This window comes from Macaca mulatta, chromosome 19 (genome assembly GCF_049350105.2).
Source record: "Macaca mulatta isolate MMU2019108-1 chromosome 19, T2T-MMU8v2.0, whole genome shotgun sequence".
Taxonomy (NCBI): Eukaryota; Metazoa; Chordata; class Mammalia; order Primates; family Cercopithecidae; genus Macaca; species Macaca mulatta.
In genome coordinates, this window is record NC_133424.1 from 7,920,489 (window position 1) to 7,981,436 (window position 60,948).

General features: G+C 46.3%; 3 protein-coding genes across 28 annotated transcripts; 2 read left to right on the top strand and 1 right to left on the bottom strand.

Moving 5' to 3' along the window:
• Positions 1–6,358: 6,358 nt before the first annotated feature.
• On the bottom strand, positions 6,359–10,441 carry LOC705142 (methyl-CpG-binding domain protein 3-like 5). Its single transcript, XM_028839447.2, has 3 exons — positions 10,375–10,441; positions 8,399–8,534; positions 6,359–7,075 (listed from the first exon to the last, which is right to left on the bottom strand). The coding sequence occupies exons 2-3, from the start codon at positions 8,441–8,443 to the stop codon at positions 6,494–6,496; spliced, it is 627 nt and encodes a 208-aa protein (XP_028695280.2). The 5' UTR covers positions 8,444–8,534; positions 10,375–10,441; the 3' UTR covers positions 6,359–6,493.
• Positions 10,442–19,289: 8,848 nt separating this feature from the next.
• Positions 19,290–21,689, top strand: LOC705273 (methyl-CpG-binding domain protein 3-like 5). Its single transcript, XM_001093645.5, has 2 exons — positions 19,290–19,405; positions 21,001–21,689. The coding sequence occupies exons 1-2, from the start codon at positions 19,361–19,363 to the stop codon at positions 21,580–21,582; spliced, it is 627 nt and encodes a 208-aa protein (XP_001093645.3). The 5' UTR covers positions 19,290–19,360; the 3' UTR covers positions 21,583–21,689.
• Positions 21,690–27,374: 5,685 nt separating this feature from the next.
• On the top strand, positions 27,375–51,226 carry ZNF557 (zinc finger protein 557). Of its 26 annotated transcripts, none has more exons than XR_013409657.1 (9): positions 27,681–27,759; positions 33,610–33,720; positions 34,280–34,347; positions 34,962–35,088; positions 39,857–39,940; positions 40,782–40,864; positions 41,707–42,288; positions 44,056–44,696; positions 45,175–46,186. XR_013409657.1 is itself a non-coding variant. In XM_077979701.1 (9 exons), the coding sequence occupies exons 4-9, from the start codon at positions 33,690–33,692 to the stop codon at positions 42,487–42,489; spliced, it is 1,188 nt and encodes a 395-aa protein (XP_077835827.1). In that variant the 5' UTR covers positions 27,681–27,985; positions 28,850–28,936; positions 31,615–31,706; positions 33,610–33,689; the 3' UTR covers positions 42,490–43,099. The 26 variants fall into 26 exon arrangements, 24 of the variants coding, with proteins under 24 accessions (XP_077835835.1, XP_014978146.3, XP_077835829.1 ...); XM_077979701.1 differs by lacking the exons at positions 44,056–44,696; positions 45,175–46,186 and adding exons at positions 28,850–28,936; positions 31,615–31,706 and having other exon boundaries at positions 27,681–27,985; positions 39,857–39,952; positions 41,707–43,099; XM_077979702.1 differs by lacking the exons at positions 44,056–44,696; positions 45,175–46,186 and adding exons at positions 28,850–28,936; positions 32,743–32,865 and having other exon boundaries at positions 39,857–39,952; positions 41,707–43,099.
• Positions 51,227–60,948: the final 9,722 nt, after the last annotated feature.

The window sequence follows — 60,948 nt, forward strand, 5'->3', positions numbered from 1 at the left end:
GTTGACTCTTTATTTTGTACATTCTGAGTTTTGAAATATATGTAATAACCTGTATCCATCATCACTGTGTCATACAGAATGGTTTCACTGTCCTGAAAATCCCCTGTATTCCACGGCCTTAGAGGTCTGGTGGTGTGAGCCTCGTCATTGATGTTTTGGGTGGTGGGGAATGTAGGTGTGATTTTCAGTTATTATCCTCTGCTTTAGGTCAGAAAAGAGAGGAATTCCCCACCTAGACCCATGTTTTCATAAAACCATAAATGATGGAGGAACGCAATACTGCAGGTGAAGAAATGAATCGTCAGGATATATTGATCCATGGGATTACCAAGGTAAAAAAACAAAACAAAAAACAAACAAAACAAAAACAAAAAACTAAGAAATAAGGAAGGAGATCACATTTTAGAACCCAACAATGCAGCTTGAATTCTGCATTGATCTTGAGCTACTCATTTGGACTTGTGTGAATGTTTCTTCCCAAGCAATGGGGGACGCATGCACTTGCCGGTGCTCGTGCACACGGGATTGGCGTACAGATGTGTGCGGCCGCACAGGGAATGTTCTGCAGCTGCCCTGGGCCCTGGGTGTGTGAGGCGGCCCCCTGCCATGTTGAACTTTAAAGGGTGTGATGCCGGAATGTTGTTGGCTGAGTCCTGATTAGCATGAGCCCTTCTGATCCTCTTACCTCACACCTTGCCTGACATCAGCCCAAATGGCGTTTGTGCAAATGGCTTATTGACACGGGCTTGGGACCAAATCCACCCAAGAGGAGGGGTCCCTGGGGCCTTGCTATCCGTGGCATAGTGCCTGGGGGTGGAGAGGATGACCCTCAAACATGTTTTCCACCTCGTGTTTTTCTCCTAGATGCAGGACCCTAGATGCAGAGCCCCAGGGCACAGAGGATTCCAGATTCTTACAGGGGACTGGAGGAGGCTTGACTGAAAGGAATCAGGGCTACGAGGGTGGGGGAGAGATTCTAGTAGTTTCTCCATTTCACAGCAATAATTCCTCCCCGCCCCAACCCAACACACACACATACACATGATATATGCATACACCTGTCTGGTGTGCAAGTTTCCCCTTTTGCTCAGACTTCTGGTTTTGCAGACACTTCTAAGGAAACATTGATGTTCCCTTTAATTTTTGTCTTCTTGCTCCTGAAGCTTCCCCTCCGTGTGTGCAATATGACTGATCCCAACTTACTTACTTTTTTCTTTCTTTCTTTCTTTCTTTCTTTCTTTCTTTCTTTCTTTCTTTCTTTCTTTCTTTCTGTCTCTCTCTCTCTTTTTTTGGGGGGGGGGAATGGGGTTTCACTCTTGTTGCCCAGGCTGGAGTGCAGTGGCATGATCTTGGCTCAGCAACCTCCGCCTCCTGGGGTCAAGCAATTCCCCTGCCTCAGCCTCCAGAGTAGCTGGGATTGCAGGTGCCCGCCACCACGCCTGGCTAATTATTACATTTTCAGTAGAGGTAGGGTTTCACCATGTTGGCCAAGCTGGTCTGGAACTCCTGACCTCAGGTGACCCACCCGCCTCAGCCTCCCAAAGTGCTGGGATTACAGGCGTGAGCCGCTGTGTCCAGTCTCCCACATTTCTTAAATGATCTGCATCATAAAATGTGGTGCTTTAATTATGCGCTATCTGGTTGTTCCTCATTTCCTGGACACCTATGAGTATTATCTCCCAAACTAGATTGCTTAGCTGTGTGGAGGTGCGCACCTCAAGGCATGTTCTTGCAAAAACCCACTTCCCCCATTCCCTTCCTGTGGTTAGAATGCTGGGTGCAAACAAGTAATTACTCTGTGTTTGGCTATGAATTATAATATAGGGCATTAGGTTCCCAGTACAAAAGGACTCCTTTTTTTTTTTTTTTTTTTTTTTTTGATACATGGTCTTGCTCTGTCTCCCAGGTTGGAGTGCAGTGGCCCATCTTGGCTCACGGGGCAACCTCTGCCTCCTGGGTTAAAGCAATTCTCCTGCCTCAGCCTCCTGAGTAGCTGAGATTATAGGCGCCCGCCACCACACCGGGCTAATTTTGTATTTTTAGTAGAGACAGGATTTCACCATGTTGGCCAGACTGATCTCGAACTCCTGACTTCAGGTGATCCACCCGCCTCGGGCCCAGTTGGATTCATCTTTAAGGAACAAGTTAACCAAAAAGGAGGATCAAACATAATAAGCATACGTATTTTGTATATATGTAAAAATGTAAATGCACTAAACGATGCTAGGTAATGTTAACGGATATATGTGCTTTGTATATTAATACATGTTTAAATGTTATTAATATGTATTTGGATGTATATACTGTATGTGTATGAAATTCAGAATGGAAGTATATACACCGAATACATAATGACATTTGCCTGCTCTGGGAAACAGGGAGGAGAGAAATTGGATTGTCTGGGGAGCCAACGGGAGACTACTTGTTTGTAAAATGTTATTTTTAAAAGACTCAAAGTAAATATAATGTCAGTAATTGTCCATTCTGGGTGATTGGAATGTAGATGTTTGATGTATTATAATTGCCTGATATAAAATGTAAAAAATAGGCTGGACGCAGTGACTCCTGCCTATGTTCCCAGCACTTTGAGAGGCCGAGGCAGGTCGATCACCTAGGCCAGGAATTCCAGACCAGCTTAGCCAACATGGTAAAACCCCGTCTCCACTAAAAATACAAAAATTAGCCAGGTGTGATGGCGGGCACCTGTAATCCTAGCTACTCTGGAGGCTGAGGCAGGAGAATCGCTTGAACCCGGGAGGCGGAGGTGGCAGTGAGCTGAGACCACACCACTGCACTCCAGCCTGGGCAGCAAGAGTGAAATTCTGTCTCAGAAAAGGGAAGGGGAGGGGAGGGGAGGGGAGGGGAGGGGAGGGGAGGAGAAGTGGAGGTGGAGGGGGAGGGGGGGAGAGAGAAAGAGAGAGAGAAAGAGAGAGAAAGAAAGAAGGAAAGAAAGAAAGAAAGAAAGAAAGAAGAAAGAAAGAAAGAAAGAAAGAAAGAAAGAAAGAAAGAAAGAAAGAAAGAAAGAAAGAAAGAAAGAAAGAAAGAAAGAAAGAAAGAAAGAAAAGAAAGAGAAAAAGAAAGAAGAAAGAAAGAGAAGTTGGCATCAGTCATATTGCACACATGGAGGGGAAGCTTCAGGAGCAAGAAGACAAAAATAAAAGGGAACATCTTTGTTTCCTTTGAAGTGTCTGCAAAACCATAAGTCTGAGCAAAAGGGGAACTTGTGGCACCAGACAGGTGTGTGCATATATGTGTGTGTGTGTGCATATATCATGTGTGTATGCATATATCGTGTGTGTATATATTATGTGTGTATGCATATATCATGTGTGCATATATCATGTGTGTATGCATATATCATGTGTGTGCATATATCATTACACATTTGTTAAAACAGAGTGTAAAAAATAGTGAGCTGAAATGTATCTGCTTTGTTTTTTTCTTGTACTTTTGGTGTCATCTCTAAAATCACTGTGGGTTTTTATGACATTAGATATGGCTCATAAAATGTTACCCTTTGTTTGCTTCTAAAAGCTTTCTAGTTTCAAAGTTTATCTTGACAACACTGGTCGATTTTGAGTTGATGTTTGTGTATCATACACGGCAGTAGACTAGCACTTTCTGGCCCCTTGTTAGCTGTTGTTTCATTCATTTTTCTATATCCTGTGAGGTAGGAGTCCAAAGTCATTCTTTTGCAGTTGGATATCCAGTTGTAGTGACCTTTCGAGCCTGAACCACTTCTCTCAGGCATCACACCGTCTCCCAACTGAAAACAACTAAGCAGTTCTCAAGTTTCCATGGAGACAGGGGCCACATGACCTCAATCTGGCCAATCAGTAGATCCTGTCCTCTTTGGCCACAGTGATTGGCTAAGGCCTGCTCATGTGACACACTCTGTGTCAAAGGTCAGGCCGTTGTCTTGGAAACATCCGGGAGGAGAAGATCTATTTCCGTTAGGCTGCTGGGGCTGTGGGTGCCATCTTGTCACCTTGGAGGAAGAGCCCACCTGGGAATGACATCAACTCAGAGGGAAGTCAGCAGAGCCAAGAGGCCGGGAGAGGTGATTCCTGGTGACATCATCCTGCTCCTGGGTGCAGCCACAGTGGAGTTGGCCTCGAATGTTGTCCCTGGCATGGAAATGACCAGAGGTCGCCCTCACATGTCAGCAGACACCTCCAGCCATGTCCTTCATGTTCCTCATTAGCAAAGTTTGTAGGGGTAGTATTCTCAGTTGGCATTTCTAGCTGAGATGTGTAGCTGGGAGGTCTCCACGCTGCGGGCCTTGGGACGACTTCTGCCTCCAAGGAGACCCTTACTGATGATCACAGGCTCCTCAAGGTCATCAGCCAAGGCAGCTTTGCAGAAGTCAAGGCGGCTGGCCCAGCACATTCTCACTGGGACCGAGATGGCTGTGGAGGTCACCCCAACAGGGCAGCAGGGCTCCTGCAGCCTCCAGCGTCTGTACCACAGGGTCCATATGATGAAGGCCCTTCATCGCCCGAAGATCATCAGACTCCCGTGGCTGGCGCCCAGAAGAGACTCTTACTAGTAGTGGATTAAGCCAGCTCGAGAGAGCTATCCGACTTCACCCTCGAATTCTCCTCCTTGAAGGGGGAAGAGGTCCGGGGCAAGTTCCAGCAAATAGAGTATTCCGTGCAGTGAGGCTTCCAGCAGGAAAATTATCTACAGGGTTCTGAAGCCAGAGAACTTCCCTGAGGAGGCTTAGCACGACATGGAAACAACAGACTCTGGCTTTGATACCAGATTCACCATAGGCTGAAAGCTGAGGCCCTTCGGTGGGAGCTCCTCTTACGCAGCCTCGGAACTGTTCCCCAGGGCAAAAGTATGATGGACCCCGGTGCGCATGTGGAGTTTGGGAGTCACTGTCTACACTATGGTGGCCGGGGCCTGCCATCTGTCGGACAGACTTTTGTGGGGCTGAGGACAACACTAATACTGTGTGAATGATGACAGGAGATCCCGTTTCTCATTTCCATAGAACTAGAACGCCTCATAAACACATTTCTGGTCCTTGACTCCAGGGAGAGGCCCTCACTAGCCCACATCATGGGGCGTTCATGGATTAACATGGGTCAGGAGGAGACCCCAACTAAGACCATACTGGCAGCTATTCCCCGATCACCCGGAGTCTGGAAAGCACTCCTGATGTGCCCGGGAGATGAGGCAGACCACATCCCATCCTTGTAGGAACAAAGATGCGATGATACCATGGTCTGCTACCAGATCCTGGGCTGCAGGAAACCGAGGTGCAGGGCTCCACCATCACAGTGAAGCTCGTGCCTTCAGCAGATCCCACCACCTGTAGCCATTCTTCCCCATCATCTGAAAGAAACTCCTTTAATAAGTATTAAACTTGTACTGGAAAAAATTCAATAAGTAAATAAGATATCATCGTCTTAACAAACTCTGTATTTCTAAGGTGAATGAATAAAGCTGTGACCTCCACAAGGATTTTTTTTTTTTTGAGACGGAGTTTCACTTTTGTCGCCCAGGCTGGAGTGAAATGGCCTGATCTCGGCTCACTGCAACCTCCGCCTCTCGGGTTCCAGCGCTAAATTTTATTTGTATTTTTAGTAGAGACGGGGTTTCTCCATGTTGGTCAGGCTGGTCTTGAACTCCTGACCTCAGGTGATCCACCCGCCTCAGCCTCCCAAAGTGCTAGGATTACAGGCATGAGCCACCATACCCAGTCATGCATTCTTCTTTAAACCATTGGCTGCTTAAGAGTCTGCTATTTAATTTCCACATCTGAATTTTCCAGCATTCTTTTTATTGTGAATTTCCAGCTTCTTTCTAGAGCAATCATAGAAGATACTTTGTATCTTCAGTCAACAACATTCAGACATGTGGAAATTAAATAGCAGACTCATAAACAGCCAATGGTTTAAAGAAGAATGCACGGCTGGGCGTGGTGGCTCATGCCTGTAATCCCAGCACTTTGGGAGGCCGAGGCGGGTGGATTACCTGAGGTTGGGAGTTTGAGACCAGCCTGACCAACATGGTGAAACGCCTGTCTCTACTAAAAATACAAAATTAGCTGGGCGTGGTGGTGCATGCCTGTAATCCGAGCTACTCGGGAGGCTGAGGCAGGAGAATTGCTTAAACCCGGGAGGCAGGGGTTGTGGTGAGCCGAGATCGCGCCATTGTACTCCAGCCTGGGCAACAAGAGGGAAACTGTCTGAAACCAAAGAATAAATAAAGAGAGAAAGAAAGAGAAAGAAAAGAAAACCTAATTAAAATCACGGTAAACAGACATTGAGGTGTACATGTAAAGGTCTCCCTCTTTGCCTCACGAAACCCAGTTTCTCACCACAAAACCATCCACTCCTTACACTTGTTGCCTTTCAAATGCTTTTAATAAAGAACAGGTGGGGAAGTACAAAGTGTAACAATTGAGAGTAGGAAAGAGGACTAGCATCCAACTCTGGGGCCACACCCCCAACAGCTTCTCAGCACCCCCTCCTCCTGCAGTTCATCCACCTGTCAGCATTTCTGCCTGCCTGGCCAGCCTGTCTGCCTGCAAGGCCCTGGCCAATCTCTCCCTGGCTTTCTTCACCCTCCTGGCCTGTCTCCGGATATCTGCACGAGTCACCAATTGGCCCAAGAGGGGCAGTGGGAGCTGACAACCCACTCCTGGGGTTGGTCCCCCTGCCACAGCTGGAAACTGCCCAGCGGTGGGCTCGGGCAGCCTGTGCACATGCTCAGCTCCAGCCCTGTCCAGAGATTCACCGGCCATCCCCGGTGCGAGGATACTTAAGACGTTCTCCAATTGCAGTGGACTTGAACCTTCGCCTTGGCTGCTGCAGGGCTGCAGGGCCTGCATTCTCCGGTAGGCGCAGAGTTGCTGTGGCTTCTCCAGGTGCTCCTCCCCTTTTCTGCGTCTGACCTGGTTGTCAGGATGAGACCTGATCCTTGTCACCGGCCTCGGGAAGATGCAGCTGGTGAGTCTCATGGGGAGAGCAGACCTCGCAGCTCGTCTCCGATGGACCTTGGCCATGTGGATTTCTCGTTTCTTCTGTAAAGCCCAGGGCATCGTGTTTCTTTTGAGCTTCCCCTTTCAAAAGAAACGAAAAGGTGAAATTTCAACCAAATGGAGGCTGGAGAAGGTCAGCTCTGGGGGGCTTCTCTCAGCTCAGTGGAATCTTCCCACCAGCCTCTCTTTCTGGGGAAATGTGTCTCAAATGGCACCGTACATCCTCAGCACCTGCAGGGTTTGTTAAACTCAGATCTCTGGACCTGAACCCAAGTGAGTCTGGGGTGGACCCTACAGTCTGCATTTCTCCGTGTAATGCTGATGCTGCTGGCAGGAGTTCCAGGCATTGACACTGGGTCCTGGGACCTCATCGGGCCGATGCCAGTCAAGGACTAAATGCTCAAGGTCATGACCCAGGGCCAGTTCCAGACCTTGTCCCTCCTCATCCTCCTCGGAGGACACCCCTCTCTTCTCTTCCCTGCCACTGTCAGCTACACATATGCTGGTGCCTCCTAACCTATCCCCAACAGGACACCGGGATCCCAGACTTCCCTGTGAACCAAGACCTCACATTTCTCTGAATCTCTTGCTGCTGTGCTTCAGGACACACCATCATTTTCACAGCTCCTTGACTCCCTGGTCTCCAAAGAAATGGTGCCCTCGCCAACCCTTAAATACTCACTGCCACACCCAGATCTCATCTTCACCTGAGCACCTCCTGCTCCTGAAGAAAAACCTCAGAAACACCATGTTCACTTTCTGTTTCTGATAAGCTCAATTAACTAGAGTTGTACCATGAGGGAATCTTTTGATGACATCCTGGGAAAGATGATTAAGTTCTTCCTAAGATTTGAAATCCTTACTTGCTCTAACTCAATTAGAAGACTCTAGTCTCATAAAGCTGTTTCAGATACAGTCTTTATCAGGGCACTTTCTACTTTAAAGCCTTCGTTTCTGTCCTTCCCATTTCACTTCTGTTGTCCTGGCATTAAGATTAACACTACCCCTTTACACGACCTAAGATGTTCCCCTTTGGAGGGAAAATTATTTAGTCCCCTTAGTTGCAGGGCACCTGTGATGTGCCAAGCTGTACAGTAGAACCCCTGATCCAGAATTAAACTTCATAAATCACCGTTCTGTTGATTTTCATCTTGGTGAGAAGGAAGACGTAATAAACACACTAAAAACAAATTTCTGATGGAATCGAAGCTATTATCCCCATATAGTTTCATGGGCAAAAATGAGAAGACTTTGAATATTATTCAACAGATATTAACATCTAAGGTATAACTTTCCACAACATCTAGTTTTAAGAACAACTCACTGCTAACTGTAAAGATGTTTTACAGAAAGAAAAAGGACACAAATGGACATTCTTGTGGTCGATAAAAATCCTGTACTCACCAGAACAGGTGGTCTTGGAAAAGAGGTGAACGCAGGCTTTCCCATAGCTGTAGAGTTTCTCTTGCTGACCCCACTCCTGAGATGCAGACAGCCCTTGGCTTGCTGGAAAATGCAGCGACTTCTGCATCTGGCTCCTCTTTTATAGAGAAAGGGAGTGATAACCCAATCAGTGGATAATCCACAAGGAACGCCCTGTCTCCACCCACTGGATTTGAGGCATTTCTAAATCTTTATACAGAAACCAATGTGGTGTTACCGACACAGAGTGTTAGTAGAAAAAGAATTTAATATGTGTGTGTGGCGGGGTGGTATTTGCAATTAATATCAGCATTTTAGATATGTTTCCTTTTCCTCCCCTTCTTTCAAATATCTCTGAAAGCATTCTATGGAAGTAAGAATGGAACTGTTGGCTGGGTGTGGTGGCTCACGCCTGTAATCCCAACACTTTGGGAGGCTGAGGCGGGCGGATCACCTGAGGTCAGGAGTTCGAGACCAGCCTCAACATGGAGAAACCCCTTCTCTACTAAAAATACAAAATTAGCCAGGTGTGCTGGTGCATGCCTGTCATCCCAGCTACTCGGGAGGCTGAGGCAGGAGAATCGCTTGAACCTGGGAGGCAGAGGTTGCAGCGAGCCGAGATCGCACCATTGCACTCCAGCCTGGGAGACAAAAGCGAAACTCTGTCTCAAAAAAAAAAAAAAAAAAAAAAAAACAAGACCGGAATTGTCCATGTACATAAATTTTCATGCACTATTTGATTTAATAACAAAAATTAAAGACCATTTAAATGTTCATCCAGAAAAAAATGCCCAACAACTTTCCAATGTTGCTTACCCTGTGCTTTGGTTGGGATACCTGCTTTTGAACTGTCTTTCACTTTAGTAATCTAGACTTTTGCTAGGTTCAATTTCATCTTAATGTCTTCCTTTTTTGTTGTTGTTTGTTTTCTGAGATAGGGTCTTTGAGACAGTGTCACCCAGGCTGCAGTGCAGTGGCTCGATCATCGCTCACTGCAGCCTCGACCTTCTGGGCTCAGGAAATCCTCTCTCCTCAGCCTCCCAAGCAGCTGGGACCACAGGTGCATGCCGCTCCACCCAGCTAATTTTTGTATTTTTTGTAGAGACAGGGTCTTGCCATGTTGCCCAGGCTCATCTCAAATTTCTAGGCTCAAGTGATCCTCCTTCCTCAGCTTCCCAAAGTGCTGGGATTACAGGTGTGAGCTGCCTCATCCAGCCAATTTCTTACATTCTTAATTGCTGTTCTAACTATAAGACACAATAAATAGCTTTAATTAAATAATAGGTTGAAAAGCAACTCCACACTGAATGAGAGACAAACTTTCCTTTCAATACAATAAAACTCAAAATGGCAAGGAGAAAAGTATAACTTGGATCCCATTAAATTATATTAAGATTAAAAAGACTTAGTAAGAGCTCCCATTACTCAAGCTGGACACGGTGGCTCACACCTGTAATCCCAAGAGGTCAAGGTGAGCAGATCACCTGAGGTCGGGAGTTTGAGACCAGCCTGGCCAACATGGTGAAACCCTGTCTCTACAAAAAATACAAAAATTGATTGGGCGTGGTGACGGGCACCTGTAATCCCAGCTACTCGGGAGGCTGAGGCAGGAGAATGGTGTGAACCTGGGAGGTGGAGGTTGCAGTGAGCTGAGATTGCACCACTGCACTCCAGCCTGGGTGACAGAGTGAGACTCCATCTCAACAAAAAAAAAGAAAGAAAAGAAAAGAAAAAAGAAAAACACCTAATAAATAAACAGACCTAATAAAAAAGAAATACAATCTCAACAGTCTTGGTCTATGTGGTTACTACTTAGTTTTGTTCTTATTATTTTTCATGATCTTTTCCTTGTATAAATCTTCCTGGTTTGATCTTTGGGGAGGCAGACAGATGCTGGCTAGGAAGTTTAAGACACAATTAGCTTACATATTTATCACATTGTGGCTATTTCAACGTACTGATGCCTCCCCCAGCAAACTCCAACATACAGATACAATATCTGCACTCCAGCCTGGGCGACAGAGACTCCATCTAAAAAAAAAAAAACACACACACACACAGAAAAAAGAAAGATCTCCCATTAATCAAAATGCAGTGAGAAATGGGTGTTGGAAAATCATATTGGAAAATATATTTGCATGACATGCATCCAGTAAAGTACATCAAGCCAGAATACAGAATAGAAAGATGTCCATCAAATGAAAAAAATATATAAAAGATGTACATACAAAATGGGTGAAAAACTTCAGTAGGCACTACTGAAGACAGAATAAATAAACGGTCAATAAAATCCTGAACGCATGTCCAAATTCTGTTTGGCTTCAGATAAATGCTGATGAAAAATCACAATGTGATATTCATACACACTTCTGTTTGGCTAAAATGAAAAAACAGCAATGCCAAGTGCAGACAAGGCTATGGAGCAATCGTACCATTCATGTATAGCTAGTGAGAGTTTAAATGTATCCCAACCTGGATGTACATTGGAATCTCCTGGAGAGTTTGAAAAACTAATGGCAGCACCCACCCCTATACATTTGTATTCCACTGATGTTGGATGCAGCCTGGGGTACAGGAATTTTACAATCCCCCAAAGGCCAAAAGGACAGCCAGGGATGACACACCACTTCCCTGGGTGGTTTGGAGTCTGTGGTTCTGAACCCTGGTTTGCAGAAAACACACCTGGGCACCTTCCAGACCAATGTCTCGGGATGCCTATGGGAGGGACCAGGAAATCAGAATTAATTAATTAATTAATTAATTTATTTATTTATTGAGACAGAGTCTCCCTCTATTGCCTTCTGCCTCTGTTGCCCAGGCTGGAGTGCAGTGGCACGCTCTAAGGTCACTGCAAGCTCCACCTCCCAGGTTTAAGCTATTCTCCTGCCTCAGCCTCCCAAGTAGCAGATATTACAGGCCTGAGACACCACACCCAACTAATTTTTTTTTTCTTTTTTTTTTTCTTGGAGACAGAGTCTCACTCTGTTGCCCAGGCTGGAGTGCAATGATGTGATCTCAGCTCACCTCAACCTCCACCTCCCAGGTTCAAGCGATTCTCCTGCCTCAGCCTCCCAAGTTCCAAGTAGCTGGGATTACAGGCCCCCGCCACCACACCTGGCTAGTTTTGTATATTTTTTTTACTACAGACGCAGTATCACCGTGTCGGCCAGGCTGGTCTTGAACTCCCAACCTCAGGTGATCTGCCCACCTCAGCCTCCCAAAGTGCTAGGATTACAGGCATGAGCCACCATGCCCAGCCACACCCAGCTAATATTTGTATTCTTAGTAGAGTCAGGTTTTCATCATGTTGGCCAGGCTGGTCTTGTCCTGACCTCGAGTGATCTGCCCACCTCAGCCTCCCAAACGTAGGGTCCAGCCCCACAGGGTTGGTGGGTTTTTCTCCCTGTGTGTGGAGACAAGAGATTGTAGAAATAAAGACACAGGACAAAGAGATAAAAGAAAAGACAGCTGGGCCCAGGGGACCTCTACCACCAAGACGTGGAGACCGGTAGTGGCCCCGAATGCCAGGCTGCAGTTATATTTATTGGATACAAGACAAAGGGGCAGGGTAAGCAGTGTGAGCCATCTCCAATGATAGGTAAGATCACGTGGGTCACGTGTCCACTGGACTGGGGGCCCTTCCCTGCCTGGCAGCCAAGGCAGAGAGAAAGAGAGGAGAGAGAGAGAGAAACACAGCTTACGCCATTATTTCTGCATATCAGAGACTTTTAATACTTTCATTAATTTGCTACTGTTATCTAAAAGGCAGAGCCAGGTGTACAGCATGGAACATGAAGGCAGACTAGGAGCATGACCACTGAAGCACAGCATCACAGGGAGACGGTTGGGTCTCCGGATAACCTTCGGGCAGGCCTGACTGATGTCAGGCCCTCCACAAAAGGTGGAGGAGTAGAGTCTTCTCTGAACTCCTCAGGGGAAAGGGGGACTCCCTTTCCTGGTCTGCTAAGTAGCGGGTGCTTTTCCTTGACACTGATGCTACCGCTAGACCACGGTCCACTTGGCAACGGGCATCTTCCCAGACGCAGGCATTACCACTAGACCAAGGAGCCCTCTGGTGGCCCTGCCCGGGCATGACAGAAGGCTCACACTCCTGTCTTCTGATCACTTCTCACTATGTCCCCTCAGCCCCTATCTCTGTATGGCCTGGTTTTTCCTAGGTTATGATTATAGAGCGAGGATTATGATAATATTGGAGTAAAGAGTAATTGCTAGGCCGGGCGCGGTGGCTCAAGCCTGTAATCCCAGCACTTTGGGAGGCCGAGACGGGCGGATCACGAGGTCAGGAGATCGAGACCATCCTGGCTAACACAGTGAAACCCCGTCTCTACTAAAAAATACAAAAAACTAGCCGGGCGAGGTGGCGGGCGCCTGTAGTCCCAGCTACTCGGGAGGCTGAGGCAGGAGAATAGCGTGAACCCGGGAGGCGGAGCTTGCAGTGAGCTGAGATCGCGCCACTGCACTCCAGCCTGGGCGGCAGAGCAAGACTCCGTCTCAAAAAAAAAAAAAAAAAGAGTAATTGCTACAAACCAATGATTAATGATATTCACACATAATCATATGTATGATCTATATCTAGTATAACTATTCTTATTTTATGTATTTTATTATACTGCAACAGCTCGTGCCCTCGATCTCTTGCCTTAGCACCTGGGTGGCTTGTCGCCCACACCCAACAGAATTTATTGTTATTATTATTTTTAAGAACCCCAAGTCCTGCCCAGGCAGAGTGGTTTACGTCTGTTACCCCAGCACTTTGGGAGGCCGAGGTGGACAGATCATTTGAGATCAGGCGTTTGCGACCAGCCTGGCCGAGTTGGTGAAACCCCATCTCTACTAAAAATACAAAAATTAGGCTGGGCGCGGTGGCTCACTCCTGTAATCCCAGCACTTTGTGAGGCCAAGGTGGGGGGATCACTTGAGGCCAGGAGTTCAAGAGCAGCCCAGCCAACATGGTGAAACCTCATCTCTACTAAAAATACAAAAATTAGCTGGGCGTGGTGGTGGGCGCCTGTAATCCCAGGTACTCAGGAGGCTGAGGCAGGAGAATTGCTTGAACCCGGGAGGCAGAGGTTGTAGTGAGCCGAGATCGCACCACTGCACTCCAGCCTGCCTGACAGAGTGAGACTCTGTTTCAAAAAAAAAAAAAAAAAAATACAAAATTTAGCTAGGCTTGGTGGCAGGCACCTGTAATAACAGTGACTTGAGAGGCTGAGGCAGCAGAATTGCTTGAATCCAGGAGGTGGAATTTGCAGTGAGCTGAGATCATGCCACGGCACTACAGCCTGGGTGACAGAGGCAGTCTCTATCTCAAAAAAAAAAAAAAAAAAGAACGCCAAGTCCTTCAATTGTAAGTCAAGAAGAGGACATTTCTGTCATTTCAGGGTGTCTCAGGTTTTGCAGCACATCACAGTAAAATTTAAAAGGATTGGTGTCTGGATCCCAGGCAGGATCATTTGTATCTGTATAATAGTTTGCTGAGGTGCTGAGGGAGGCTTCAGTACCTTGAAATTGCCCTATGTGATAAAATATGTAAGCTAATTGTGTCTTTTATTCTCTTTTAGGGGGACGGGGTCTCGCTGTCACCCAGGCTGGAGTGCAGTGGCACAATCTCGGCTCACTGCAAGCTCCATCTCCTGGGTTCATGCCATTCTCCTGCCTCAGCCTCCTGAGTAGCTGGGACTACAGGCCTCCGCGACCACACCCAGCTATTTTTTTTTCGTATTTTTTAGCAGAGATGGGGTTTCACCGTGTTAGCCAGAATGATCTCGATCTCCTGACCTCGTGCTCCTCCCACCTTGGCCTCCCAAAGTGCTGAAATTACAGGCGTGAGCCACTGTGCCCAGCCCTAATTGTGTCTTAAACTTCCTAGTCCCGGGTCCAAATTGGCAAACTCGCCAGCGTCTGTCTGCATCCCCAAAGATCAAACCAGGAAGATTTATACAAGGAAAATATCATGAAAAATCATTTAAAAAAAACTTGAGTAGTCCCTGCAGAGACCAAGGCTGCCGAGATTGTATTTATTTTTTTTTGTCTGTTTATTTATTAAGTGTTGCATGTTGATTTGTTTGTTTCTTTTGAGACAAAGTCTCTCTCACTTGTCACACAGGCTGGAGTGCAGTGGCATGATCTCAGATCACTGCAACCTCCACCTCCCGGGTTCAAGGCATTCGTGTACCTCAGCCCCCCAAGTAGCTGGGACTACAGGTGTGCACCACCATGCCTGGCTTATTTTTGTATTTTAGTAGAGACGGGGTTTCATCACGTTGGCCAGGCTGGTCTCGAACTCCTGGCCTCAAGTGATCCGCCTGCCTTGGCCTCTCAAAGTGCTGCGATTAGAGGCAGGAGCCACTGCACCCGGCCATGTTTTGTTTTTAATTGTATATATTTAAGGCATACATAATGTTTTGATACACATATATGTAGCGAAATTATTATTACAATGAAGCAAAGGAACATATCTGTCTCCTGACATAATTACCTTTGTGTATGTGTGTATACAAAGAGTAGCTGAGATCTACTCTTTCGGCAAATTCCAGTATACAAGGCGGTATTCCTGAGGTTGCTTTTATGGGGTGGAAGTTTGTTACAGATTGGCCTTAAGCAGGAGTTGGTATCTCGGTCTCTTTTCCTCAATTGTTATTCGCATAGAACTTACAAAGAGCAAAGTGCAAAAAATCAAACACATACGTGTTCATGAACTTTCACAAACTGAACACACTCATGTGCACAGCACTGAAATCAACCAACAGAATAGCGGATTCATCCCCAGTTGCCTTTTCCTGCCACCCTGTCCTGCCTCCCACAAGGGCACCCTCTGTTGTAACAGCACCTAGGATTAGTTTGACTGGTTTTTGTTTCATGTCTAGGGAACCACATTGTATGGACTGTCTTGGGTGTGGATTAACCTCAGCTTTGAGAGATCAAAGGTTAAGGATGTGCTGATAGTCATTTGTGAGTTCTGATTGCTGTGAGGTGATCCGCTGGGTGCAGATGCCCCAGTATTTATTCATTCTCCTGCTGTTCATTGGTTGGTTTCTGACAAGAGCTATGATGACTGCAGGTTCTGTGCCCCTCAGAACATGAAATTAGTGGGCACACACGCACAATGTTGAGATAAATGCTGTGTGCAAGGGAAGAGGGTAGACGTATGTACAGTTTTGGGGGTTTATTTGTTTGTTTCTTTGAGACAGAGTATCGATCTGTTGCCCAGGCTGGAGTGCAGTGGCACAATCTTGGCTCACTTCAACCTCCACCTCCTGGGTTCAAGCGATTCTCCTGCCTCAGCCTCCTCAGTAGCTGGGACTACAGGCCTGCACCAGCACGCCTGGCTCCTTTTTTTGTATTTTTAGTAGAGACGAGGTTTCACTATGCTATCCAGGCTGGTCTTGAACTCCTGACCTCAAGTAATCCACGCACCTCAGCCTCCTAAAGTGCTGGGATTACAGGCGTGAGCCATTGTGCCCAGCCTACAGCTTTTGTTTTTGAGACAGGGTCTTGCTGTGTCACCCAGGCTGGAGTGCAGTAGCTCAGTCATAACTCACTACAGCCTTGATCTCCTGGGCTCAAGTGATCCTCCCACTTCAGCCTCCTAAGTAGTTTGGACTACAGGCATACATCACCATGCCTGACAATATTTATTTTTTATTTTTTGTAGAGATAAAGTCTTCCTTGTTGTCAGACTACTGAGCGCAAGCGATCCTCCCACCTCTGCCTCCCAAAATGCCGGGATTACAGGCGTAAACCACCGTACCTGGCCCTGTACAGCTTTAATAGATGTTTCCATATAGTTTTCCAAAGTGGTTATTCCAATTTAAACTCCCACAATCCTTACAGGAAAGACTGGTCCCTCCATAGTCTAGTCAGCACTTACTTGGTGTTTCTGTGTTTTTCCCTTTAGCTAAGCTGATGTCTGTATAATAATAGTATCTCATTGTAATTTTTATTTTTTTTTAGCATCTCCCTGAAGCTAAAGGGGGGTACACATTTGTTCAAATTTTGCTGGTCATTTAGGCTGGGCGCGGTGGCTCATGCCTGTAATCTCAGCACTTTGGGAGGCCAAGGCGGGTGGATCACTTGAGGTCGGAGTTCAAGACCAGCCTGGGCAGCATGGTAAAAACCCAGTTTCTACTCAAAATACAAAAATTAGCTGGATGTGGTGGTTGGAGCCTGTAATCCCATCTACTCAGGAGGCTGAGGCAGGAGAATCGCTTGAACCTGGAAGGCAGAGGTTGCAGTGAGCCAAGATCATGCCACTGCACTCCAGCCTGGGTGACAGAGCAAGACTCCACCTCAAAATAACAATAACAATAATAATAATAATTTTTTACGGTCACTTGTTTATATTCTTTTGTGTAGGATTCATTCAAGTCTTTCACCCAGTTTCAAGTGTGTTTTCATTATTTTTCTCTGTTTGTTTGACATTATTCGTTATATACTCTGGCCTTGATGCATTTTCCTGGGGGTACAGAATCAAAACCACTTCCCCCAATCTCATTTTCCGCCCTTTCTCTCTCACTGATGTATTTTAATGAATAGTTGCTCTTAATGCATCTTCATTGGTTCACATTTGAATTTTCTCCTTTCTATTTAGAGTTTTATTGTATCAAGAAGAAATACTGTCTCCTCATTGACTGTGAAGCTGTTCTTCCACCTAGTTTTTAATTAAAGCTATTTACTGTGCTTTATATTTAGGACTGAAACTAAGAATATAAGAAATTAGGCCAGGCACGGTGGCTCACACCTGTAATCCTATCACTTTGAGAGGCCAAGGCAGGTGAGTCACTTGAGGTCAGGAGTTCAAGACCACCCTGGCCAACATGGCAAAACCCTGTCTCTACAAAAAATACAAAAATAAGCTGGGTGTGATGGCGTGTGCCTGTAGTCCTAGCTACTTGGGAGGCTGAAGCAGGAGAATTGCTTGAACCTGGGAGGCGGAGGTTGCAGTGAGCCAAGATCATACCACTGCTATTCAGCCCGGGTGACAGAGTGAGACCCTGTCTCAAGAGAAACGAAAGAAAGAAAGAAGCGAAGGAAGGAAGGAAGGAAGGAAGGAAGGAAGGAAGGAAGGAAGGAAAAGGAAAGGAAAGGAAGAAAAAAAGGAAAAGAAATTAAAATGAGATTGAACCTAGAAAAAACATAGATTAGCAAAGTGGAAGAGAGTTCAAGAGCAAATATTTCCACCAAAGCACAAAATGAACAATGCTGGAAAATTCAGAGACAAGTGGGATGTGATTAAAAGAAGAGTAGAGAGAACTTGGAGAAGAATGGATATCAGAAGTGAAGGATACACATGCACCTTCCAAACTGATGAAAGACATCAAGCCACAGATGCAATTAACCCCACACCCTCTAGGCAAAGGAAATACACAGGAAGCAATAATGAGCTACACTGTGGCCTACAAACCAATGACAACGAGAAAGAGTTTAGAGAATGCGGAAACCAAAGAAGCAAGGAAAAGCCTGACAGCTGACATCTCAACACACATAAAATGAGATAGACAACAGTGGAGCACCGTTTCTAACATGCTAAAAGAAATTTGTCAAGCCAGACACCTATACCCAACAGCAATATTGCCCCCAAATAAAGATGCCTAAATAAAGGTGCAAAGGAAAACAATTAGTTGTTAGCAGCATTGAATTAGAAAAGAAAATACTAGAATGAATTCTCAAGTCCACAGGGAAATAATCCCAGATTGAATGCCAGAAATGCAGAAAGAATAAATATGAACAGACAAGATAATCTGTAGGTAAGTATTAGCACATATTGCTTTACGTAGAATTAATATGCATGACAATGGTAATACAAAAGTCAGAAAAAGCTAAAAAGAGAATTAAAAGTGTTCTAAAGTATTAGCATTTTGTGGGAGGGGTTCAAGTAAGTAATTGTGTCAGAGTATATGATTTAATTATTAGCATAACTACACAGATTTGTATGGCTGTAAGTAGCAAGTTCATAGAGAGAACAATAAAATAATAAACATATTTAATTCAAAGTCAGCCAAGTAAAGGCAAAAGGAACATTCATTAATCGGTTAAGTCAAAACCTAGGAAAAATGAGATGATTGAAACAATTTCAAATGTACTGGTAATTATATTAAATGTAAATGCACAAAATAGAATTTTTTTTTTTTGAGATGGAGTCTCACTCTATCGTCCATGCTGAACTGCAGTGGTGTGATCTCGGCTCACTGCGACCTTTCCCTCCCAGTTTCAAGCGATTCTCCTGCTTCAGCCTCCCGAGTAGCTGGGATTACAGGCGTGTGCCACCACGCCCGAGTAATTTTTGTCTTTTTAGTAGAAACGGGGTTTCACTATGTTGGCCAAGCTGGTCTTGAACTCCTGTCCTCAGGTGATCTACCTGCCTCAGTCTCCCAAAGTGCTGGGATTAAAGGCGTGAGCCATCTCGCCCAGCCAAAGTAGTAATTTATTTGCAACAACTGTGTGACATATTCTATAGGATTGTGAATAAAAGTTTTGGGCTTTCTTTTCTTGAAGAACATTTAAATGGTCTTTAGTTTTTGTTATTAAATCAAATATTACATGAACATTTATGTACATAGACAATTCCATTTCTATTTCTATAGAAAGTATTCAGAGATGTTTGGAAGACTGGGAGAAAAAGGAAACATATCTAAAATGCTGATATTAACTGCAAATACCACCCCGCCACATGCACACACGTATTAAATTCTTTATCTACTAACACTCTGTGTAGGTGACACATTGGTTTCTGTATAAAGATTTAGAAATGCCTCAAATCCAATGGGTGGAGACAGGGCGTTCCTTGTGGATTATCCACTGATTGCATTATCACTCCCTTTCTCTATAAAAAGGGGAACCAGATGCAGAAGTCACTGCATTTTCCAGCAAGCCAAGGGCTGTCTGCATCTCAGGAGTGGGGTCAGCAAGAGAAACTCTACAGCTATGGGAGAGCCTGCGTTCACCTCTTTTCCAAGACCACCTGTTCTGGTGAGTACAGGATTTTTATTGACCACAAGAATGTCCATTTGTGTCCTTTTTCTTTCTGTAAAACATCTTTACAGTTAGCAGTGAGTTGTTCTTAAAACTAGATGTTGTGGAAAGTTATACCTTAGGTGTGAATATTTGTTGAATAATATTCAAAGTATTCTCATTTTTGTCCATGAAACTATGTGGGGATAATAGCTTTGAATTTTTTTTTTTTTAATCCTACATCACTAGGAAGGGGAAGAAGTATTATTTGGCCTTGCAGTCTTCAAATTGTCTCCTTCTCTGGAAAGTTCTTGAACCAGAAATTGCTTGGTCCCTTTAAAAAAAATAGTTCTCCAGTTAAATTTCATGATTAGTTAGTTAGTCCCCTAAACTCACTGTCACGATTCATTGTAGTGAATTTCTTTCTTTTCTGTTTCTCTGTTTCTCCTTCCTCCATCCCTCTCTGTCTCTCTCTTCTTCATCACGGAACTTAATTATATCTGATATCCTATCAGAAATTTGTTTTTAGTGTGTTTATTACGTCTTCCTTCTCACCAAGATGAAAATCAACAGAACGGTGCCTTACAAAGTTTACTTCTGGATCAGGGGTTCTACTGTACAGCTTGGCACATCACAGGTGCCCTGTAACTAAGGGGACTAAATAATTTTCCCTCCAAAGGGGAACATCTTAGGTCGTGTAAAGGGGTAGTGTTAATCTTAATGCCAGGACAACAGAAGTGAAATGAGAAGGACAGAAACGAAGGCTTTAAAGTAGAAAGTGCCCTGATAAAGACTGTATCTGAAACAGCTTTATGAGACTAGAGTCTTCTAATTGAGTTAGAGCAAGTAAGGATTTCAAATCTTAGGAAGAACTTAATCATCTTTCCCAGGATGTCATCAAAAGATTCCCTCATGGTACAACTCTAGTTAATTGAGCTTATCAGAAACAGAAAGCGAACATGGTGTTTCTGAGGTTTTTCTTCAGGAGCAGGAGGTGCTCAGGTGAAGATGAGATCTGGGTGCGGCAGTGAGTATTTAAGGGTTGGCGAGGGCACCATTTCTTTGGAGACCAGGGAGTCAAGGAGCTGTGAAAATGATGGTGTGTCCTGAAGCACAGAGAAATGTGAGGTCTTGGTTCACAGGGAAGTCTGGGATCCCGGTGTCCTGTTGGGGATAGGTTAGGAGGCACCAGCATGTGTGTAGCTGACAGTGGCAGGGAAGAGAAGAGAGGGGTGTCCTCCGAGGAGGATGAGGAGGGACAAGGTCTGGAACTGGCCCTGGGACATGACCTTGAGCATTTAGTCCTTGACTGGCATCAGCCCGATGAGGTCCCAGGACTCAGTGTCAATGCCTGGAGCTCCTGCCAGCAGCATCAGCATCACGTGGAGAAATGCAGACTGTAGGGTCCACCCCAGACTCACTTGGGTTCAGGTCCAGAGATCTGAGTTTAACAAACCCTGCAGGTGCTGAGGATGTACGGTGCCATTTGAGACACATTTCCCCAGAAAGAGAGGCTGGTGGGAAGATTCCACTGAGCTGAGAGAAGCCCCCCAGAGCTGACCTTCTCCAGCCTCCATTTGGTTGAAATTTCACCTTTTCGTTTCTTTTGAAAGGGGAAGCTCAAAAGAAACATGATGCCCTGGGCTTTACAGAAGAAACGAGAAATCCACATGGCCAAGGCCCATCGGAGACGAGCTGCGAGGTCTGCTCTCCCCATGAGACTCACCAGCTGCATCTTCCCGAGGCCGGTGACAAGGATCAGGTCTCATCCTGACAACCAGGTCAGACGCAGAAAAGGGGAGGAGCACCTGGAGAAGCCACAGCAACTCTGCGCCTACCGGAGAATGCAGGCCCTGCAGCCCTGCAGCAGCCAAGGCGAAGGTTCAAGTCCACTGCAATTGGAGAACGTCTTAAGTATCCTCGCACCGGGGATGGCCGGTGAATCTCTGGACAGGGGTAGAGCTGAGCGTGTGCACAGGCTGCCCGAGCCCACCGCTGGGCAGTTTCCAGCTGTGGCAGGGGGGCCAACCCCAGGAATGGGTTGTCAGCTCCCACCGCCCCTCTCGGGCCAATTGGTGACTCGTGCAGATATCCGGAGACAGGCCAGGAGGGTGAAGAAAGCCAGGGAGAGATTGGCCAGGGCCTTGCAGGCAGACAGGCTGGCCAGGCAGGCAGAAATGCTGACGGGTAGATGAAGTGCAGTCCTGGGTTTTGCATCCCTTTCTTTTAATGCCCATCCTCTTTCCTACTCTGAATTTTCCTTCCCCACCTGTTGTTTATTAAAAGTATTTGAAAGGCAACAAGTGTAAGGAGTGGATGGTTTTGTGGTGAGAAATTGGGTTTTATGGGATGAGGAGGGAAACCTTTACATGTCGTTGTACACCTCAGTTTCTGTTTACCATGATTTTAATGAGTTGTGGGTTTGTTTGTTTGTTTTGAGATGGAGTCTCGCTCTGTTGTCCAGACTGAAGTGCAATGGTGCGATCTCAGCTCACCGCAACCTCCGCTTCCCAGGTTCAAGTGATTCTCCTGCCTCAGCTTCCCCAGTAGCTGGGATTCCAGGCACCCGCCACCATGCCCAGCTATTTTTTGTATTTTTAGTAGAGATGGGGTTTCACCATGCTGGCCAGGCTGGTCTTGAACTGCTGACCTCAGGCAATCTGCCCACCTTGGCCTCCCAAAGTACTGGGATTACAGGCATGAGCCATGGTGCCCAGCCATTAATTAGTTTTTATATTACATTCTAATTTAATCTTTGGCCTGGCGCTGTGGCTGATGCCTATAGTCCCAGCACTTTGGGAGGTGGAGGAGGGCAGATCATCTGAGGTCAGGAGTTCGGGACCAGCCTGGCCAATATGGCGAAACCCCATCTCTACTGAAAATACAATAATTAGCCAGGCGTGGTGGCGGGCGCCTGTAATTTCAGCTACTCGGGAGGCTGAGGCAAGAGAATCCCTTGAACCCAGGAGGCAGAGGTTGCAGTGAGCCAAGATCGTGCCACTGTACTCCAGCCTTGGTGAGACTTTGTCTCAAAAAAAAAAACAAATTATAATTTCAAATGAAATCCTTAAAAAATGAAATTAAATTATGTAAGTTTAAATGAAATGAATACATTACATAATTTATTAAAAATTTACTACATTTTCATTTTTAAATTAAGTTTCTTTTTTTTAAATTTTCGATTTGGGGGTACATGTAATATAATATATAAATCATATAATATAAAATTATATTTAAATATAATATAATATAAATTATATTTATATATTTTTATATATTTATATATTATTATATATAAATTATATATTATACAAGTATATATAATTTATGCATAATATAATTATACAATTCAAAAATGTAATTATATATTAAATATATGTAAGTTATATAATATATAATGTATAATGTATATATAATTTATACTATATAATTATATTATGTATTATATATATTACTATATAGAGAGATCAACAAGAATCCCCATGTGCTCCCCAATCTGTCTCTGGGTTTCCATCTGTGGGATGCCCTTCCCAGTGACCTAAGGACCTTGGAGAGCTCCCTTCAGTGGCTCTCTGCAGGAAGACAGACTATCCCTAACTACAACCACTAGGCACAGAACAAAACTGTTGCCGTCATGCCAGGCACCGCGTCAGTATCTTCGACCAAGATGGGAGCTCCCCTGGGGTGCTACAGAAGGCCACAGATAAGGAGTTTGTGAATTCTGGGGAGAGAAATATTTGGGTCTCCCCTAATGCCACTCTCTTACATCTCATCAAAGGGAAAGGTGGACACTGACCTTACATATCCATGAGAGCTATAAGCAGATCCTAGGGAATTCCCTGTATCATGAAATGATCATGATGGTGACGATGATCTTGGCTCACCACAACCTCCACCTTCCGGGTTCAAGCGATTCTCCTACCTCAGCCTCCCAAGTAGCTGGGATTACAGGCGCCCACCACCATGCCCGGCTAATTTTGTAGTTTTAGTAGAGACAGGGTTTCTCTATGTTGGTCAGGCTGGTCTCAAACTCCCGACCTCGTGTGATTCACCCGCCTTGGCCTCCCAAAGTGCTGGGATTATAGGTGTGAGCCTGGTCTCTGGATGCCCCTGAGAAAGTAATATTCTAGGATAGGGCACTTCTCTGTGTTGTGGAATTCCTGGCCTCTTGTAATCCTGACAGCTGTGAATGGTCAGCAGTCACTAGTCTCAGCAGCTGGGGGAGGGAGGCATTAGCCATGGACAGGACTCTGGGTTGAGGCTCACAGCATCCACTGCTCCTTCTCCTTTATCCCCATCCTTGCTATTGTTAATAATGTTGACGGGGCACATGCATGTAATCTCAGCACTTTGGGAGGCCAAGGCGGGAGGATCACTTGGGGCCAGGAGTTCAAGGCGAGGCTGGGCAACATAGTGAGACCCTGTCTCTACCAAAAAAAAAAAAAAAAAACCCAAAATACAAAATTTAGCCAGGTGTAGTGGCATGCGCCTGTAGTCACAGTTCCTTGGGAGGCTGAGGCAGGAGGATCACTTGAGCTCAGGAGGTTAAGACTGCAGTGGGATCATACCACATGCCACTGCACTCCAGCCTGGGCAACATAGTGAGACCCCTTCTCAACAACAACAGCAAAATTAGCCAGGTGTGGTGGCATGCATCTGTAGTCCCAGATCCTTAGGAGGCTGAGTCGGGAGGATCACCTGAGCCAGGAGGTCGAGACAGCAGTGAGCCATGATTGTACCACTGCACTCCAACCTGGATGACGGAGTGAGACCTTCTTTCCAAAATAATGATAGTAATAATAATCATCATCAAAGTACTAAACATATTCATTCATGTCATGCCCTTTTCAAAGTACAAGGTCCAGGTCAGGAGCAGTGGTGGCTCATGCCTATAATCCCAGCACTTTTGGAGGCCAAGGCAGGAAGATTGCTTGAGGCCAGGAGTTCAAAACCAGCCTAGGCAAAATAGCAAGAGCCTGTCTCTATAAAAATGAAAAGAAAAAGAAAAAAAAATACAGATTAGCTGGGCATGGTGGCATACACCTGTAATCCCAGCTACTCAGGAGGTCGAGGTGAGCAGATCACTCGAGGCTAGGAGCCTAAGACCAGCTGGGCAACATAGCAAGACCCCATGTCTACAAAAATTTTTAAATTTAGCTGGGTGTGGTGGTGTGCACCTGTAGTCCTAGCTATTCAGGAGGCTGAGGCAGGAGGATCACTTGAGCCCAGGAATTCGAGGCTACCATGAGCCATGATAGAGCCACTGCACTCCAGCCTGAGCAACAGAGAGATTCTGTCTCAAAAATATACATATATTATTACTGTCCATCAAATTAGAAATTAGACAGTAAATTAAACTTTCTAACAATACTTTTTATAAGTACGCATCCATCTTTGTCTATATATTAAATCTGATTTATTTGGCTGGGTCCAGTGGCTCACGCCTGTAATCCCAGCACTTTGGGAGGCCGAGGCAGGTGGATTACCTGAGGTCAGAAGTTCAAGACCAGCCTGAGCAACATGGTAAAACCCTGCCTCTTTTTAAAAAATATAAAAAAGGAAAAAGACTACATAATATGACTATGTGTTAGTAGATGAGTGATTAAATAAATTCTGGTACAGCAATTAATTGGAATACCATACCACTTATTTAAGACTTGGCTAAACACTCATATCTACCTGGAAAAAAGTCCACAGTCTGTTAAGTTTTCAAAGTAATCTCCAAAATAATTAGTATATAGTATCATAGTTTTTTTTGTAAAACTATTTTAGAACTCTAAATATAGGAATATATATTGTGATAAAATGCTTTTTCTAGTATTTATGTAGTAAATTATATTATTACATGCATAAGTTTAATTTTTCATAGATGGGACTATAGTAATGGTCACCTCAAGCTCATATCAGAGAAGGAAAATGGAGTTTTATGTTATTTTATTTTATTTTATTTTTTATTTATTTTTTGAGATGGAGTTTCACTCTTGTTGCCCAGTCTGGAGGTGCAATGGCGTGATCTCAGCTCACTGCAACCTCCACATCCCAGGTTCAAGCAATTCTCCTGCCTGAGCCTCCCAAGTAGTTGGGATTACAGGCATGTGCCACCACACCTGGCTAATATTTTTGTTATTTTAGTAGCGACGGGGTTTCACCATGTTGACCAGGCTGGTTTCCAGCTCCTGACCTCAGGTGATCCACCTGCCTCGGCCTCCCAAAGTGCTGGGATTACAGGCATAAGCCACCGTGCCTGGCCAGGAAAGGGAATTTTGAATTGTGTTTTACATACTCTATATTTGTGAGAATGAGTACATATTATCTTATTAATTTTAAAAATCCAGTTAAACACTTCTAAATAAAACAACATTAAGAACTACGAAATATGAAAAATTTAGCACACACAGACCACCATATGTTTCCTCACCTATAAATAGTGATAATAACACCTTCCTTGTAGGTCTCTGTGAACGTATTTAGGGATAATGTATGTAAAACTGTTTATTACCATGCAGGCTGGAAAGTAATGTCCCATTCATTTGTCCACTAGGATGGCCATAGGGTGTTTGGGTTTTTTTCCTTTTAATTATTGAATTCCAGAGTTTTCAAACACATTCTATTGTTGTAAAGTGAATCATATTCATATTTTTTTCCTAGGGTTTAGTGATTCCTTTTGCATACAAGTTCAGGCTGTATGTGTTCACACACAGACCTCAAATAATACCTTAATTTTCACAATGAAAAGCTCTCTTCCTTGCCCCGTAGCCTTGCTCCCAGAATCAACTTTTTTTTTTCCTGATAGTAATTACATATTTGTAAGTTAGGTATTTATACTGCTTTTTCATTTATCAGCTTTAGACTACATTGAATTACTTTCTTCTCTGAAACAATTAGCACATAACTCTTACATACTGTAAAACTAATTTTCCTCACCAAACATAATCATTTAAGGAATCTGGATACATCAAAATTCAATGTTTATCATTTTATGACATCAATATTTACCATTTGTAGCATCTAAACCTTAGCCAGAGATGTAACAAGTAGTATGTTAATTTTTTTCATGTTTTCTTTTGATTTCTTAAATTTTAAAATTTCCTTTTTTATTTCTTCGTATGAATCCAACACCTATTTTCTCCACCAGAAATGTAATTCTCTTTTCAATAGATCCAGATGTGCACGAGACAATTCATCAGCTTTGGCTTTTACTTGGAGGCATCCCTCCCTAGCTCTCCCTCCCCTCGTCCCTCTCTGGATAGGAGAAAGATGCATACATGATCCCATTTTTGAAAGAAATTAGGAAGCTCAAAATCACAAAAAAGGCTGAGTGTGGTGTGGCTCACACCTGTAATCTCAGCACTTTGGGAGGCCGAGGTGCGAGAGAATGACTTGACGCCATGAGTTCTACACCATCCTGGGCAATACAGACCTCCTCTCTACAAAAAAAAATACAAAATAGCCAGGCTTGGTGGTGTGGGAGGCCCAGGCGGAAGAATGGCTTGAGCTCAGGAGGTCGAGGCTGCAGTGAGCGACGATTGCACCACTGCACTCCAGTCTGGGCCAGAGTGAGACCCTGTCTCAAAACAAACGACGCACACAAGCCCTAAATGTGTGGCTATATCATTTTAACAGGCAGTGAATGTGGAGAAACGACTGAAGAAAACTTTAGAGTTCATTTTGCATCCTGCTACCTGAACAGTTTTAAAATCCACAAAAAGCCCTGCACCCAAAAACTGACCTCCCCAAAGTCTTGCCCTCTCAGCCTCTTAGCTCAACCCCATTCCATGCCCCATCACTACCTTATCTGGTCCACATGCTCTCGCACCAAACCTGGTACTAACCCGCAAGACCCGCCCATCAAACTTAATGCCCGCCCACAACCCCGCCCCTAACAGTCTCTGGACTGTTAGCCCCGCCCGCATGCCTGGTACCGCCCCAGCCGCTCCCCAGAGTTGGTTCCCGCCCCCGGAACTAGCCCACGCCCACACTCAGCCCCGCCTCCAAGCCTGGTACCGCCCGCGGCCCCGCTCAGGAGCTAGTTCCAACCCTACCACAGACCGGCGCCAGGACAACCCTGCCTCCGCGGCTATCCCTGGTCAGGGCCCAACCTTGTTCTGTTAATAACTAAGCAAACTGGAACACCTCGGCCCGAGGTTTGGGTGCGCGGCCGCTACTCCCGCCCGCCCGCTGCACATGCAGCCTGAACCCGGGGCCTCCGGACACGCCACATTTTAGGTTCGGACCAGCTGGAGCCGGAAGTGGAGGTGCAGCGCCGCTAGCCGGAGACCGGAAGCGGAATTGCAGGTGTGTATTGTGAGAAGAGCAGCGTTTGCAGCGACTGGGAGAGAGTCTTTCGGTCGCCGCGAGAGGTGCTGGGTTCGGTGAGTCCGAGTCCAGAGAGGGGTCCCAGCCGCGGGCCCTGCGTCCCTCCCGGGAGCCGGGTTTCCGCCCCTGAGGCCTCGGGCTGTACCCTCAGTTCAGCCCGAAGCTGCTATTTCCTCCGGTGTCGGGGCCCGGCGCCCGTGTCGCCCTCACACGGGACGATTATGCGTCCCAGGGGACTTTTGGCTATAGTTGGAGACGGTTTTGAATGTCACAAAATGGAAGGTAGGAGGGACTGTGCTACTACTGTAATCTAGAGGGTGGAGACCAGGGATTCTAGCAGCTCAGCATCCTGCAGCGCATAAAGCAGCCGCCACCAGCAAAGTCTCATCTAGCCCCAAATGTCAGTAGTGCCCAGGTTGGGAAACCCTGATGGAGGGCATTAAAATCTCTGCAGTCCTAAATGCACTGTATAAATTATTTAGAATTCAGCTGAGTCACTTATAACACCTAAAGTTACGAATTAGAGCATCTGGAGTCACCATAAAATCTCCAGGCAAATGATTTAAGCAAGTCAAATGCAAACAGCTTTAAGCCCCTTGTCCCATTTTAGGGAGCAAATGGCCGGATAGGAATCTGGGGAATTCAGGCACAGCCAGTAGCCTGGGTTCTTATTATTTAAATCTTTTTTTTCTTTCTTTTTTTTTTTTTTTTTTTTTTTTGAGACGGAGTCTTGCTCTGTCTCCCAGGCTGGAGTGCGGTGGTGCGATCTCGGCTCACTGCAAGCTCCGCCCCCCGGGTTCATGCCATTCTCCTGCCTCAGCCTGCCGGGTAGCGGGGACTACAGGCGCCCGCCACCACGCCCGGCTAATTTTTTTGTATTTTTAGTAGAGACGAGATTTCACTGTGTTAGCCAGGATGATCTCGATCTCCTGACCTTGTGATCCACATGCCTCGGCCTCCCAAAGTGCTGGGATTACAGGCGTGAGCCACCGTGCCCGGCCTCAATCAGTGTTTTTAAGTGAATGGGGTGGTCTTTCTGTGCAACAACTGTGTTACTCTCAATAAATACATTTTATTATGCATACATATTACTCCCTACAAAAGGCCTCTTAAGCCATTTTTGTGCCCTTTTTCTTTTCGGACAAGAAAAGTATCATTCTAGCTCAGATTTGTGTTGAAACCAGCCTCAAGGTTCACCTGTCCTCACTGATCCGTGGATTTCTGTATGATCAGGTGAGTAGCGTGTAGAACTTGTAAGCTGCAATACTCTACTGTGTAGAAATACTGCGAATGGATTTTTCCTGTGCTCAGGTTGTAAACACAAGGAATTACTAAGAGTGAGGGTATCTTTTTTTTTTTTTTTTTTTTGAGACAGACTCACTCTGTTGCCCAGGCTGGAGTGCAGTGGTACGGTTTCAGCTCATTGCAACATCTGCCTCCCAGGTTCAAGTGATTCTCCTGCCTCAGCCTCCCAAGTAGCTGGAATTACAAGGGTGCACCACCACGCCCTGCTATTTTTTGTGTTTTTAGTACAGGCAGGGTGTTGCCATGTTGGCCAGGCTGGTCTTGAACCCCTGACCTCAGGTGATCCGCCCAACTCGGCCTCCCAAAGTGCTGGGATTACAGGCATGAGCCACGAGTGAGGGTACTTTAAAAATTATTTGTTTGACGGCTTCTATTCAAGAGAAAGATAGTAAGGGGTGTGTGACAGTGTGTGTGTAAATAAGTCAGTAAATACAGCTATATGCAAATCAGTACACAAAATAAACACGTAAACACTATTTTTAAATTTTTTTTCAACCTTCCAAGATATCTCAATTTTTCTTTTATTTTTTTCTTTTCCTAACTGGCCTGCCAGGCTGTAGACTTGTGCTGTATAATAAGGTAGCTGCTAAGCCGGGTGCGGTGGTGCACCCTTGTAATTCCTTGTAATTATGTAATCCCAGCACTTTGGGAGGCTGAGGCGGGCGGATCACCTGAGGTCGGGAGTTCGAGACCAGCCCCACTAACATCTTGAAACCCTGTCTCTACTAAAAATACAAAATTAGCTGTGCATGGTGGCCGGCACCTGTAGTCCCAGCTACACGGGAGGCTGAGGCAGGAAAATTGCTTGAACCTGGGAGGCGGAGGTTGCAGTGAGCCGAGATTGCGCCACTGCACTCCAGCCTGGGCGACACAGCGAGACTCTTTCTCAAAAATAAATAAATAAATAAATAAGGTAGCTGTTAGTCCATGTGGTTGTTTAAATTTAAATTTAGACCAATTAAGATTCAATAAAATTGGCCAGGCGCTGTAGCTGACACCTGTAATCCTAGCACTTTGGGAGGCCAAGGCAGGTAGATCACGAGGTCAGGAGATTGAGGTCATCCTGGCTAACACGGTGAAACCCCGTTTCTACTAAAAATACAAAAAATTAGCTGGGCGTGGTGGTGGATGCCTGTAGTCCCAGCTACTCGGGAGGCTAAGGCAGGAGAATGGCGTGAAGTCGGGAGGCGGAGCTTGCAGTGAGCCGAGATTGCGCCACTGCACTCCAGCCTGGGCCACAGAGTGAGATTCCGTCTCAAAAAAAAAAAAAAAAAAAGAATAAATTTTTAAATTCAGGTTCTCAGTGGCACTAACCACATTTCAAGTGCTTGACAGCGACATGTGGCTAATGCCCCTATTGAAAAGCGAAGATTAAGATCATTTCCATCATCCCAGAAAGCCCTGCTGGGTGGCATTGTCCTAGTCTCTTCCATTTGTCCATTGCAATGAAGCCAGAATGGCTGTTGTAAAAGATAATTTGTGGCCGGGAGTCGTGGCTCAAGCCTGTCTGTAATCCCAGAACTTTGGGAGGCTGAGGTGGGTGGGTCATCTGAGGTCAGGCGTTCAAGACCAGCCTGGCCAACATGGTGAAACCCCGTCTGTACTAAAAATACAGAAATTAGGTGGGTGTGGTGACTCTTGAGCCCGGGTGGTGGAGGTTGCAGTGAGCCAAGATGGCACCACTGCACTCCAGCCTGGGCAACAGAGCGAGACTGCATCTCAAAAAAAATAAATAAATAAAAGTAAAAATACAGCCGGGTGCAGTGGCTCACACCTGTAATTCCAGTACTTTGGGAGACTGAGGCGGGCAGATCACCTTAGGTCAGGAGTTTGAGAGCAGCCTGGCCAACATGGCAAAACCCTGTCTCTACTAAAAATACAAAAAGTAGCCAGGCGTGGTGGTGGGCGCCTGTAATCCCAGCTACTTGGGAGGCTGAGGCAGGAGAATCGCTTGAACCCGGGAAGCAGAGGTTGCAGTGAGCCGAGATCTCACCATTGTAGTTCAGCCTGGGTGACAGAGCGAGACTGTCTCAAAATAAATAAAAATAAATTTGCTTCAGTCAGTCCCCTGCCTGAAAAGCCTTTGCTGGCTCTCCACTGCCTCTCACCTTCAAACTCCTCACCACTCTATAATACCTTTCGAAATACAACCTTTCCCCTGTACGCTGGCCCCTTATTTGTCCACATGCTCCAAACTGCGAACTTGGCTGCCTCAGCAGCTTGCTTTCCTGCCTCTGCACGTGCACTTCTGCAACATCTGCCTCCCAGGTTCAAGTGATTCTCCTGCCTCAGCCTCCCAAGTAGCTGGAATTACAAGGGTACACCACCACGCCCTGCTATTTTTTGTGTTTTTAGTACAGGCAGGGTGTTGCCATGTTGGCCAGGCAAGACCCTACCTCGACTCTCAAGACTCAATTCAAATGTTTTTAGTGTTTTTCCTTCCCCGGCTTCCCAGTCCCCTTCCTCCCAGATCCTGGGTTGGATGCCACGCGCCCCTCTGCCATAGCACATATCACTCTGACATGCAGCAGGAGGTCTGTGTGTGTGTCCCACTCCCGGAAAGCCAGTTCTTAGATGACAGGGATCTTCCTCCCCTCCATCTGCAGCACCCGGCGTGGGGCAGGCATCAATAAAACATGAATGAAGGGTCAACGTCGGGACCCGAGGGCTGGAGAAGGGATTCGAGAGGAATAACTGGGTGAGGAAATGCTACGCCTCGTTTGGACTTAGGAGAGAAAAGGGGGCGGACCCACCAGGAGCTCACCTATGCAAAATTCTCTTTTCTACCGTTTGTGCAACACAGCTGCTGGAAGACCCCACTCATAAACAACTAGAAATATGTGGAACTGCAGAGAAATAATACTTTTTTTTTTTTTTTTGAGATGGAGTCTCACTCTGTCGCCCAGGCTGGAGTGCAGTGGCACGATCTGGGCTCACTGCAACCTCTGCCTCCTGAGTTCAAGCGATTCTCCTGCCTCAGCCTCCCAGGTAGCTGGGATTACAGGCGCCCACCACCATGCCCAGCTAATTTTTTAAATATATTTTTAGTACAGACAAGGTTTCACCAACTTGGCCAGGCTGTACTCGAATTGCTGACCTCAGGTGATCTGCCCGCCTCAGCCTCCCAAAGCGCTGGGATTAGAGGCGTGAGCCAGTGCGCCCAGCCATAATACAGATTTTCTTGCATGTCATAATACTAAAACTCAGACTTTTACATATAAGTACAAATATATAAACTTTTCACATGTATATGTGAATTTTGGGGGTGTTGTTATTCTGCCAACCACAGAGACCAAATGTCAGAGACATTGGCAGCTGTATTGGGGGGTGGGGGCTGTGAGGCTGCAGGCAGGAATGGGAAAGAGCCGCCCATCCCTGCTTGGCTCCAAGTACCAGCGAACAACTGGCCTGTGGGGAATGGCTCTCCATTCACTCCTCTCCCAATCCTTCCCTCCCCGGACACTGGGGGTATGGGGGTCACCCAGGATAAATTCCCTGGGCAAGAGATCTAGGATGCCAGGGCCTGAATGCTGCATCTCAATACAAATTCTAGAGAGACTGAGTGGCCCTGCCTTCCATGAATAGCGAGCACCATCCACCCTCTACAGCTCTGTTTTGTCTACCTGGCCCAAACTCACTCTTACAGGTCTCTAACTCCAGACTGTGCCCCCTCGCCAACCCCTCCCACACGCACACCCTTGGCCGCTTTCTTTTTTTGTTTGTTGTTTTTTTAGACGGAGTATCGCTCTGCTTCCCAGGCTGGAGTGCAAATGGCATGATCCTGGCTCACTATAAGCTCCACCTCCCAGGTTCATGCCATTCTCCCGCCTCAGCCTCCTGAGCAGCTGGGATTACAGGTGTGTGCCACCACGCCCGGCTAATTTTTAATATATTTTTTAGTAGAGATGGGGTTTCACCACATTAGCCAGAATGGTCTCGATCTCCTGATCTCACGATCCGCCCACCTTGGCCTCCCAAAGTGCTGGGATTACAGGCGGGAGCCACCATGCCCCACCGGCCACTTTCATCTTTGTGTGTATACACACACACACGCACACACACACACATACACAGCCCTTCTTTTCTCGTATAAAAGGAAACATTCCATATATACTATTTGGTACTTTTTTTCCCCTTAAATTTACTGAGGATAATAATCTATTGATATCTAGAGATCTCTCTTTTTTTTAACGGGTGCACTATAATGCCACAGTGAATAATCTTACACAGCTTTTATATTTGTGTATCTTACAGATCGATTCTTAGAAGTTGTAGGAATCTAGGGTCTCTGATAGAAAATGGCTGGAGCTCTGCTGGGCTGGCATGAGAATAGGGGATGGGGAGGAGGAAATCAACTGAAATGAGGGGCAGTGACATCCGAGCTGGGTAAGGTGGAAACCAGGAGGGAGGGTGGCCAAGGCAGAGCACAGGCTGGAGAGGGGGTGACCGATTCAGGGCACAGGCTAGAGAGGGGGTGACCGAGGCAGGGCACGGGCTGGAGAAGGGGTGACCGAGGCAGGGCACGGGCTGACGGGGGTGACTGAGGCAAAGCACGGGCTGGAGAGGGGGTGGCCCAGGCAGAGTGTTCCCATTTCTTCCAGAGTGCTTTCCTAAGAGCGATGCAGGAATAAGGGAGGAGCGTCCTGCTTCCTGGCTGCCCTGTTGCTGTCGGAGTCACAGGATGGCCGCCATCATCCTGCCCCTGACTGCTGGTGAGTTGTGGGGTCTCAGAGTCCAGACTTGAAAGGCTCTGACCCACAGCATGGGATGGGAGCGAGTTGGGCAGAGCAGGTGAGGCAGGAGTGGAGTCCCAGGGCCCAGAGGTCCTCAGTGTCTGATCGGGCGGCTCTCGGGATTTGGGACTTAGGCGTTTGGGTGTCTGTGGATGTTGTCTCTGTGGTGAATGTGCTGGAACTTTTGAATTCTCCCTTTAGTTCTTTCTGTGAACCTTATAAAAACACAGTGACACCCTTGGAACTTCAGTTTCCTCATCTGTGAAGTGGGAATAATCCCTTCCCCAAGTGCAGTCAGACCTTGAGCCCTGTTACCTGGCGTGGATGCAGCAGGGCCATGCTCTGGTTTCCTTGGATTGCTGTTGCTGGGTGTTTGTGTGCAGTAGAGGTGGCTGCTTTGTGGGTGACTGTGTATGCATGGGGACATGGTCAATTGCAGGCAGGTGGGGGAGCTTCCAGGTGTGTGAGTGGACACAGGGCCGGTCTGGATTCCTGGGACTCATTTTTCCTCCTCCACCTCTGTCTTCCCCGTTCCCAGCCTCTCAGCGAGAAGGACACACAGAGGGCGGAGGGCTGGTTAATGAGCTCCTGACAAGCTGGCTAAAGGTAAGTTAGATGTTCTTTTCTCCAATCATTATTCCTTCAGCCAGAAGGTTGGACTCAATGCCTTTCAGTGGCCTGGACCTTCACGGCCAAACTCGCTCCTCAGGCATCCCAGGATCTCTGAGCAAGGGCTGCCCGGAAAATACCAGTGTGTGTCAACGTTTACTGCAGGTTCAGAGCCCCTTCCAGGGTCCCTAAGTATATCACATGCTCCTGCGAGTTTTAAGGGAAAGCCAGGTAAAGACATGACAATGTTCTAAGCCCAAGCGATGAATGAAGGCCGTACGGAAATCATTCATTCACTTACCAAGTATTTCTCCGATTTCTGCCGTGTCACGGGCCCGTGCTCCCCTGGAGACTGAGGGAAATGAGGTCACAGGAGCTCCCAGTCTGAGAGAAAAGACGGCTGCTCTGTGGTACTGGGCACTGGGCCTGGGAGTGGCCTAAGGAGACAAGCATTGAGGGCTGAGCTCAGAAGCCAGGGAGGGGAGCTCGGAACCCCACCCCACATCTTGTGCTCAGGTTTCCCTAGCCCTGGCTCTGTTCTTCTGGGCCCTATTCCTGTGCACATTGGGGGGGTGGTCCTTGGCTAAGCCGTGATGTCTGCAATGCCTTAGGGCTTGGTGACCTTCGAGGATGTGGCCGTGGAGTTCACCCAGGAGGAGTGGGCATTGCTGGACCCTGCCCAAAGGACACTGTACAGGGACGTGATGCTGGAGAACTTCAGGAACGTGGCCTCCCTGGGTAAGCCTAGTGTCATTCCTGCATTTATTTAATGACTCAGGAAGTAAGTCTTGTCTTTTTTTTTTAATTGAGGTAACACAGGACACAAAAGTCACCATTTAAACTATTTTAAAGTGTCCAATTCGGTGGTTTTTCGTAGGTTCACCGTGTAGTACGACCATCACCACTAATTCCAGAGCGTAGCTGTCATGCCAGAAATAAGCCCCGTAGTCATGAAGTGGTCTCTCCCCATTTCTCCCTCCCGAGCACCTTGGCAGCCACTAACCTTTCTGTCGCTATAGATGTGTCTCTTCTTTTTGAGGAGGTTGTTTTCAGACAGTGTCTCCCTCCATTGCCCAGGCTATAGTGCAGTGGCACAATCCTGAGTAGCTGGGACCACAGGTGCGCACCACCATGCCCAGCTAATTTGCTTATTTTTTGTAGAGATAGGGTCTTGCTCTGTTGCCCAGGCTGGTCTCAAACTCCTGGGCTCAGGTGATCCTCCTGCCTTAGCTTCCCAGGGTGCTGGGATTACAGATGTGAGCTACCATTCCTGGCCCTATTCTTGCCATTTTATATAAATGGAATCATATAAAATGTGGTCTTTTGTGTCTCACTTTTTGCTTAGCATAATGTTTTCTGGTTTTTGTTTTGTTTTTTTTTTGAGATGGAGTTTTGCTCTGTTGCCCAGGCTGGAGTGCAGTGGTGTGATCTCAGCTCACTGCAACCTCCACTTTCCAGGTTCAATCTGTTCTTCTGCCTCAGCTTCCCGAATAGCTGGGACTAAAGGCATGCGCCACCACGCCCGGCAAATTTTTGTATTTTTAATAGAGATGGAGTTTCACCATGTTGGCCAGGCTGGGACTCCTGGCCTCAAGTGATCCACCCACCTCGGCCTCCCAAAGTGCTGGGATTACAGGCATGAGTCACCACGCCCGGCTGTTTTCAAAGTATAGCCGTGTTGTAGCACATATCAGAACTTCATTCTTTTTATGGTTAAATATTGTTCCATTATGTGTATATACCACTTTTTATAAATCAGTTCATCAGCTGATGGAAATTTAGCCTGTTCTCATGTTTTGGCTAATGTGGGTAGTGTTGCTATAAACATTCATGTACAAGATTTTGCTTGAGCACCTGTTTTCTCTTGGGTATTTACCTAGGAGTGGAACTGCTGGGTCCTGTGTTAATTCTATGTTTAATGTGTTGAGGAACCTCCAAACTTTTACATTCCTACCAGCAATGCATGAGACCAGCAATGTATTACAATTTCTCTGCATCCTTACCAACATTCACCTCTTTTCCTTTTTTAAAAAAAATTATGATAGCCATTCTTGTGGGTGTCTGTCTCATTGTGGTTTTTATTTCTATTCCCTAAAAAAAATGATGAGATTGGCCATCTTTTCTTGTGCTTGTTGGCCATTTATACATCTTTTTTGAAGAAATGTTCGTTCAAGTGCTTTTTCCATTTGCGGGGCATTGTTTGCCTTTTTGTTACTGAGTTGTAAAAGTTCTTTATATGTTCTGGATCCTCGACCCTTATGAGATACATCATTTTCAGATATTTCCTCCCATTCAGTGGATTGCCTTTTCACCATCTTGAATGACAGTTTTGCGGGAGATAGAACTCTTGGTTGATATTTTTCTTTCAGTACTTGGTGTATGTCATCATCCCACTGGCTTGTGGCCTCCATGGTTTTTGATGAGAAGTCAGCTGTTAATCTTGTACATGATGACTTATTTCTGCCTTGCTTTTTTTTAGGATATTCTCTGTCTTTGGCTTTTGACCATTTAATTATAAGGTATCTCAGTGTGAGTTTTTTTGAGTGTATCCTATTTGGAGATCCTTAAGCTGCTTTGATGTATAGACTTGTAATTTCCATCAAATTTGGGAATGTTTGGCCATTATTTTTCCATATATTCCTTTTTTATTATTATTATTTAGAGTCTCACTCTGTCACCCAGGCTGGAGTACACTGGCACGATCTCAGCTCACTGCAACCTCCGCCTCCTGGGTTCAAGCAGTTCTCCCTGCCTCAGCCTCCTGAGTAGCTGGGATGACAAACGCACACCACCACACCTGGCTAATTTTTGTATGTTTAGTAGAGACAAGGTTTCACCATGTTGGACAGGCTGGTCTCGAACTCCTGACCTCAGGTGATCCTTCCACCTCAGCCTCCCAAAGTCTTGTAATTAGAGCGTGACCCACCGCGCCTTGCCAATTTTTCCACATATTCCTTCTGCTCCTTTCTCTGTCTCCTCTCCAGTAGCAACTCCCATTATGTGTATTCTGATGTTTGATGGTGTCTTCTGGGTCTCTTAGGCTCTGCTCATTTTTTTCCCTTTATTTTTAATTTCTGCTCTACAGATCAGGCAATCTTAATTGACCTGGCATCAAGTTCACTGATTGCGTCTTCTGCCTGATCAAGTCTTCTGAGGAGCCCCTCTAGTAAATTTTTCATTTCAGATAATAAATATTTTTCAATTTAAAAATTCCTATTTGGCTCCTTTTTATAATTTCCATCTCTTTATGCTTTTCTCTATTTGGTGAGAATTCATTCTGATGGTTTTCATTAGTTCTTTGTACACAGTTTCCATTAACTCCTAGAGCATATTTGAAATAGTTGACTTGAAGTCGTTGCCTAATAAATCCAATGACTGGGTTTCCTTATGGATCATTTCTGTTCATTTCTTTTTTTCCTATAATGCAGTTTCATTTCTTTGTTTCTTTTTTTTTTTCTTTTTTTTTTTTTTTTGGAGACAGAGTCTCACTCTGATGCCCAGGCTGGAGTGCAGTGACACAATCTCGGCTCACTGCAAGCTTTGCCTCCCAGGTTCATGCCATTCTCCTGCCTCAGCCTCCCGAGTAGCTGGCACTACAGGCGCCCGCCACCACGCCTGGCTATTTAGTAGAGATGGGATTTCACCATGTTACCCAGGATGGTCTCGATCTCCTGAAATCGTGATCTGCCCATCTCAGCCTCCCAAAGTGTTGGGATTACAGGCATGAGCCACCACGCCCAGCCCATTTTTTTGTTTCTTTACATGCCTCATAATTTATTTGCTGAAAACTACTTTCAGAATATTACAATATGGCAGTTCTTTAAATCTGATTTCAAGGTTTGTTGTAGTTGGTATTATTTCTTTGTTTAGTGACATTTCTGAACTAATTTTGTAATGTCTGTATTTGTCATATGTGGCCACTGAAGTCTCTGTTCTATTAGCTTAATGTTCAGCTTGGGATTCATTTGTCAGAGATTTTCTTAAATACCTGGAACCCAAAAGATGACCAGGCTTTACCAATAGATCTGAATTACATGTTGGAGCATGCCTTCAAAACTCAGCTAAAGCACTTTACAACTCTGACTTAGCCTTCACTTCCTTCTTATGCAGAACCTGAAGGTCAGTCAAAGGTAAGGGCTTGGTGCCTTCTCAGATCTTCTCTGAGCATGTGTTCATCCCTGGGTATGAACATGGCCTTCTAGAAATGTGCGGAGGGCTGGGCACAGTGGCTCACACCTGTAATGCCAGAACTTTGGGAGGCCGAGGTGGGCGGATCATCTGAGGTCAGGAGTTCGAGAGCAGCCTGGTCAAGATGGTGAAACCATATCTTTACTAAAAATACAAAAGAATCAGCCAGGAGTGGTGGCACATGCCTGTAATCCCAGCTACTTGGGAGGCTGAGGCAGGAGAATTGCTTGAACCCAGGAGGCAGAGGTTGCAGTGAGCCGAGATCACACCACTGTACTCCAGCCTGGGCAACAGAGTAAGACTCCATCTTGTGGGGGTGATTAAAAAGGTGTGGAAAGATGCTCTACTCCCCCAAGCATCTTGTTCCCCACTTCTCCTCCCAGGTTTTTTGGTTAGTCTTGTTTGCTTCACAGTTTTCCCTAACCCCACTCAGCAGTGGCTGATTTGCCTTTAGATGTGTTGGGACACACTTCCCTCTCCACCCTACACCTTCCATAGGTGTAGTCTCTTCAGACCTGGGAGAGTTTGGAGTTACACAAATAAAGGGAAGCCCTTTGATCCAGCCCATCAGGGAGCCAGCAGACAGGTCAGAACAAACAACCACAGGTTTTTGAGAATAAGGTGCATTCTGTTCCCTTCAGTACTAGAAACACAGGTTGTTGTCTTCAAGGCAAAATGGGGACTAGAGTGTGCGGCTAGAGTCAGTTAAAATGTCACAAATCTCTCTTACCCTGATTCGGCTGTTTGTCTCGATTAGGCATTCTCCTGTGGCTGTAAACTTTTGATCACATTCAAGAGCTCCAATGAAGCTGATTCTGTTTTTGCCCATTTACTTACTGTTTCTATGAAGGGATGAAGTTGGGGAGTTCCCTACTCCACTACTTTCATCGACATCACTTCTTTTAAGTCCTTCGTAAGCACCTCTGTTCCTAGGTCTGTGCTGGGATGTGGGTGTACAGTGAAGAATGCAACATGGTCCCAACCCTCATAGAGCTGTCTAATGCTGTCCACTATGAAATGAAGATCTCCTTCTTTCCCTGACTGTATATTCTCTGTAGTTAAATCTTCTGGGCTTTCAGATTCTGTGTTTAAACCTGGACAGGGGCTCCTGGGACCAGTTACCTGCAACCACGCTACATATTGCTTGTGATTTTGTGTATGTGCATGAAAGACAGTTGCTATATTTCTTCAATTTCGGCATAATTATTCTTCTGCTCCTGAAGTCACACCTCTTCCCCTTCAGAACTGATTTCAGTTTCATGGGGAGCTTGTCTGCTGCACAGTCCTCCTACATCATGCGTCTTTTCTCCATGTACAGGGGACCAAGTTGATAAACCTGGTCTGATCACCCAGTTGGAGCAAGAAGATGAAGTGATGACAGAAGAGAGAGGAATTCTCCCAGGTACGTGTCCAGGTGAGCACCAGGTGGATATAAGTCCTTGTGAGGCCGGGCGCGGTGGCTCAAGCCTGTAATCCCAGCACTTTGGGAGGCCGAGACGGGCGGATCACGAGGTCAGGAATCGAGACCATCCTGGCTAACACGGTGAAACCCCGTCTCTACTAAAAAATACAAAAATCTAGCCGGGCAAGGTGGCGGGCGCCTGTAGTCCCAGCTACTCGGGAGGCTGAGGCAGGAGAATGGTGTGAACCCGGGAGGCGGAGCTTGCAGTGAGCTGAGATCCGGCCACTGCACTCCAGCCTGGGCCACAGAGCGAGACTCTGCCAAAAAAAAAAAAAAAAAAAAAAAAAAGTCCTTGTGAGGAACAGCTCTGGCCAGGGACTGAGGCGTTGGGAGTGTTATAATACATTAGGAAATAACAGTCAGAGAACTGCGTAAACACCCCTTTTCCCAAGAAGGCTGAGAACATTTGGTCTGAGCCCCCCCCATGTACTTTCATGACTTTAACTTTCTGTCATCTCGTACTTTACTTGGGCCTCAGGGGAGGAAAAAAAGACATGTCTCTTTTTCTGACATTTAAGTCTCCTGTGAACTCTTTGATCAGTTTCAGTCCACCTTGCCCTCCTGACAATTCCTTCATTCTGTCCACATCAATCTCAATCTTCCTAGAGTCTTTCTTAAACATTGCCTAAAATTGTCACAGCCATATCTTTCATGGAATCCCTTCTCAAAAACCCTCACCTCTCAGATTCTGCCTTCACCCATGTATGCATTTTACCATTTCACCATCAACTTATATTTGCCTCTTTTCTATCAACTTAAATTTCTTTTTAACTTGTTTCAGATGTGGAGAATCCATTTAAAGCCAAAGGGTTAACTCCTAAGCTGCATGTTTTTCAAAAAGAACAATCTGGAAATATGAAAATGGTAAGACTAACATGGGTGATTTCTGTTTTTTTCATGGTAGGAGAATGCCCTACGTGAGAGAAGCCACAAAGACTGGCTTTGTTGGCCAGGCGCAGTGGCTCACGCCTGTAATCCCAATACTTTGGAAAGCCGAGGCGGGTGGATCACGAGGTCAGGTGTTGGAAACCAGCCTGGCCAATATGGTGAAACCCCGTCTCTACTAAAAATACAAAAAAAAAAAAAAAAAAAAAAAAAAAAAAAAAATTAGCCGGGTGTAGTGGTGCACGCCTGTAATCCCAAATACCTGGGAGGCTGAAGCAGAATAATCACTTGAACCCTGGAGGCGGAGCTTGCAGTGAGCCAAGATCACGCCACTGCACTCCAGCCTGGGCGACAGAGCGAGACTCTGTCTCAGAAAAAAAGAAAGAGTGGCTTTATTGAATAGTTATTAAAGGAAAGTGTCATTTTTCCAAGAGAAAGTAGTGTCTCTGAAGAGATACTGTGAAATTATTTTGAATTTGGAAAAAAGCATTAGTTAGCCCCAAACGTGTTTTTCCTGAGAATTCCCACAAGTAAGTATTTCCAGTAATCTGAGTCAGATATTGGGTATTTGAAAAAGAAATTAGCCTTAAATTTATCAGAAAATACTCTGTGAATATGATAAAGACTTGCGGAAAGAATCCATCTTTTTTAAATGCTAAGAATTCAAACTGACAGAAGCAATGTACCAGCACTCAGTGGCAAAAACATTAATTCCAATACTATGATACACAACAGAATTCCTGGGAGAGGAAATTCCTCTGACAGCATTCAATGTTAAAAATATTATAAATGGTACTTATTAGTCATCTCTTAATCAACAGGAGAGGAATCATCTCGGAGCAGAATTCAGCGAATGTAATCAGTGTTTTAAAGTCTTCAGCACAAAATCTTCCCTTATGCGGCACAAGAAGATTCACACGGGAGAAAAACGCTACGACTGCAATGAATGTGGGAAATCCTACAGCAGCAAATCTTACGTTACTGTTCATAAGAGAATCCACAATGGGGAGAAACCCTACAAATGCAGTGACTGTGGGAAAACCTTCAGCAATTCCTCATACCTCAGACCGCACTTGAGAATTCACACCGGAGAAAAACCCTACAAATGTAACCAGTGTTGTCGTGAGTTCCGCACTCAGTCAATCTTCACAAGGCACAAGAGAGTTCATACAGGGGAGAGTCATTATGTATGTAATCAGTGTGGAAAGGCTTTCAGCACAGGGTCATCTCTTTCTTTGCACTATAGCATTCATACAGGGGAGAACCCTTACGAATGCCACAATTGTGGGAAAACCTTCAGGAGGAGCTCGAATCTGACACAGCACGTAAGAACTCATACTGGAGAAAAGCCCTACAAGTGTAATGAGTGTGGGATATCCTTCACCAGTAGCTTTTCTCTTACAGTTCACAGGAGAATACATAATAGAGAGAAATCCTATGAGTGCAGTGACTGTGGAAAAGCCTTTAATGTTCTGTCATCTGTTAAGAAACACAGGAGAACTCATACTGGAAAAAGACCCTATGAATGTAATTATTGTGGGAAATTCTTCACAAGTAACGGGTACCTTTCTGTGCATATGAGAACGCATATTAGGCAGATGTGAATTCAATAACTGTGCGAAAAGCATTCATCGATCTTTCATGCCTCAGATAACGTGAAAGAACTCTTCACCAGATGTATGAATTCCCTGCTACTGTATAACGTGTAACAAATTACCCCACAAAATTGTGTGGCTTCAAACAACAAACATTTATCTCAGTTTTTGTAGGTCAGGAATTCAGAAACAGCGTAGCTCCATAGTTCAGGATCTCTCAAGAGGTTACAGTCCAGATGTCAGCAGAACCATAATCATCCAGAATTTGTACTGGTGAAGGGACCACTTCCAGATGGCTCACTCACATGCCTGACAAGTGCATGCTAGCTGTTTCCAAGGGACCTGCACTTCCAAACCACGTAGGCCTCTCAACAGGGCTAAGTTTCTTTATGGAAGCAACTTCTCCCCAAAGCCAGTGATCTAAAGGAGCCAACACAGAAAGCATAATGTCTTTTATGACCTAGCTTCAGAGAGAGATGTGTTCATGTCCCTGTTACATCGGTCACACACACCACTCCTGATACAATGTGGAAGAACACCACACGAGGTATGAGCAGTAGACATTCGGAACCATCTGGAAAGCTTGCCATGAAATCAGTGGAGATAATTTTTTATTTTATATGTTATTTATTTTTTAATTTGTTTTGTTTTGTTTTGTTTTTTTGAGACAGGGTTTCATCTATGCCCAGGCTGTAGTGCAGTGGTGCAGTCTTGGCTTATTACAACCTCCGCCTCCTGGACTCAAGGGATCCTCCCATCTCAGCCTCCCAAGTAGCTGGGACTGTAGGCATGCACCACCATGCCTGTCTAGTTTTTGTAAAGATGGGGATTCACCATGTTACCCAGGCTGCCCTCAAACTCCTGGGCTCAAGTGATCCACCTGCCTCAGCCTCCCGAAGTGCTTGGAATATAGGAACGAGCCACCACTCTCAGCCAGAACTTCTTAAGATAAAGGATGAGGGAATGTTTTCAGTGATACCTCTTACATTAGGAAAAATATGAAAATGTTCCTTGGATGCAGTACCCATGAGTGTATTAAAAATCCTTCAGTGATTCTTCCCTTTACACATGAGAGAACTCATAGAGGAAACCCTAGGAACGTAATTGATGTTAGGATGCCTCACCTCTTATCTGAGTGGCCACATGATACCTTATACTGAGAACAAAAGGTATAAGTGCTATGTATGTGGAATTACCTTCAGCAGTGTCTCATTTGTAGGTTGGGCCACTAGCTCATTAATTTTCCATCTTTTAAGTATTTATGGCTATAGCTGTCCTGAAAATCTTATTACCTCATTTTATATACAGTACATTTATTATAATTCTAAAACATCAATATATCAAATATTCAGAAAGGTATTTCCAAACAGCTCCTGAGTGATCTAGTTTGTTATAACAGAAATTAGAGGCCTGGCATGGTGGCTCACGCCTGTCATCCCAGCATTTTGGGAGGCTGAGGCAGGCGGATCACAAGGTCAGGAGATCAAGACCATCCTGGCTAACTCGGTGAAACCCCGTCTCTACTAAAAATACAAAAAATTAGCCAGGCATGGTGGTGGGCGCCTGTAGTCCCAGCTACTCGGGAGGCTGAGGCAAGTGAATGGCAGGAACCTGGGAGGTGGGGGTTGCAGGGAGGTGGGGGTTGCAGGAAGGTGGGGGTTGCAGTGAGCCGAGGTCGCGCCGCTGCACTCCAGCCTGAGCAACAGAGCAAGACTCTGTCTCAAAAAAAAAAAAAAAAAAGTATTTGCCAGGTGTCGTGGCTCACACCTATAAACCTAGCATTTTGGGAGGCTGACGCGGACAGATCACCAGAGGTCAAGAGTTCGAGACCAGCCTGGCCAACATGGCGAAACCCCGCTTCTACTAAAAAACTACAAAGTTTAGCCGGGTGTGGTGGCAGGCACCTATAATCCCAGCTACTCAGGAGGATGAGGCAGGAGAATCAATCGAACACAGGAAACGGAGATTGCAGTGAGCTGAGATTGTGCCACTTCACTCCAGCCTGGGCAAAAGAGCGCAACTCCGTCTCAAAAAAAAAAAAAAAAAAAGACAGAAATTAGACAATATTTGATATATTTTTTCTAATCTAATAGCATTTTATCAGAGTACATGGACTTTTTGATTTTGATTGTTTTCTCTTTCTGTCCTAATATAGCAAATACTGTTTCTTTTTTTCTGGTTTTTTTTTTGAGATGGAGTCTCACTCTGTCACCCAGGCTGGGTTCTTGCCATTCTCCTGCCTCAGCCTCCCTAGTAGCTGGGACTACAGGTGCCCATCACCATGGCCAGGTAATTTTTCGTATTTTTAGTAGAGACGGGGTTTCACTATGTTAGCCAGGATGGTCTCGATTTCCTGACCTCGTGATCCACCTACCTCAGCCTCCCAAAGTGCTGGGATTACAGGCATGAGCCACCGTGCCTGGCGCAAATACTGTTTCTTAATGTTCATTCTCCCTACTTAAAAGAAAAAAACAAGTTGTCAATGAACAGTATTGAAAATGTACAGTGGGGCCAGGCGCCATGGCTCATGCCTATAATCCCAGCACTATTGGGAGGCCAAGGCGGGCAGATCACCTGAGGTTAGGAGTTCAAGACCAGCCTGGCCAACATGGTGAAACCTCATCTCTACTAAAAAAAAATTTAAAAATTAGCCGGGTGTGGTGACAGGTGCCTGTAATCCCAGCTACTTGGGAGGCTGAGGCAGGAGAATCGCTTGAGCCTGGGAAGTGGAGGTTGCAGTGAGCCAAGATCGCACAACCACACTCCAGCTGAGGCAACAGAGTAAGACTCCATCTAAGAAAACAGTGTACTAGGCTTTCCTGAAGCTTAGACAGGCTTTGTCCCACTCTGCTGGCTACAAGAAGTAGGAATAACGCACTGGGTGAGACACCGTCTGGCTTATTCTCATCTATTTTCTTTTCATTCTTTCTTTTGGAAAGTGGACACAAAGCATAGAGTTAAAAGAGCCTTTTTTTTTTTTTTTTTCACTACGATGATAAAAATCACAGTATGGCTCATGCCTGTAATCCCATCACTTTGGGAGGCCAAGGCAGGAGGATCACCTGAGGTGGGGAGTTCGAGACCAGCCTGACCAACATGGAGAAACCCTGTCTCTCCTAGAAATACAAAATTAGCCAAGCATATTGGCACATGCCTGTAATCGCAGCTACTCAGAAGGCTGAGGCAGGACAATCGCTTGCAACTGGGAGGCGCAGGTTGTAGTGAGCCAAGGTTGACACTGCACTCCAGCCTCAGCAACAAGAGCGAAACTCGGTCTCAAAAAAAAAAAAAAAAAGTGCCGAAAAACTTACAATGATTTGAGTTCTTCAAAAACTTTTGATTGGCTGCATTGGCTCTGTTCTGCATATTACTAGACTTCTTACATGATCACAAGTAACCACTAATTGGTTAAAACCAAAGAGTGAGTGAGTGTGTGTGTGTGTGTGTGGTGGGGGGGGGGGGTGGTGTTCTGTTAGCTTCCAGGTGAATGCAGTATCTAACTGTTAATCCTGTTTATTGATCTATTTTTATAAGTGCTCCATGATTCTTTGAAAACAGTATACTGTGTATCTAATTTTTGGATACAGGATGGACATACGTACTCAAACTAATAGTGTTTTTCAATATGTACTTTATTTTTTTCTCTCAACCTGACTTAGTGATAGAGGTATATTAAAGTCTTCCACTAGCATGGTGGGTTAACAAATTCTTTCTGTAATTCTGTCATTTTTGCTTTATATAGGTTTATGTGTAATGTAACTAGGTGTGTAGAGGTTTACATATTTTCTTGTGAATTTATTTATTTTCAGTAGGGGCCATACCTTTTCATACCAAAGAATTGTAACATTAAAATATATTAACAAAAAGAGATCAAACATCTCACTATCCTATAGACCAGGCACCCTTCCAAAGTGCCTTATGAACATTAACTGCATACTCACTATAGGCTTGCAAAGTATGTGCTATTACTATCTCCAACTTACAGATGGGAAAACTGGCATGGAATGTTTAGGTTGCTTGCCTGAGTTCACCAGCTAGCAAGTGGTAGAGCAGATTGGAATCCAGACAGTTCATGCTCATAACCACTAGCCTGTTTATTGAGTACATCCCATGTGGCTAAGCACTGTTTGAGATATCATGTCTACAGCAGTGAATGAAACTCAAGTTTTGCCATTGAGGCACTTACATCCTAATGAGGAGGGGTGAATTATAGAAAAACCAACAATATGGCTGGCTGCTGTGACTCATGCCTGTAATTCCAATACTTTGGGAGGCTGAGGCGGGCAGATCATGAGGTCAGCAGTTTGAGACCAGCCTAACCAACATGGTGAAACCCCATCTCCAGTAAAAACACAAAAAAATTAGCCAGGTGTGGTGGCGCACGCCTGTAATCTCAGCTAATTAGCTATTCAGGAGGCCAAGGCAGGAGAACCATTTGAACCTCGAAGTGGAGGTTGCAGTGATCCAAGATCATGCCAATGTACTCCAGCCTGGGTGACAGAGCGAGACTCTGTCTAAAAAAAAGAAAAAAATCTGGCCGGGCGCGGTGGCTCAACCCTGTAATCCCAGCACTTTGGGAGGCCAAGACGGGTGGATCACGAGGTCAGGAGATCAAGACCATCCTGGCTAACCCGGTGGAACCCCGTCTCTACTAAAAAAATACAAAAAACTAGCCACGCGAGGTGGCGGGCGCCTGTAGTCCCAGCTACTCGGGAGGCTGAGGCAGGAGAATGGCGTAAACCCGGGAGGCGGAGCTTGCAGTGAGCTGAGATCCGGCCACTGCACTCCAGCCTGGGCGAGACTCCGTCTCAAAAAAAAAAAAAAAAAAAAAAACTCAATATTCGTGTTATGCAGAAACATAAAGCACTGTGAGTTATGGAGGGCTGGGGACTTGCTGTTTTATATAGCATAGGAAGGGAAAGGCCCCCAGTTAAGGAACATTTGAGGAGAGACTTTATTGAGTAGGAACTTGAGTCATGTGAATTTCTGTGGCAAGAGTACTGTTGGCATGCAAAGACCCACAGCACAGAGGCCAGTATGACTCAGGTAAAACAGGGATTCAGGGATTAGAGGGTAATCAGAGATGCAGATCCTGATCTTGTGGGGGTTTATAGGTCATTGTTAGGACTTTTCCTTACATGTTCAGGAAGTTGGAATATCAGAGTCCCAGCAGGAAACAGTTGACACACGCGTCAACTGGGCTGATTCAAGTGCAGTTTCTATCAAGGGACAGAATTGTGAACAGGATGTAGAGAAACTGACAAAGGTACTTGAAATGGAACATCGGTCTTCTCCCCACCTCAGACATGGGTGCTTCTGGTTCTCCAGCCTTCAGACTCAGACTCGCTACTTAACACCATCGGCCCTCCTGTTCTCAAGCCTTTAGACTTCACACTGGGGTTTACACTGTTGACTCCCTGCTTTCAGGTCTTTGAGCTTGGACTGTAGCTAGACTACCAGCTTTCTTGGTTCTCCAGCTTCCAAACAAATGGCAGATCATAGGACACCCATAAGCCTGAAGGGACAAAGGAAGGCAGCAACTGAACGTTGTTGTTCAAGTGAGGAGAGGGCCGCATTCCAGGAGCTGACAGGAGGTCAGTGAGGGGCAGCATCCAGCCTCGAGTTCTGCAAGCAATAGGGCCGGCTGGGCACAGTGGCTCACACCTATAATCCTGGCACTTGGGGAGGCCGAGGCGGGTGGATCACTTGAGATCAGGACTTCAAGACCAGCCTGGCCAACATGGTGAATGAAACCCATTTTCTACTGAAAATACAAAAATTAGCCGGGTGTGGTGGCACACGCCTGTAGTCCCAGCTACTCAGGAGGCTGAGGCAGGAGAACTGCTTGAACCCCGGAGGTGGAAGTTGCAATGAGCCGAGATCATGCCATGGTCCAGCCTGGGTAAGAAAGTGAGACTCCATGTCAAAAAAAAAAAAAAAAAAAAAAAGAAAAAAAATAGCCAGGGCCAGCCCTCCTTGTCCTTCATTCTTCTGATATCATATTTGGGTTCCCCATTAGCCAAACTCAACCAAAAGCCATAAGGTAACGGATTTCGTTGCTTCTGTTCATAGTAACTAATCATCCCAAGCACAGCAGGGTAGAGGAGGTGGATCTGCTGCGGCGAATGGAAGATATCCTGTATTGGTCACTCCTTTTGCTTCTGGGAATCTACTCATGCCCATCACCTGGATGGAAAGTTCATATCCAAGCCCAGGAATTCCATCAGTTGCTCTGCTGCCCTGGGGTGCTGTCCATGCATTGATACTCCCCATTGAAGCCTAACATAGTTGCCAACACCAGTGTTTCCTGTATAGGATGCGGGATAGAGCCATTGGGGAGGAAAGCACAAGAAATAATTAACCTGGCTGTGCACAGTGGCTCACCCCTGTAATCTCAGCACTTTGGGAAGCCGAGGTGGGCAGATCACAAGGTCAGGAGTTCGAGACCAACCTGGCCAAGATGGTGAAACCCCATCTCTACTAAAAGTACAAAAATTAGCCAGGCACAGTGGCGGATGCCTGTAATCCCAGCTACTCAGGAGGCTGAGGCAGAAGAATCGCTCGAACCCAGGAGGTAGAGGTTGCAGTGAGCCAAGATTGCACCACTGCACTCTAGCCTGGGTGACAGAGCAAGACTCCATCTCAAAAAAAAAAAAAAAAAAGAAGTAACCTAAAGGACCTGGTTCCCAGAGGGGAACACTTCCACCAAGAGACACAGTAAGAGTCTCATCAGATGTTCAACTGACTTCTATGAGACCAGCACACAAGGAAAGAAGTCACCATACTGGCTTAGGTAATTAATGCTGTCATCCATTAGAATCTGAGGCTGCCGTTATCTGATGAGTGCAGGGAGAAAACATTTGGCATTCAGGGAATCCACTGGGATGTCTCTTGCTGTTGTTTCCCCAATTTTAAAGATAAAAAAATTTCACCAGCTATATCTTGAGAAGGGCATGGTGAAGACCCCGTAGGCATGAGGATCTGGAGACGCTCTCCAGGTAAGCCACCTAGACCAGCAGGATCTAGGTGAGAAGGAAATCTAGAATTTTCACCCTAGTCAAGGGTGAAGGGACACTAGAAGGTGCAAGTAAAGGAGTGTGATAAGCATCAATTGCATCTCTGAGACTTGTTCAGGTGGAAAGGGCTGTCTACAATTTGTCCACTGATCTTCCTCTTGTCAGTTTCTCCAGGCAATGGGACCAACCTTGATCCTGAGGACACTTACTTTAAGAATCCCGGGGCCAGGCGCGGTGGCTCACGCCTGTAATCCCAGCACTTTGGGAGGCCGAGGTGGGCGGATCACGAAGTCAGGAGTTCAAGACCAGCCTGACCAATATGGTGAAACCCTGTCTCTACTAAAAATACAAAAAGTAGCCGGGTGTGGTGACACGCGTCTGTAGTCCCAGCTACTCAGGAGACTGAGGCAGGAGAATCACTTGAATCTGGGAGGCAAAGGTTGCAGTGAGCCAAGATCGCACCACTGCACTCGAGCCTGGGCGACACAGCAAGATTCCGTCTCAAAAAAAAAAAAGGAACTCCAGCAAATGCCACCTTTCCTACCCAATACCACTGCAACGTGCATCCCTTGTCTTTCCAAGACTCTAAGTATCCCCAGCAATGACACCCAAGACAAGCAATGGTCAGAATCTCAACAGGCAGCCCCCAGATTCTACAATGTAAGTGGCAAACTCATACCCCAGAAAACTATCTCTTCCCATTATTCCAAAGTAAGAGTTGATAGACGCATCAGCAAGCAACACCCTTAACATAAATGAGGAAGGGAGCCCAGAATGCAAATCCCGTCTCCCCCAACATGAGTTGACTGCCCCTGTGGTGACCCCTCCTTTATCCCAAACACAAGGAATAATCATAACCTCAGCAGGCAACTCTTGCAGCCTCCCCTTGCAATATGAATATCTCTACGCTCACAATATAGATAGATAGAGCCCTATCAAGCCAAGTATTCCCTGCTAGGGGACTGTTGGGTACTCCAGTCTCAGAACATGGAAGACACGGTAGGCCCGACAAGCTGGCAAATACTCTAAGGTCCCATAATACAGGAGGTGGTATAGCCCAGCAAGCAAACTTTCCAACATTTCCTGCACCCAGCAGACCCTTATCGGCTGCATTCCCAGTTGACTCTCAGAGCATCTCCTGCTCGCTCACTAGAAGCAAAGAAAGACCGGAGCTGGGGGTGAGGCTGAGAGGTAGAGAAAGGGGAGAAGGGTAAAAGAGAAGAGGGGGAAAGGAGACTTTCCAAGTTATTCTAAAACCGGCCATGAATTCCAGATGCCTCAAACAGCTACAATCAGATCAGGCACTCCAGCACAAAAAAAAAGAGATTCCGGGCTGATGAAAAGAGGTGGTCTAGAGGAAAGGTGGGTGTGTTGGCTAGCCTTCAGGATGCTTACCAAAGACCCTTGCCACCTGACATTCCTGTCCTGTGTACCCCACCTCCAATATTGAATCATACATGACCCATACGATCAATACAGCACTACTGCATGTGACATCTGAGGCTAGGTCATAAGACACACTGAAGCTTCCTCCTTGGTCTCTTCTATTGCTCTTTCTTTAGGGGAAGCCATCCGCCATGCCGTGAGGAGACTCAAGCAGCCCCGTAACCAGTAACCAACTCACCAGCACCACATTGCTAGCCAGGGGATGAGCCACCTTAGAAGATCTTCCAGCCCCAAATTTTGAACTCTATTAATGATACGTAAGCTATCTGCAACCTACTTCAAAATGCATTAAAAAAGATGAATTGGTGGATGACAGAGATGTATATGACAAAGTAGAGCAAAATGTTACTGATGAATGTTCCTGTACATTTTTTCAAAAATTATTTCCATGCTTGAACATTGCTCATAATTTGTTATTATTCAAGAACTCCTACGAAGCAGTAAGAGAAAGACCAAGAGTTAAATCAGAGAAAGGAGCAAGTGCTAAGAACAGTTCACAGAAATCCAAGTGGCTCTCCTAAGAAAAATGGGAAGTAAAACATTGAGCTTCCCTTTTTCATGGATCAGGAAGTTTTTTCTTTTAAAAAGATAACAGATTGGCCAGGATGTGGAGACACTGGCACCTCCATATAATAATGACGGGAACTCAATTAGTGCAACCTCCCCGGACTAAGACGAGGACCCAACCAGACCTAGTGCCATGCCGAGGCCAGGGTGCCATGTGGAGAGGCGGAAAGAGCCCAACTGAAGCAGCGAAATCGGAGAAAACCAAGGCCGGGCGCAGAAAGCCGAACTGAACGAACCGAGTCGAGGAGCGGCGGGGAAGCCAAGGCTGGGCGAGGGGAGCCAAAGACTTGGGGTGGGAGCCGAGGTCGGCCGAGAGGAACCGGAAGAGCCAAGGCCAATGGGAGGAGCTGAGGCCAGGCGGGAGGAGCCGCGCCGGGCCCAAAAGCGGCGGGAAGGGCGGCGGCGAAGCCGAGCCAAAACCAGGCGCGGAGGAAGGGGAAGTTTCAGGTCGGAGACAGCGAGGAACAAACGACGCCATGATGGGACGCGAAGCGAGGACGGGCGGGAAAGCCGAGGCTGGGCGGAAAGAGCCGAAACCAGGCGCGGAGAGAGCCGAAGCCAGGCGCGGAGAGAGCCGAAGCCAGGCGCGGAGAGAGCCGAAGCCAGGCGCGGAGAGAGCCGAAGCCAGGCGCGGAGAGAGCCGAAGCCAGGCGCGGAGGAAGCCGAAGCCGGGCGGGAGGATCCGAACTGGGCCGAAAAGCGGCGTCACCGGCGCCAAGGGAGGGAGATCGCGGGGCAGAGAAGGCGAAGGGAGGGCAGCAGCTGGGGCGAGGGCGGGAGCGAGAGCCGAGCTAGGCAGAAAGAGCGGAAGCCGGGAGCTAGTGGGGGTTTGGGGGCGGGCGAACCGAGGCAGGGCCTTGGAAACAGAGGTCCAGAGCGGGTCGAAGAGGGTAACCGAGGCTGGGGAGGAGCTGAAGCCAAGTGGGAGTAGCCAATGGCGAGTGGGAGGAGCTGAGGCCAAGTGGGAGGAGCTGAGTGGGCGAAACACGCTGAAGTTGAGCCGGGACCCATTTTCTTGGGAGCAGGGGAAGGGAGGTTAGGGGGCTGCGGTGGGGAAGGGGCTGTGGATGGTTAAGCCCGAAGCTGTCAGCATGGCCAGAGTCACCTGCAGGGCCTCAAAATGCCTCTGCAAAAATTGTAACAGTGAGAAAATTATGATAGTGAAAGACACCTGACCTAACCGACTCCATCTCGCCTTTAACCTCCAAACTCTCCTTGGTCATTCCTAGGTGTGGGCCAAGCTAACCTTGTGAGAAATTTAGTTATAGTTTAAATAATAAAAACCTTTCCTAAAACTAAACCGCCTTATAAAACTAAGAGACCACCAAGTTAGGATTAGGAGCGGGGCCCGAATTCCGCTAAGATGTAGACTTCGTTAAGGGTTACCAGCCCTTGCTCAGGTGATCACAAGATTTGTAACCCCTCCAATTACTCCTGTAAATAACATCACGATTGTAGAAGCTAAGATTGACCTTTTGAGATGTCATTTAAGACTTTTGGGCCAGACACGGTGGCTCATGCCTGTAATTCCAGCACTTTGGGAGGCCAAGGCGGGTGGATCACCTGAGGTCAGGAGTTCGAGACCAGCCTGGCCAACATGGTGAAACCGTGTCTCTACTAAAAATACAAAATTAGCCAGGCGTGGTGATGCACGCCTGTAATCCCAGCTACTCAAGAGGTTGAGGCACGAGAATTGCTTGAACCTGGGAGGCGGACATTGCAGTGAGCCGAGATTGCGCCACTGCACTTCAGCCTGGGCAACAGAGCAAGAGAGTGTTGGGGAGTAGCCTCAACACCACCCGTAAGGTACCCGAAGTCTGGCGGCGACAAAATATTGAGAAGAGACAAGAGTAAAAGTGGGGAGCCAGGGGGCCAGATGCGAGGTAGGAGGCTGCAAAAGGCTCAGAGCTCTGGTCTCCACACTATTTATTGAGTATAATCACTTAGATCTAAGAAGCAGATGTTCAAGGCAAAACAGTGAAAGGGAGGCAGTGCCTCATAGGCGTAATCTATAGCAATAGCGCTTTAAATGAACGCTTTGTGCTCAAACAGCATGTCTTTAACTTATCGGAAAGAGCTAGTGGGAGCGGCTTTGTCAGGAGCCTGCACGTCTGTCCACATTCCAGTGTTTCAAAGGAGTGTCTTTCTCTTTGAACATAGTGTTTACAGATAAGAGCGCGGGTCTCGCTCTGAGCATGGGAACGTGATGGCAACTAGGAGGCTTTCCTCCTCGCAGGCCTCTTGTGGCTTTCCACAACTTATTGTCCCATACTTTTATGGCCAGTTTATAGAGGCACCCTACAAGCCTTTTCCCAACATGCCCTTTTCCCAACAGAGACTCTGTCTAAATAAATAAATTAAATAAATAAATAAATAAATAAATAAATAAATAAATAATAAATAAATAAATAAAGACTTTTGCATTTCTGATGACCGGATGATTCCTGTGGCTCCCCACCCAGAAACAAAGTCAGCGCACAAGGACTGTTTATTTCTACGCGTCCTGGACCAATTAGCAGCACCTGTTCCCTGCCCCGCCCACCAAACTATCTTTAAAAAACCCTAGCCTCCAAATTTTCAGGTTTCCCATTTAACCGACTGTGCATGTTTTTTGTTTGTTTGTTTGTTTTTGTTTTTTGAGATGGAGTCTCGCTCTGTCTTCCAGGCTGGAGTGCAGTGGCACGATTCCGGCTCACTGCCAGCTCCGCCTCCCGGATTCACGTCATTCGCCTGCCTCAGCCTCCCGAGTAGCTGGGATTACAGGCGTCCGCCACTGCCCGGCTAATTTTTTGTGTTTTTAGTAGAGACGGGTTTTCACTGTGTTAGCCAGAATGGTCTTGATCTCCTGACCTCGTGATCCGCCCACCTCGGCCTCCCAAAGTGCTGGGATTACAGACGTGAGCCACTGTGCCCAGCCACTGTGCATGTTTTGAATTCTTTCTCTATTGCAATTCTCCTGCCTTGATAAATCAGCTCTATATTGATGAGCAAAATGAACTTCTCCAGTGCTTTCAGGTCCTTCTGCCTTCCTGGTCCTGTTGCTCCGGGCCTGCCACCATCCCCTGCGAGGGCTGCTCCATCGGCAACAGCTGCATGTTCTCTGCCCCCAATGAATGCTCATTGGTGATATTTGCATAGCAACACCCCGTCGGCCTGGCAGACACTCTCTCTGAACTGCGCTGAGAACTTCTGGCCCCTCACCTGTTTATCCTCACACCGGAATCCTGTTTTGGTGTTTGCTTTTTGGAGGACTTGCATGATAACACTGTTTTGCGAATGAGGAAACTGAGACGTGAAGGCACAGAGGGGTTAAGTAACTTACCTAAGGTTACACAGCTGGTAAGGGATTTAAATGGGATTTAAATGGGTACTCCAGAATGAGTACCCCTAACCATTGCGCTATGAGCAAAAGAGAGAATGAGAGAACCAAATCAAGATCCAAAAGAACATCCTTATCTTGATTTTGTAGTCTCCCTGGCCTCTTTTGTTGCCCAGGCTGGAGTGCAGTGGTGCCATCTCAGCTCACTGCAACCTCCGCCTCCTGGATTCAAGCGATTCTCCTGCCTCAGCCTCCTGAGTAGCTGGGGTTACAGGCACGCACCACCATGCCTGGCTAATTTTTGTATTTTTTAGTAGAGCCATGCCTGGCTGATTTTTGTATTTTTTAGTAGAGACGGTTTCACCATCTTGGCCAGGCTGGTCTCGAACTCCCGACCTCAGGTGATCTGCCTGCCGCCCTCCCAAAGTGCTGGGATTATAGGCATGAGCCACCGCGCCCGGCCTCCCTGGCCTGTTTGAATGAGGAGTTTCTAATACTTTCGTCGGTTTTTCCGATGGCTGGCACATCTAGAGTGCCTTTCTTTTTTATTTCAAAATATGCCCTGAAGATGGCAGTATTGCACCACCCTAAACCCACAAACCAAAATGGTTTCTCTTCCATTTAACTCAGGGTAAGAATTTGTGTTTTGTAGCCAGTGTGAAAGGAAAATAAATCTCCCTCCAAAATCACGAAGCCAAAGGGAAAAGTTAACTTGGGAACTGTGTGGGGCAAACGTGCCTTCCATACTATTCCTAAATAAGATAGCTACAAAGATTAAAAAAAAAAAAAAAAGCTACATACCCATACCCCCCTCACAATTTGCCCACGAGGAAATTCCTTGTGGACAAAGGACAGGCAGAACTCATGGTCATCCCTCTGTTCACATGAGACCAATGTGTATCTGATGACTTCCTCTCTCCTATTGTTTCCTTTTTTTTTTTTTTTTTTTTTTTGTGATTGAGTCTCACTCTGTCACCCAGGCTGGAGTGCAATGGCACGATCTCGGTTCACTGCAACCTCTGCATCCCAGGTTCAAGTGATTCTCCTGCCTCAGCCTCCCGAGTAGCTGGGATTACAGGCGTGCAACATCATGCCAGGCTAATTTTTGTGTTTTTATAGAGACGGGGTTTCACCATGTTGGCCAGGCTGGTCTCAAACTCCTGACCTCAAGTGATTTGCCCACCTCAGCTTCCCAAAGTGCTGGGATTACAGGAATGAGCCATCGCACCTGAACTCTCCTATTGTTTCACAAAGCCAGACTAAGGCCTAAGTGACTATTCCTGTAAATTGTGCATTCAGTGAAAGGCTAATGAGAAACTCAGAAGATGCTGGGTGCAGTGGCTCATGCCTGTAATCCAAGCACTTTTGGGAGGCTGAGGTAGGAGGAGCACCTGAGGTCAGGAGTTTGAGACCAGCCTGGGCAACATGATGAAACCCTGTCTGTACTAAAAATACAAAAAATTAGCTGGGCATGGTAGCGGGCACCTGTAATCCCAGCTACTCCAGAGGCTGAGGCAGGAGAATTGCTTGAACCTGGGAGGTGGAGGTTGCAGTGAGCGGAGATCATGCCACCGCACTCCTGCCTGGGCAACAAGAGTGAAACTCTGTCTCAAGAAAAAAAAAAAAGAAAAGAAAAGAAAGGCTGGGCGTGGTGGCTTACACCTGTAATCCCAGCACTTTGGGAGGCTGAGGTGGGCGAATCACCTGAGGTCAGGAGTTCAAGACCAGCCTGGCCAACCTGATGAAACCCCATCTCTACTAAAAATACAAAAAATTAGCTAGGCGTGGTGGTGGGCACCTGTAATCCCAGCTACTCGGGGGACCGAGGGAGGAGAATCTCTTGAACCTGGGAGGCGGAGGTTGCAGTGAGCCGAGATTGTGCCATTGCACTCCAGCCTGGGCGACAGAACAAGACTCTGTCTCAAAGAAAAAAAAAGAAAGAAAGAAAAAGAAAAATTCAAAAGAATGCAACCATTTACCTACGACTTGGAGGTCCCCCTCTCCACTTTGAGTTGTCCCACCTTTTTCGACGGAACCAATGTACATCTTATATATATATTGATAGATGGCTCATGTCTCCCTAAAATGTACAAAACTAAGCTGTGCCCTGACCATCTTGGGCACATGTCATGAGGACCTCCGGAGGCTGTGTCAGAGGCACGTCATTAACCTTGGCAAAATAAACTTTCTAAATTCACTGAGACCTATCTCGGATATTTGGGGTTCACACCGGCAGACACTGATTCTTCTTAGGGTACAAGATGGCTTACAAGAGAGGAGTTTCTTTCTCTTTCAACTACATGCCATCTAACCAGAGGTCCCAAACCCAGAGCTACAAAATGCCAAAGAAAATTCTCCCTTGTATACCCTGTGTATCGAGATGGTATACCAGAATATTCATGGAAACTTACAAAATAGCAACAAAACAAAAGCAAAACAATGGGAAAACTCTGTGTAGACGTCAATATGAGGGATGTGTCTTCCCATTGCTTCTGACAACAGGGGTTCCTAATAGACATGAGGCGCCTAAAAGGAAACTGGGATCCTAGTGCGATGTCAGCTCGCCTTGAAAACTGGTTACAGGCTATCGGATTTAAAGGGACGCAGTTACCTTCTGGGCCGGTTTGGTTGTTCACAACACACACAACACGGTAAAACTTAGAAACTGTAGCACATCTTGGTGCTAAACAGCATAATAATCTCCTTTTCAGTCCTCAGTGGATTCAAGCTCATTTCCAAATGATTTCCCTGATGTCCGTCTTCTGAAAACAATAATCACCAATTAGACAGGTGAATCAATTAGCATTTACTCCTTCCATGAAGAACAATGCATCGGTCTCCTAGAGAGCAACTGTACAATTTATTCACTTTGTTGTTGTTGTTGTTGTTTGTTCGTTTGTTTGTTTGAGATGGAGTCGTGGTCTGTTGCCCAGGCTGGAGTGCAGTGGTGCGATCTCAGCTCACTGCGGTCTCCGCCTCCCAGGTTCAAGCAATTCTCCTGCCTCAGGCCTCCCGAGTAGCTGGGATTACGGGTGTCTGCCACCACGCCAAGCAAATTTGTGTATTTTTAGTAGAGATGGGGTTTCACCATTTGGCCAGAATGGTCTCAAACCCCTGACCTCAGGTGATCCGCCCGCCTTGGCCTCCCAAAGTGCTGGGGTTACAGGTGTGACCCACCGATCCTGGCTGTAACCGGGCTCAATGACTTTAATCTCTTTTCCTTAATGACTCTCATTCCTCAATGGCGTTAACCTCTTTTCCAAATGATTGCCCTGATGGCTAACATATGTCTATCTTCTGAAAACAATAATCACCAATTAGACATGTGAGTCAATTAGCATTTAATCCTTCCATTAACAACATTACACTGGTCTTCTAGAACGCAATTTACAATTATTCACTTTGAAAAAGGGAAATCTCTTCGTCTCCACAGACAAGATAGCCACTGCCTTTGTGATCACGGATCACAGTGAGCAATGGAAGTTTCATAATCAATGGTCTTCACTTTCTTCTCTGGGATGTAAAGCAAATTTGACTCAGCTGGGAAGAAATCCATAAAAAAAAAAGATCAATATGAGACAAGGAGACTTGTCTGCAGTATGGCAGGCTAATTATCTTGAAAAACACTCCTACTACAGAACATTTAAAAAGGTGAATACACACCTGTAATCCCAGCACTTTGGGAGGCCAAGATGGGCTGATCACTTGAGATCAGGAGTTTGAGACCAGCCTGGCCAACATGGCAAAAACCCATCTCTACTAAAAATACACACACACAAAAATTAGCCAGGCATGGTGACACATGCCAGTAGTCCCAGCTACTCGGGAGACTGAGGCAGGAGAATCACTTGAACCCAGGAGGCAGAGGTTGCAATGAACTGAGATCATGCCACTGCACTCCAACCTGGGCAACAAGGGCGAGACTCCATCTTAAAAAAAAAAAAATGAATACAAGGCCGGGTGTGGTGACCCATCCCTGTAATCTCAGCACTTTGGGAGGCCGAGGCGGGCAGATCACCTGAGGTCGGGAGTTCGAGACCAGCCTGACCATCACAGAGAAATCCTGTCTCTATTGAAAATAAAAAATTAGGCCGGGCGCGGTGGCTCAAGCCTGTAATCCCAGCACTTTGGGAGGCCGAGGCGGGCGGATCACGAGGTCAGGAGATCGAGACCATCCTGGCGAACACAGTGAAACCCCGTCTCTACTAAAAAATACAAAAAAACTAGCCGGGCGAGGTGGCGGGCGCCTGTAGTCCCAGCTACTCGGGAGGCCGAGGCAGGAGAATGGCGTAAACCCGGGAGGCAGAGCTTGCAGTGAGCTGAGATCCGGCCACTGCACTCCAGCCTGGGCGACAGAGCAAGACTCCGTCTCAAAAAAAAAAAAAAAAAAAAAAAAAAGAAAATAAAAAATTAGCTGGGCGTGGTGGCGCATGCCTGTGATCCCAGCTACCTGGGAGGCTGAGGCAAGAGAATCGCTTGAACCCAGGAGGCAGAGGTTGCAGTGAGCTGAGATTGCACCATTGCACTCCAGCCTGGACAACAAGAGCGAAACTCTATCTCAAAAGCAAACAAACAAAAAAAACCCAAAAACCCTATTTCCAAATAAGGCCGCATTCTGAGGTCCTGGGGACCAAGAGTTCAATATATTTGGGGGTGCACAATTGAATTCATAGCATTGTTTAGGCACGGGGACCAACCTGTTGTACCCCACATCAACCGTCAAATGCGGCTGCTCTCTGGGGAGGGGAAATAACCTTGGACAAAATAACTCCCTTAAGCCTAGGAAAGTTCCGGAAGAGGGACTCAGTTGTCAAGTTTCCGGAAGACAACTTTCCTGGAAGTTGGAAGAGTGAGCACTTGGTTCTGAAGAGGTGATCTGGGTGGTGCACGACAACATCCACGACACTGGATGTGCCATGGCTCTTGCTGCGTCCACTACAACATCCACTAGAGCATCCACTACCTCCACTAAAGCGTCCACTACCTCCACTGCAACAACCACTGCCTCCACTAGAGCATCCACTACCTCCACTACAACAACCACTACCTCCACTACAACAACCACTGCCTCCACTAGAGCATCCACCACCTCCACTAGAGCATCCACTACCTCCACTACAACAACCACTACCTCCACTACAACAAGCACTACCTTCACTAGAGCATCCACTACCTCCACTACAACAACCACTACCTCCACTAGAGCATCCACTACCTCCGCTACAGCATCCACTACCTCCACTACAACAACCACGGCCTCCACTAGAGCATCCACCACCTCCACTAGAGCATCCACTACCTCCACTACAACAACCACTGCCTCCACTAGAGCATCCACTACCTCCACTACAACAACCACTGCCTCCACTAGAGCATCCACTACCTCCGCTACAGCATCCACTACCTCCGCTACAGCATCCACTACCTCCACTACAACAAGCACTACCTTCACTAGAGCATCCACTACCTCCACTACAACAACCACTACCTCCACTAGAGCATCCACCACCTCCACTAGAGCATCCACTACCTCCACTACAACAACCACTGCCTCCACTAGAGCATCCACTACCTCCGCTACAGCATCCACTACCTCCGCTACAGCATCCACTACCTCCACTACAACAAGCACTACCTTCACTAGAGCATCCACCACCTCCACTACAACAACCACTACCTCCACTAGAGCATCCACCACCTCCACTAGAGCATCCACTACCTCCACTACAACAACCACGGCCTCCACTAGAGCATCCACTACCTCCACTACAGCATCCACTACCTCCACTACAACAAGCACTACCTTCACTAGAGCATCCACTACCTCCACTACAACAACCACTACCTCCACTAGAGCGTCCACCACCTCCACTAGAGCATCCACTACCTCCACTACAACAACCACTACCTCCACTAGAGCGTCCACTACCTCCACTACAACATCCACTAGAGCATCCACTACCTCCACTAAAGCGTCCACTACCTCCACTACAACAACCACTACCTCCACTAGAGCATCCACTACCTCCACTACAACATCCACTAGAGCATCCACTACCTCCACTAAAGCGTCCACTACCTCCACTACAACAACCACTACCTCCACTAGAGCATCCACTA

Bases quoted from the DNA above. Each gene is read 5' to 3' on its own strand.
- LOC705142 (XM_028839447.2), bottom strand. From the start codon at position 8,443: ATGGGAAAGCCTGCGTTCACCTCTTTTCCAAGACCACCTGTTCTG. The intron at 7,076-8,398 runs GTGAGTACAGGA...TTCTTTTGAAAG, and splicing joins TTCCAAGACCACCTGTTCTG to GGGAAGCTCAAAAGAAACAC.
- LOC705273 (XM_001093645.5), top strand. From the start codon at position 19,361: ATGGGAGAGCCTGCGTTCACCTCTTTTCCAAGACCACCTGTTCTG. The intron at 19,406-21,000 runs GTGAGTACAGGA...TTCTTTTGAAAG, and splicing joins TTCCAAGACCACCTGTTCTG to GGGAAGCTCAAAAGAAACAT.
- ZNF557 (XM_028838751.2), top strand. From the start codon at position 27,925: ATGCGTCCCAGGGGACTTTTGGCTATAGTTGGAGACGGTTTTGAATGT. The intron at 27,986-33,609 runs GTAGGAGGGACT...CATTTCTTCCAG, and splicing joins TGAATGTCACAAAATGGAAG to AGTGCTTTCCTAAGAGCGAT. The intron at 35,089-39,856 runs GTAAGCCTAGTG...CTCCATGTACAG, and splicing joins CAGGAACGTGGCCTCCCTGG to GGGACCAAGTTGATAAACCT.